Genomic DNA, 60,638 nt, shown 5'->3' with positions numbered 1-60,638 from the left:
TGCGCTTGTTTCTTTTCCCTCTGGGCCTTCAAGCGAGCGGGTGACCAGCAGAGCCCCAAGAGCCTAGGCCATGAGGCAAGAGGTGGCTGAGGCGAAGTGGCGGCCTGCCAGGGAGCTCCCTGGCACCTCTGGCTGCCTGGGCTGAAGGCAAGAGGCAGGCCTGGGCATGGCGAGGGCCTCTTGTACAGGAATGAGGCTGCAGGGCTTCCTGGTCCCCTTTTCCCACCCACACCGGCAGGCGGCTGCTGCGGGAGAACACGATGGAGGCTCTGGGGGCGCTAGGCAGCGCTGTGTGTGTGGCTGTCAGGGGAAAGAGCCGAGGCTCCTGACTCGACCTGCCTTTGACTCGCGTGGCTCTGCGCGCTGTCAGCCGGGGCGGGGCGGGCCAGGCCGCGGACGTGACTCAGGCTTGGGCCGCATGGCCGTGCTTTCCTGACGAGGCATGAGGCAGGCCAAGAGCTTTGCACAGCGTACAGGGAAGTGGGAGGGAGGTGTCTTTGAGCCGGCCTGTCTCCTCCGCTTCTCCCTTGCCGCTTGGGCGGAAGCGGGAAGGGAGCGAAATGTTCCCAGCTGAAAGTTTTTGTGCTCGGCTTGGAGGATTAAGCCTGAGCCTCCGGCACGGCTGCTGGCAGATGGGTTTCCGAATGGCATCCAGCCTGCTCTTTGGACCACCAGCTGAAAGCACTGAGGCCAAGAGGCAGCAAAATGGGACCTTTGAGGCTCCCCCCACAGGCCTCGGGGAAGCAAGGAAGTAGCACGGGCTTAGCGTCGTCCCTGGGTGGGCTCGAACCACCATCCTTTCGGTTAACAGCCGAACGCGCTGACCCATTGCGCCACAGAGACATAGAGGGGCAAGGCTGTATTGAGCACAAAAGCCCGGAATCAGCTCAGGGTACGGTATAGCACATGCATGCAGTGGTTAGCCAAGCAACAGCAAGGAACTGGACTGCTATGGAAGGAAAGTTCTGTGGGAAGGAACCGAAAAGAGCACCGGGGCTGTGGTACAGCGCTCGCATACGCTTTCTTTGGCCTGTTTTGCTGGAAGAGTTAGCAGAGCGAGATTGTTAGTCACAGGTCAGTGGGTGGGTTTATGCAAATCCTGGACTCTTGGACAGGGGCCAGGGGGGCACACGACTTCTGTGGCCCATGCACCACCTCTGCAACTAACATTTGCTACCTCACTCCCTAACAACACACCTTTTACCTCTCAGGGCCAAAATACACCGTGAAAGAGATCTAACGGCATAAGCTTAGGGTACGTCTACACTACGGGACTATTCCGAATTTGCATAAACCGGTTTTGTAAAACAGATTTTATAAAATCGAGTGCGCGCGGCCACACTAAACACATTAAATCGGTGGTGTGCGTCCATGGTCCGAGGCTAGCGTCGATTTCTGGAGCGTTGCACTGTGGGTAGCTATCCCGTAGCTATCCCATAGTTCCCGCAGCCTCCCCCGCCCCTTGGCATTTCCGGGTTGAGATCCCAGTGCCTGATGGGGCAAAAATCATTTTCGCGGGTGGTTCTGGGTACAGCCTCACCCCTCCCTCCCTCCCTGAAAGCATCAGACAACCGTTTCGCGCCTTTTTTTGCTTGGTGAACTGTGCAGACGCCATAGCACAGCAAGCATGGACCCTGCTCAGCTCAATACCGCAATCGTGGATGTTTTAAACAGCTCGCGCACTCTCGTGCAGTATATTCTGAACCAGGACCTTCGAACCGAGGCGAGTAAGAGGCGGATACGGCAGCGCGGCGATGACAGTGATGAGGACATAGACACAGAATTATCTCAAACCGCGGGCCCCTGCGCTTTGGAGATCCGGATGGTAATGGGGCAGATTCTATCCATTGAACGCCGATTTTGGGCCCGGGAAACAAGCACTGACTGGTGGGACCGCATTGTGTTGCAGGTGTGGGACGATTCCCAGTGGCTGCGAAACTTTCGCATGCGTAAGGGCACTTTCATGGAACTTTGTGACTTGCTTGCCCCTGCCCTGAAACGCCATAATACCAAGATGAGAGCAGCCCTCACAGTAGAGAAGCAAGTGGCGATAGCCCTGTGGAAGCTTGCAACGCCAGACAGCTACCGGTCAGTCGGGAATCAATTTGGAGTTGGAAAATCTACTGTGGGGGCTGCTGTGATGCAAGTAGCCAAAGCAATCACTAAGCTGCTGCTACGAAAGGTTGTGACTCTGGGAAACGTGCAGGCCATAGTGGATGGCTTTGCTGCACTGGGATTCCCTAACTGTGGGGGGGCGATAGATGGAACCCATATCCCTATCTTGGCACCGCAGCACCAGGGCACCCAGTACGTAAACCGGAAGGGGTACTTTTCAATGGTGCTGCAAGCACTGCTGGATCACAAGGGACGTTTCACAAACATCCACGTGGGATGGCCAGGGAGGGTTCATGACGCTCGCGTATTCAGAAGCACTACTCTGTTTAAACGGCTGCAGCAAGGGACTTACTTCCCAGACCAGAAAATAACAGTTGGGGATGTTGAAATGCCTGTCGTTATCCTGGGGACCCAGCCTACCCTTGATGCCATGGCTCATGAAGCCATACACAGGCAGCCTGGACAGTGGTCAGGATCTGTTCAATTACAGGCTGAGCAAGTGCAGAATGGTGGTGGAATGTGCATTTGGCCGTTTAAAGGCGCGCTGGCGCACATTAATGACTCGCTCAGACCTCAGCCAAACCAATGTCCCCTGTGTTATTGCTGCTTGCTGTATTCTCCACAATCTCTGTGAGAGTAAGGGGGAGACCTTTATGGCAGGGTGGGAGGCTGAGGCAAATCACCTGGCCGCTGATTACGCGCAGCCAGACACCAGGGAGATTAGAAGAGCATACCAGGAAGCGGTGCGCATCAGAGAAGCTTTGAAAACGAGCTTCATCAATGGCCAGGGTACAGTGTGACTGCTGTGTTTGTTGATGAACACCCAACCCCCTTGACTGACTCAGTCCCTGTAAGCAACTCCCCCTCCCCCTTCGAGTACAGCTTACTTATGCAAATAAAGTCACTCTCGTTTAAAAAGCATGAATTCTTTATTGATTCATTATAAAAAGAGGGAGAGAAGTAAGGGTGTGCTTTGGGAGGAGGATAGGAGGAATGGAGAAGGCCATTAAAAAAAAATTCAGAGTAACGACATCCTTCTGGTTGGGCTGTCCACGGGGGTGGAGTGGGCGGGTGCACGGAGCCTCCCCCCACGCGTTCTTACACGTCTGGGTGAGGAGGCTAAGGAACATGGTGAGGGGGGAGGGTGGTTATACAGGGGCTGCAGCGGCACTCTGTGATCCTGCTGCCGTTCCTGAAGCTCCACAAGACGCCGGAACATGTCAGTTTGATCACGTAGCAGCCCCAGAGTTGCATCCCGCCACCGCTGATCTTCCTGCCGCAACAACTGATTTTCCTGCCGGTCTTCCTGCCGCCACCTCTCATCTCGGTTGTCCCTCCTGTCCTCACGTTCACTGGCCTCTTTCCTGTAATTTGAAACCACGTCCTTCCACTCATTCAGATGAGCTCTTTCATTGCGTGTAACTTCCATAATATCCGAGAACATCTCATCTCGCGTCTTCTTTTTCCTCCCCCTTATCTGTGCTAGCCTTTGGGATGGAGGAGGGATGGTTGAAAAATTTGCAGCTGCATGAGGGAGATAAATATTTAGAAAGATACATTTTACAGAACAATGGTTATACTGTTTCACAGTGAACATCACTATTCACCTAGCACATGTGATTTCCCTACAAGGTCGCATTTTTCATCTTAATAGTGAGTGCTTGCAGCTCTGGAGTTACAGATCTCACAGACACAGGTCCAGGCATCAGAATTCAGCTTGCATGCGGCCATGGTAAGCCACTGTCTCAGTGATTTACCCCTCCCCCCCAACGCATGGCTAATACCACACTAGCTCCCTGCTAATCAACAACCTTCCCCCTCCCTGCCACCCACTGCGTGTCTGGTAGCTTGGGGAAGATCGCCGGTGACCAAACAGAAAAGATCATCGGCATTTCACTCCTCTCCTCCCCCCGCTTCGCTACGTGCAGGAAAGTGTTTTTTTTTAAGCTGCTGCATTCCATGAACCCAGTAGAAAAATGGCCACCCCCCTTACTTAAATTCCTGATTTTTAACCAGGTTATCCTGAACGATATCACTTTGCTGAGGATAACAGAACAAGATAAAGAGCGGATGCTTCTTGAATGCCAGCAGTCACCAGGACCATACGCTGCTATGCTTTGCCACGCAATGATACCTGATTACTTGCTACATGCATGGCATGGTAAAGTGTCCTACCATGGTGGCCGGAACAAGGATGCCTTGCCCAGAAATCTTCTGCAAAGGCTTCTGGAGTACCTACAGGAGCGCTTCATCGAGATGTCCCTGGAGGATTTCCTCTCAATCCCCGGACATGTTAACAAACTTTTCTAAGTAACTATACTGTCTGCGAATGCATCCCAAGTCCTCAGGGCAAATCAATCATTAAAAAAGGCTTGCTTAAAAAACAATGTTTGCTATTTGCAAAGGTACACTCACCAGAGCTCCCTTCCATGGTGTCATTGTCTGGAATAGTTGCTTGGGAGGGCTGGGAGGAGGGTAATTCCATCAGGGTAATAAAAAGCTCCTGGCTGCTGTGGGTCACGGAGTGCTGTGTGCTCTCTGCTAGGTCTTCCTCTTCTTCTTCATCTTCATCTTCCCCGTCTGCATAATCCTCAGACATGGCAGAGATTACAACCCCCACCTCGGAATCCACGGTCAGGGGTGGGGTACTTGTGGCGCAGCCCCCTAAAATTGCATGCAGCTCAGCATAGAAGCGGCATGTTTTTCGACCTGCCCCGGACCTTCCGTTTGCTTCTTTGGTTTTCTGGTAGGCTTGTCTGAGCTCCTTAACTTTCACTCTGCACTGCACTGAGTCCCTGCAGTGGCCTTTATCCGTCATAGCCTTAGAAATTCTTTCAAATACTTTTTCATTTAGTCTTTTGGAACGCAGTTCTGTTAGCACTGAATCCTCTCCCCATATAGCGATCAGATCCAGTACCTCCCGAGCGGTCCATGCTGGGGCTCTTTTTCGATTCTCAGGAGACTGCATTGTTAACTGTGCTGATGAGATGTGCGTGGTCACCTGTGATGATGAGCTCTCCACGCTGGGGAAGCAGGAAATGAATTTCAAAAGTTCGCGGGGCTTTTCCTGTCTACCTGGCCAGTGCATCCGCGAGTTGAGAATGCTGTCCAGAGCAGTCAGTGGTGCACTGTGGGATACCACCCGGAGGCCAATACCGTCGATTTGCGGCCACACTAACCCTTTCGGATATGTTAATCCCGATATTAGCGCTACTCCTCTCGTCGGGGAGGAGTACAGAAACCGATTTAAAGGGCCATTAAAATTGATATAAGGTGCCTCCTAGTGTGGACGGTTGTGGCATTAAAACGGTTTTACGCTCCTAAAACCGATTTAAACGCCTAGTGTAAACCAGGGTACGTCTACACTACGGGATTATTCCGAATTTACATAAACCGGTTTAACAAAACAGATTGTATAAAATCGAGTGTGCGTGGCCACACTAAACACATTAAATCGGTTGTGTCCGTCCATGGTCCGAGGCTAGCGTCGATTTCTGGAGCATTGCACTGTGGGTAGCTATTCCGTAGCTATCCCATAGTTCCCGCAGCCTCCCCCCCCTTTTGAATTTCCGGGTTGAGATCCCAGTGCCTGATGCGGCAAAAATCATTGTCGCGGGTGGTTCTGGGTAAATGTCGTCAGTCACTCCTTCCGCTGGGAAAGCAACGGCAGACAAGCATTTCGTGCCTTTTTTTCCCTGGATTGCCCTGGAAGATGCCATAGCATGGCAATCATGGAGCCTGTTTCGCCTTTTGTGACTGTCACCGTATGTGTACTAGATGCCGCTCACAGAGGCGATTCAGCAGTGCTACACAGCTGTATGCTTTTGCTTTTGCATGATAGCAGAGTTGGTTATCAGCCATATTGTACCATCTACCATACCATAAATTGGTAATAAGATGGGCATGGCTACCAGTCCTTTTGCACTGTTCCGTTTGCTGCTGTCATAAGTGCCCCTGGCTGCTCTTAGTCAGGGGTGCAAAAGCCAAAATTGGGAATGACTCCCTGAGTCAATCCCTTCTTTTTGGTATCTAAAAATAGAATCAGTCCTGCCTAGAATATGGGCAAGTGTACTAGAGAACCACTGTACCATAGAACCAGAGAGCACAGCTGCTCTGTGTCAGATCCTGCATAGATTATGAGCTGTATGCTATTCACAGGGGGTGCTCCTGCAACAACCCCACCTGTTCATTCCATTCTTCCCCAGCCTTCCTGGGCTACCATAGCATTGTCCCCCCACTTGTGTGATGAAGTAATAAAGAATGCAGGAATACGTGTTAGTGACAAATGAGTGGAAGGCAGCCTCCAGTTGCTATGATAGTCCACATAGGACATTAAGGAGTGTGGAGGAGAGGAGCCCAGCATCCTGCTGCTAGTCCAGGGGCAATTGAATCTTTTCTTTACACATGAAGGGTGGGGGCTGATGAAGCTCAGCCCCCTGTTGCTATGATGATGATGGTTATCAGCCATATTGTACCATCTACCAGGAAAAATTAGGACCAGGCACCCTTGATTGACCTAACAGATGCTGGTCATCATGGTTACCAGTCCTTTTGCACTGCCCCATGTGCCAATAGGCTGATGACGAGGACAGATACCAGTCGTATTGTACCATCAGCCAGCCATAGCGTGGGGGGAGCAAGGATGTTGGTGTTGAGTGCTGCACCATCGCGTCTATCTGCAGCATTCAATAAAGATAGGGTGACATGTAAAAGAGTCAAGAGAGGATTGTTTTCCCTTTCACTTCTGGGGGTGGGTGGGGGGGGTGCGTAAATTGCCTAGCTATGCCCTGACCCACCGCAGACACTGTTTTTGACCCTAGAAGCATTTGGAGCTCAGCCAAGAATGTAAATGCTTTTCAGAGACTGCAGGAACTGTGGGATAGCTTGAGTCCTCCAGTCCATGAGCGTCCATTTGATTCTTTGGCTTTCCGTTACGCTTGCCACGCAGCAGCGCGCTGAGTCCCTGCTATGGCATCTGTCTGGAGATATTTAAAAAATGATTTTGAATTTCATCTTCTATAACGGAGCGCTGATAGACCAGATTTGCCTGCCCTTACAGCGATCACGTCCGCATGGTCCATGCGGGAGCTCTTTCTTTATTTTGATTTTTAACTGCATCACCACCCGTGCTGATCGGAGCTCCACGCTGGGCAAACAGGAAATATTCAAAAGTTCGCGGGGCTTTTCCTGTCTACCTGGCCACTGCATTCGAGTTCAGATTGCTGTCCAGAGCAGTCAGTGGTGCACTGTGGGATACCGCCCGGAGGCCAATACCGTCGATCTGCGGCCACACTAACGCCAATCCGATATGTTAATACCGATATTAGCCCTACTCCTCTCGTTAGGGAGGAGTACAGAAACCGGTTTAAAGAGCCCTTTATACCGATATAAAGGGCCTCTTAGTGTGGACGGTTGTGGCGTTAAATCGGTTTTACGCGCCTAAAACCGGTTTAAACGCGTAGTGTAGACCAGGCTTCACAGGTCAGTGCCTGCATTGAAATACCAAGAGGGATCTAAGGGCTGGTGTACGCTGGGCACTGAACTGGTAGAGTGACGTCTCTCACGGTGTGAAAAACCCCCACCCCAAACCCATAGAGTTAAGGTGACCTAAGCCCTGGTTAGATAGTGCTAAAGAAGAGGAAGAATTGTTTTGGCCATGTAGCTATTACAGGGATGGGAAAACCCCTCCAGTCACTGTTTACTCCAAAGTGCTATAGCAGTGCCACAGCAGCGTTTTAAGTGTAGACAGAGTGAAACTAGATCTGGCTACAGTTCGCACTGTTGATGCTCAGGTACTAAGAGTGCAATAATAGCAACAGCTCAGTGTTTGCGTAGTTGGCAGGATTCGAACCTGCGCAGGGAAACCCCAATGGATTTCTAGTCCATCGCCTTAACCACTCGGCCACAACTACTTGTTATACATGCATTTTACTACATGGTGATTCTGGTCTCACTGAATTGTCACTTCAAATTTTTTGCTCAGACCAGCTTCCCCAGCACACTCATGGCTGCATTAGTGTAAGTGTGTCCTTGGCTGAACAGCGAGAATTCCTGCCCATTTCCCTTCCGGCTGGAGCAGGACGAGAGTATGTTTGTGTTAATAGCATTGCTGTAGATTGTTGTTCATTACCCACTCTGACAATTCAGACAGTCCCTTTCCCATTCAAATCTCCAGCACATCGTTCCAATAGCAGGGGGCAGGATTTCTCTGGGGCACTGAGGGCTGGTGCATGAATTCAGTCTTGCATTCCACCCTTGATGTTTCATAGACTAACAACAGCAGCAGAAAGAAAGAGCCGAGCCAATATCTCCCTGGCAGGGATGCAGGTGCCACGTCCCCTCTGTCTGACCATAGCCATTGCAGGAGAGAAGGGTTCACTGGAATCGAATGCCCTGGCTCAGACCAGAGACACAGAGAGGTTTTGCTGTTCATGGATCTGTGCAAAGGAAATTTTGTCTCTGTGTGAAACTGAGGTCGGAAATGAAACGTTCACATGGTGGCCCAATGCTCTAGGGAATGTGGGTGAAGGACTCGGGCTGAGAAATGATTTAACAGGAGTTTGTTTCAATTCATTGCCCTGATTAAAATCCATTGCTAAAAGGCAGCCACTGTTGTTAGTACTTGCACCTGTGTTGGGACACCCCAGTGGGTGTCAAGTCCATTGCCTTCACCAGGGGCAGTCGATTATTTTATCAAGATACAAATTTCTTGGTCAAGGCCTGGACTCCAGAGAAAACAATACACTGCTGATAAGAGGAAGTACATAAAAAGATTTTGCATCCACCATGGTCATAACTATGATGTGTCGTGTTTCACTCTTTATACCTGGTGCCACCTCCTTTCCCTTTAGCCTTGTAGTTGACCAAGGGCAAAGCTGAACATCTCCTCAGATACCAGGGAGTGTTTGTGTCCATTCCTGCGAGCTACACAGGGGTTTGATGTTGCTGCTTTCAATCCTCCGGCTCTGGCGGGATAAGGAACAATTCAGGCTGTCACTGAACTGAAGGAGGAAGATCAGTTTTTGACAGGGAGAGGGACGCCTCCTCTTAAAGGTGTTTGTCTGGCTGGCAGTCCTGGTTCCCAGGTCTCGCCCGTGGGGCTCCAGCAGTATTGGGACCAGGTCACTCCCTTGGCCCCACCTGCTGCCCCCAGGCGCTCCCCCCCAGGGGCCCCGTCAGTGCAGCGGAGCTGAGCAGCGTCTGCCTGCTCGCTCCAGTGGCTGCCGGCCCCTCCCCATGGCAGGGCAGGGTGGGTCGGTGCCTCCATGCGCTGCCCCCACCCCGACCCCCTGCAGCCAATGAGATGCTTCGGGGGAGGTGTCTGGGGGCAGCAGCACATGGAGGCCCCGCAGCCCACCCTGCCTTGGAGCCCCAGGTAAGTGCTGCATCCCTGACCCCCTCCCAGAGCCTGCACTGCCAGCCCCTCCCCACATATCTCTTCCCACTCCCAAACTCCCTCCCAGAGCCTGCACTGCCAGCCCCTCCCCACATACCTCTTCCCACTCCTAAACTCCCTCCCAGAGCCTGCTCCCCCCCACATACCCCTGCCCCCAACTCTCTCCCACAGCCTGCACTCTCTCCCTCCACACCCCCAGCCCCAAACTCCCTCACAGAGCCTGCACCCCCTCCCCCTTCCCACACACCCCCTCCCGCCTGCCCCCAATCTTCCTCCCACAGCCCGCAACCCCACCCCTCCTCCTGTTCCCCCTTCCTCCTGCCCCAGCCCAGAGCCTGCACCAGCACCCAAACTCCATCCGAGCCTGCACCCCAGACCCCCTCCCCAACCCAAACTCCCTCCCAGAAGCCAACCTCTCACCCCTTCTGCACCCAACTCCCCCCCCAGAGCCTGCACCCCTCCTACACCCCAATCCACAGCCCCAGCCCAGGATTTGCACCCTAGACCTCCTCCCCCCACCCAAACTCCCTCCCAGAGCCTTAGGCAGGTGAGGGGCAGAGTTTTGGGGGGCGGGTTCTGGGCAATATGAGTGACATCATTGGCCCACTGGGAGGACTGGAGGACTGGCACTGGCCCTAAGGTAAATTGTGGTTGAGACCCTGCTTTAAGGGATTGGAGCAATGCTGGAGAGACTGATGGGCAGGGAGCTGGGGAGCTGTGTGTGCCGCAAGGAGAGTTGTTGTTGTGCTCTGGTGACACGGAGCGGGGGTGGGGAGTTTGTAAGCTGTGGTTTTTGTATAGAGAGAAAGTTTACTAACCCCCAGGTTAAAAACTGTTCCTGCTCTGAGCTATACATGGCACTCTCTGTTGCGAGTATAGCTTAGTGGGTGACTGTTTCCCTGCATTGTAATGGGTTCCTAGTTCCACTCCAAGTGATTCCCTTTAAAAACTTTTTCGAATGAAAATCGATTTCCAGACCCATCTCCAGTATGTTCAGGAGTTCTCTGAATGGGGGAGGGGTGGCTTGAAATGAATTTAAACACTCAGCATTTTCCTGTGCAAATGAATAAAGACCTAGCAGAGCTGTCCAGCAGCTGAAATCAGTTCCAGTCCTCGGAATCTCTAAGAGGGACACTCGGTAGCTGAGGCATGTGGGACACCTCTGTTGCGAGGACAGGTGAAAAAATGCTGGATTCAATGAAAGCTGAGACCGTAGAAGGGGAAGGTGAACGGCAGCACCACACAGGGTCATAACACTCAGACACGGGACTTCACTGTCACTGCCCCTGCGTTTTCCATCATTTCTATCCTAAGGAACACACCCTCCCCCTCCCCCCCCCACTGTCACACACAACCTTCTCCCCTTGAGCCCCATCCCACCCCTACCCCTCTCCCCCACACACGCCATGGGACACAGCCTCTCGGTCACTCACCCAGATGGGGGCTTGTCTCTGCATCTCCCCAACAGGGGAGCAGAGAGCCGAAAGGGCCACAGGAGACCAATGGAGCTAGGCAGGGATAGAAAATACTTCCCTTCCCCTCCATTCTCTTCTCTTCTCTTCTCTTCTCAACAGTCCCATTAATCTCACCCATGGGATGTTCCAGCACCGGGTGGGCTTAAAGCACCAACCTTCCCCTCAGCAACGGAAGGGGGAACCAGCTCTATCACACAGAAGGAGGCTCCCAACCTCTGCCGCTGCCATCCTGCAGCCTTTAATATGGATTTGGTTTAGCTAATGCAACCCCCCCATGAATCCGCTAATCCATCCATGAAACATGGAGACAAGCTCCTGCAAGCAGCATCCAGTGGTGCAATGGGTTAGTGCCCTGTCCTTACAGAGCAGTGCTGAGTGGAGTCATGCTGAGGTTGTGAGTTCAAACATCACCTGGAACACTAGTTGCCTTTAAGCAAATGGCTTCTGCCAATCATTTTGCCCTGCAGAAAATACAATTGCGGCTCAGAAGACACCGAGGTCGCCTTGCTTTACAGAGAGCAGGGCAGATTCCACAGATCTCCCAGGCTCTGCTCTCCACCAGCCGCCTGTGTCAGGAGGGGTCAGGCAGAGCCCAGAGCACTGCCCCCGACTCCCCCTCAGTCTTTGCTCCCCAAACCACCTGTGTGCTCACCCTCTTCACTGTGAGACTCAAACCCTGCCTGGCTTTCTGTATGTCGGTGTGGTTTTCATCTGTCGTGTTGATGTGCATGTGGGTCCTGTGTGATTTTGGTGGATGCCTTGCATAGTTTTGTGTGCATGGGTGTGTGTATTATTTTTGCATGAATATTGTTTTTTGCTTAGTATTCTTTTGATATGTGGGTTTTGTGCTTTCTTGTTGTGGGCTTTTGCTGTATTTTTTGGTGTGGATTTGTTCTTTCTATGTTTTGTGTGGCTTTCCCTTATGTGTATATGGCTCTATGTGCTGTGTGGGTTTGGTTTTTGTTTATGTCTGTGTGGGCCTGTGCAGTCTGTGATGGTCTCTTTCTCTCTGTTTGTATCTTCATGTGTAAATTCACTGGAACTTTTCAAACTCTCCACAGCTTTGCCAATTTTCACCAGGAATTTTACTCATTAACGAATTTTCACTTGTTCCCTACCAGTTGGTGGCCATTGCCCCAGGGGCCTGTCAGTCTCAGGGTCCTGCTTTCCCATTGGCCCTTCCCCCTTCTATTGGGACTGGGAACTAGCCAACCAAAAAAAACCCACTCAGTTTTAGTAAAGGGCCAACAGTCCCGTACACAAGCTGACCCTGTGAGGGAGGGAGAGCTCAGTGGTTTGAGTATTGGCCGGCTAAATCCAGGTTTGTGAGCTCAGTCCTTAAGAGGGCCATTTAGGGATCTGGGATAAAAATCTGTCTGTGGCTTGGCCCTGCTTTGAGCAGGGGGTTGGACTAGATACCTCCTGAGGTCCCTTCCAACCCTGGTATTCTATGATAGGGTCACCAATGTTCAGATAAACTAGCACAAGCTGGGCTCATGGTGCAATGGTTGGCATGCTGAAATCTGAGTTCAAATCTCAGTGGGACCTTGTGGTTAAATCCCTGGAGATCCAAGTGCTTTCCTATCTCCAGCTGTATAAGAATGAGTTGTTTACCTTGTGCTGAGTGACTCATCCCCACTGGAGCCAGGTCTTTGGTTGGAATGGGGTCTAGAAGTGGCTATGGTTTGACTAGGTGTTTGAGATTTCTGATGCCCACAAGTTTGGCCCTTGTGCTTTCTACCACACTTTTTCTCTTGCCCACATGGCGCTTGAAGAAAGGAGTGTCAGGGTCAGGTTTCATAGTCAGGGAAAGGCAGGAGGGAGGCAGAGTCCCAGGCTGGAGCCCAGCACCTCTCCTCCTCTGGGCACCTAGGACAGAGGTGGCTGGTGCTGACAGCTCCAAGGGAAGGCTTAAAAGCCACAGAGCAACCAAGGGCAGGGCAAGAGGAGGGGAGAACCATGCCTATGCATGGCCAGCAGACAGCCACAGAGACACCCAGCCAGGCTGCTCCCTGCTCCCTGCCATGCCAAACACCCACTGAAAACCACCCACAGCCAGCTGCTGATGCTCTGTGGCCAACATCAGAAGATGGTAGGAAAGCAGGGCCAGCCCCCCTGGTGGGGCCTCTTACTGTTCCCACTCCAGGTGCTCACTTTGGCAGTGGGGCAGGAGATTTTACCCCAAGAGGCTTTTCCCCAGCTGGCGAGAAGCAGAGAAACACCCAGGTTCCCAAGGCGCTATGTAGCAACCCCCCTCAAGCACAGGGACAGTCGCACACTTGGAAAAGAGAAACTGCTCCACACGCTAGCCTGGGCAGCCGCCCATTTTCTTTGGCAAGTCAGGAAGGGCAAAGGAGAGACTGGAAGCACCTGGGGCTCATGCCCCAGCCTTTGTGACACCCAACCCCCAACTCCTTCCTGGGGCTCTAGCTGAAGCCAGAGCATTGGCCTGAGCAGCCAAGAAGAGGTTCCAGCCCTGAAGGGAGCAGGACTTTCAGTACAAAGGTAAAAATTGCACAACCACGAAGGGACTCGAACCCTCAATCTCCTGATCCGAAGTCAGATGCCTTATCCATTAGGCCACGTGGTCACAGGAACAAAACCTTTCCAAGCACTTATTTGGAAAAGGCAGACACTGTGTTTCTCAGGTCCTCTACTGAATGGGGCCGAGACTCTCTGGGCACAAGAAGTCGAGTTCCCAGCGAGATGAGAGACAATTCTCTGGAGCCAGGTACAGGACTTTGGCAGGGAGGCTCAGGCATGAGGGACTGGGGTGCAGCGGACAGACCAGCTATCTAGGTGCTTAGATTTGGTCTCACTGAGGAGGAGGAGGAATCCTGCTGACAGGCAGTGGCTGTGGAGAAAAAGAGGGATGTCCAGGCTGCTCCGGTCTCCTTCTTCCAGCTCCTCATCTGGCTGAGCTGCTCCACTGGCCTGGACAAGTCCTCTGCATGCACAGCAAATAGCCCAAGAGCCATTGCTGCCCAAACCTGTGCTGGGGGTTGAGCTTCTGTCTTCCCTGTCCCATCTGCCCTAGAACAGACCTCTAGATTGAGAGAGACAGTCAACAACTATTAAGGCTAAGATTATATAAAGGGGGGTCACAGAATCTGTGACTTTCAGAGATCTCAGTGACATTTTCCGCCTCAGCCCTGGGGCAGGAAGACTGGGGCTGTCGACCAGTGGGGGCCTCACAGCTATCAGCCACCAGTGTCGGAAGGGGCTCCCACAGGCCCATGCCACCACGGATGGACCCCACAGGTCCCAGCTACTGTGAGCAGCGGGAGGCCCCCAGAGCTCCCAGCTACTGTGAGTGGATCCCAGAGCTCCCAGCCACCACATGGGACAGGGGGACCCTGGAGCTCCCAGTGGGGTGACTGGGTTATAAAGTCCGGTCAGCGGAGCTGCGGGGCTCAGGCAGGCTGGTCCCTACGTGTCCTAGGGCACCGCGCTGCGCCCTGGAAGTGGCCAGTAGGTCCCCCCTGCTGCGCCGCTGACCAGGAGCCGCATGAGGTAAGTCTGCACCCCAACCCCCTGCCCCAGCCCTGAACCCCCCCAAACCCAGAGCCCCCTCTTGCACCCCAGAGCCCTCACCCCCCTGCCCCAGCCCAGAGCTTCCTCCCACACCTGGAACTCCTCATCCCTGCCCCCACCCCAGAGCCATCACCCCGTCCTGGACCCCGACCCCCGGCCTCAACCCACAGCCCCCTCCTGCACTGCGAATCCCTCGGCCCCACCCTGCAGCCTGGAGCCCCCTCCTCCACCCCAAACCCCACAGCTCCCCACAGCTCCCACAGGCAGACCCTGGGGCTCCCAGCAGCCATGGGTGGCCGGGGAGCCCCCCAGCCCCACCCCACTGCCTATGGACCCTGCAGCTCCTACGAGCGGACCCCAGAGCTCCCAGCCGCTGCGGAGGGACCCGGGATTTCCCAACAGGCCTTGATGGCGGGAGGGCCCCGCAGCCCCACGTCATTGCTCACAGACCCTGCAGCGCCGCAGCCCCGGGAGCTCCCGGCCGCCCCGGGCAGGAGAGGAGCCCCCGGCGCTCAGACACCGCGGCCCGAGCCCGGAGCTCCCAGGCACCGGGGTGAGGAGAAGCCGCCGCCCCGGGCGCTCCCGGCCGCCCCGGGCCGGCGCGGCGCCCCCGGCGCTCAGCCCCCGCCGGCCGAGCCCGGCCCTCCCAGTCACCGGGGGGGGGGGGGTGAGGAGGAGCCGCAGCCCCGGGAGCTCCCGGCCGCCCCGGGCAGGAGAGGAGCCCCCGGCGCTCAGACACCGCAGGCAGAGCCCGGAGCTCCCAGTCACCGGGGTGAGGAGGAGCCGCAGCCCCGGAGCTCCCGGCCGCCCGGGCAGGAGAGGAGCCCCGGCGCTCAGACACCGCAGGCGGAGCCCGAGCTCCCAGTCACCGGGGTGAGGAGGAGCCGCAGCCCGGGAGCTCCCGGCCGCCCCAGGCAGGAGAGGAGCCCCGGCGCTCAGACACCGCAGGCAGAGCCCGGAGCTCCCAGTCACCGGGGGTGAGGAGGAGCCGCAGCCCCGGCCAGTGCAGGTGGCCCTGCAGCTCCCAGCCGCCGCGGGCGGGCGGACGCCAGAGCCCCCGCTGCCATCGGGACCCCGCGGCCGCCCCGGCAGGACCCGTCACCCCGCGACCGGCAGGAAACAGCCGCGCGCGGAAGCGCCTCGCGCCCTGTGACCCCGGTGCTGCGGCTTCGCGCCAGGCGGGAGGCGGCGCCGCGGCTGCGGTCTCGGTCCCTCCGCCCGGCAGCGGGACCCGCCCCGCGCGGCCTCGCGCCGCTTCTCGCGGGCGGCGCTGAGCTCTGAGCGCACAAGGCCCTGGCGGCTCCGCCCCGCATCGCTGTCACACAACGTCACCAATGGGAGATGAGCCTGTCAGAAACGTCAGGTGGGGAGGGCCAATGGGAGACCAGCTTTCAGATACAAGCCCCGCGTGAGGGCCAATGGGAGATCAGCTGTCAAAAAACACTAGGCAGGCCAGCACCAGCCAACCAGGAACTGCCCCTCATCTCAAGGACCCAGACAGCCCCGCCCCCACCTGTACTATGCCCCGCAGCAGCAGCCAGCACCAGGGGGCTTGTGTCACGCCCCACAGCAACCCCCAAAGCAGAGTCTCAATTCCCCTCCCCCACCACTGCTGCTGCTCTTCAGTAGGTAACGAGAACCCCGCCCAGGCACCAAAAGCGGGGGGGCCCCCCACAGGGGGCACTTTCTGCTTTCCAAAGCCAACCTTCTCCCTCACCTTCCTCCCCCCCCGCAGCCCCTTCCCCATGTCTGGCCACACGCTCCCAGCTCAGGGTGACCACACTCCCCGTCGGGGCAGGCTCTGCTCAGCCCGGCTCCCCACAGCCTGCACTAAACATGTGGGGACCAACCCCAAAACTTACTCATATTTTACCCCAATGGCCCCAAACAGCTGCTTTTAATATGCAAATAAGGTGCTGCCACACTCAGGCCACGCCCCAGCTCTCCAGTGGAGCCACCCAGGAGAGAACCAGGTGATATTTAAATTAGCCAGGACGTCGCTCAGTCATTTCCCTCTGCTCCCAGCAGGTGGCGCCGGAGAGCTCCGAGCTCGCTCCCTTCCCTTTCTCGCGTCGGCTTCAGCCCCCGGGTTACAAACGCACCAACCGGGGAGCAGGAGTGCGGGGCTGCTCCAGGGTGACCAGATGTCCCATGTTTAAAGGGACAGGACGGTCTGGGAGGACTTTTTCTTATATAGGAGCCTATTACCCCCCCCCACACCCCCGTCCCGTTTTCCACAGTTTCTTCAATGTCACCCTATGGGGCAGCTCTGCGGGGACGGACTTGCACATTTGGGAGCCATCAGCCGGATCCGCGTGCCTGGGAAGCTGCGTCCCTCCAGAGGCACTTGAGAAGCCAGAGGGGCCGTGGGTGAGTTTGTGATGAGGTGAGTCTGAAGTGTGGAAGGGGGAGGGTGGCAAGAGGAGATTTTGAGAGGAAAAACGGTGCTGCTGAGCTGGTAGGGGAGGGCAAGGTCCCAGGCGGGTGTTGTGTGAGGAGCTGTGTAGGCCCGGAAAGGCGTCCTGCTGGGCAAGGGCAGGTGAGGAGGGCCAGGGCTTTTCCCAGGGCTGTTGCTGCGGCCAAAGCCTTTGGGAAGCACAAGAGGGCCAGGAGTGTTGTTGCCTGCTGGGGCCCATGCGACGGTGTAGGTGTACGCTGACCATAGCTGGTCTGTGGGAGCTGGGGGCACTCACCATGCCCCTTTCCTCGTTAGTATAGTGGTGAGTATCCCCGCCTGTCACGCGGGAGACCGGGGTTCGATTCCCCGATGGGAAGGGTGACCCCTTTTGAAGGGGGGACAAAGAAATCCCTGGCCTGCCCGCCACATGCCTTGTATTCTCCTTCGACGGCCACTTCCCTTCGCACCCCGCACTCATGACTTTCACCTCCAGAGAGACAGTTACCTCGCAAGGACACGCTCGCCCTAGCCAAAGCCTCCCCCGGGGCCTGCACGTGGGGGCACGTTTCAGAGCGGCAAAGGGAAATAGGCTGGCCAGGGCCATGAGGACAATGGCCCAGACAAACGGGGAGGGACTTGGTCCAGGGGTGGAGGAAGACAGAAAAAGGGACAGGCATGGGATTGGCTTCCTCTCTTTTTTCCTTTGCTCAGCATTTGACCTGTGACTGTAATGGGGAGACTTGAGAAAGACCTGTGGCCGCCGGCGAGGTAGGTGGCTGCCCTGAGAGCGCAGAGCTGAGCATTTTCTGCTGGGCTGCTGGCCTCCACCTCCAGCGCCTGGCCGTGATCGTATAGTGGTTAGTACTCTGCGCCGTGGCCACAGCAACCTCGGTTTGAATCCCAGTCACGGCATTGCTTTTTGGTGGGGAGGGGCTATCCTGCAGCACGCCTCGTGGCTCAGTCTGATGGCGTCCGTTTGCAAAGAGAGCCATCAGCCGGTCCTCAGTTTCTGCTTGGTAAAGGCAAGTCAGTGGGGTCCATCGGTCAGAAAAAGAGTCCCAGGACTTCTTGCTGGGCGCCAGGGTCCAAAAGCAGCGCATTCCCTCCTGGAAAGGGCTGTGTTTCGAATGTCCGTCCAGTGCGCGTTGAAGGGAACGATCTGCGTGCCAGGGAAGCTGCGTCCCTCCAGAGGCGCTTGAGAAGCCAAAGGGGCCGTGGGTGAGTTTGTGATGAGGTGAGTGTGAAGTGTGGAAGGGGGAGGGTGGCAAGAGGAGGTTTTGAGAGGAAAAAAGGTGCTGCTGAGTTGGTAGGGGAGGGCAAGGTCCCAGGCGGGTGTTGTGTGAGGAGCTGTGTAGGCCCGAAAAGGCGTCCTGCTGGGCAAGGACAGGTGAGGAGGGCCAGAGCTCTTGCTGCGGCCAAAGCCTTTGGGAAGCAGAAGAGGGCCAGGGGTGCTGTTGCCTGCTGGGGCCCATGCGACGGTGTAGGTGTACGCTGACCATAGCTGGTCTGTGGGAGCTGGGCCCACTCACCGTGCCCCTTTCCTCGTTAGTATAGTGGTGAGTATCCCCGCCTGTCACGTGGGAGACCGGGGTTCGATTCCCTGACGGGGAGGGTGACCCCTTTTGAAGGGGGGACAAAGAAATCCCTCGCCTGCCCGCCACATGCCTTGCATTCTCCTTCGATGGCCACTTCCCTTCGCACCCCGCACTGATGACTTTCACCTCCAGAGAGACAGTTACCTCGCAAGGACACGCTCGCCCTAGCCAAAGCCTCCCCCGGGGCCTGCACGTGGGGGCACGTTTCAGAGCGGCAAAGGGAAATAGGCTGGCCAGGGCCATGAGGACAATGGCCCAGACAAACGGGGAGGGACTTGGTCCAGGGGTGGAGGAAGACAGAAAAAGGGACAGGCATGGGATTGGCTTCCTGTCTTTTTTCCTTTGCTCAGCATTTGACCTGTGACTGTAATGGGGAGACTTGAGAAAGACCTGTGGCCGCCGGCGAGGTAGGTGGCCGCCCCGAGAGCGCAGAGCTGAGCATTTTCCGGTGGGTTGCTGGCCTGCGCCCCCAGCGCCTGGCCGTGATCGTATAGTGGTTAGTATTCTGCGCCGTGGCCACAGCAACCTCGGTTCGAATCCGGGTCACGGCATTGCTTTTTGGTGGGGAGGGGCTATCCTGCAGCACGCCTCGTGGCTCAGTCTGATGGCGTCCGTTTGCAAAGGGAGCCATCAGCCGGTCCTCAGTTTCTGCTTGGTAAAGGCAAGTCAGTGGGGTCCATCGGTCAGAAAAAGAGTCCCAGGACTTCTTGCTGGGCGCCAGGGTCCAAAAGCAGTGCATTCCCTCCTGGAAAGGGCTGTGTTTCGAATGTCCGTCCAGTGCGCGTTGAAGGGAAGGATCTGCGTGCCAGGGAAGCTGCGTCCCTCCAGAGGCGCTTGAGAAGCCAAAGGGGCCGTGGGGGAGTTTGTGATGAGGTGAGTGTGAAGTGTGGAAGGGGGAGGGTGGCAAGAGGAGGTTTTGAGAGGAAAAAAGGTGCTGCTGAGCTGGTAGGGGAGGGCAAGGTCCCAGGCGGGTGTTGTGTGAGGAGCTGTGTAGGCCCAGAAATGTGTCCTGCTGGGCAAGGGCAGGTGAGGAGGGCCAGGGCTTTTCCCAGGGCTGTTGCTGCGGCCAAAGCCTTTGGGAAGCAGAAGAGGGCCAGGGGTGCTGTTGCCTGCTGGGGCCCATGCGACGGTGTAGGTGTACGCTGACCATAGCTAGTCTGTGGGAGTTAGGGCCACTTAATGTGCTCCTTTCCTTGTTAGTATAGTGATGAGTATTCCTGCCTGTCATGCAGGAGACTGGGGTTCAATTCCCCAATGGGGAGTGTGATCCCTTTTGAAAGGGGGACAAAGAAATTCCTGGCCTGCCCACCACATGCCTTGCATTCTTCTTCTACTGCCACTTCCCTTCGCACCCCTCTCTGATGACTTTCACCTCCAGAGAGACAATTACCTCGCAAGGACACGCTCGTCCTGTCCTTCCGCCCCCGGGCCCAGCTTCGGGGTCTGCATGTGGGGGCATGTTTCAGAGCGGTAAAGGGAAATAGGCTGCCCAGGGGCATGAGCAGTGATTTCCCAACACGCCCCCCCCCTAGTTTTGTGAACTAGTTACATGCCAAACCTGGTGGCTGAACTTCGCGACTTTGTCCTCACCCACAACTATTTCACATTGAGGACAATATATATCTTCAAGTCAGCGGCACTGCTATGGGTACCCACATGGCCCCACAGTATGCCAACATTTTTATGGCTGACTTAAAATAACGCTTCCTTAGCTCTCGTCTCCTAATGCCCCTACTGTACTTGCACTACACTGAAGACATCTTCATCATCTGGACTCATGGAAAAGAAGCCCTTGAGGAATTCCACTGTGATTTTAACAATTTCCATCCCACCATCAACGTCAGCCTAGATCAATTCACTCAAGTGGTCCATTTCCTTGACAGTACTGTGCTGATAAGCGATGGTCACATAAACACAACCCTATACCAGAAACCCACTGACTGCTATACTTACCTACATGCCTCCAGCTTCCATCCAGGACACACCACATGATCCATTGTCTATGGCCAAGCTCTAAGATACAACCGTATTTGCTCCAATCCCTCAGACAGAGATAAACACCTACAAGATCTCTATCAAGCATTCTTAAAACTACAATACTCACCTGCTGATGTGAAAAAACAGGTTGACAGAGCCAGAAGAGTACCCAGAAGTCACCTACTACAAGACAGGCCCAACATAGAAAATAACAGAACACCACTGGCCTTTACATTCATCCCCCAATTAAAACCTCTCTAGCGAATCATCAAAGATCTACAACCTATCCTGAAAGATGATCCCTCACTCTCCCAGATCATGGGAGACAGGCCAGTCCTTGCTTACAGACAACCCCCAAACCTGAAGCAAATCCTCACCAGCAACCACAGAACAACAACACTAACCCAGGAATCTATCCTTGCAACAAAGCCCGATGCCAACTCTGTCCACATATCTATTCAAGTGACACCATAATACGACCTAATCACATCAGCCATGCCATCAGGGGCTCGTTCACCTCCACATCTACCAATGTGATATATGCCATTATGTGCCAGCAATGCCCCTCTTCCATGTACATTGGCCAAACCAGACAGTCTCTGTGCAAAAGAATAAATGGGATGCAAATCAGACGTCAGGAAATATAACATTCAAACACCAGTAGGAGAACACTTCAACCTCTGGCCGTTCAGTAACAGATTTAAAGGTGGCAATTTTGCAACAGAAAGCTTCAAAAACAGACTCCAACGAGAAACTGCTGAACTTGATATGCAAACTAGATACAATCAATTTAGGCTTAAATAGAGACTGGAAATGGCTGAGCCATTACACACATTGAATCTATTTCCCCATGTTAAGTATCCTCACACCTTCTTGTCAAACTATCTTAAATGGGTCATCTTGATTATCACTACAAAAGTTTTTTTTCTCCTGCTGAGAATAGCTCATCTTAATTAATTAGCCTCTTAGAGTTGGTTGGGCAACTCCCACCTTTTCATGTTCTCTGTGTGTATGTGTGTGTGCTTATACATATATCCTAACGATATGTTCCATTCTATGCATCCGATGAAGCCATTTATCAACATTGAATTTCATCTGCCATTTTGTTGCCCAATCACCCAGTTTTGTGTGATCCCTTTGTAACTCTTCGCAGTCTGCCTGGGACTTAACTCTCTTGAACAGTTTTGTATCATCTGCAAATTTTGTCACCTCACTGTTTACCCATTTTTCCAGATCATTTATGAGTATGTTGAACAGTAATGGTCCCAGTACTGACCCCTCTGGGATACCACTATTTATCTCTCCATTCTGAAAACTGATAATTTATTCCTACCCTTTGTTTCCAAAATTTTAACCAGTTACTGATCCATGAGAGGACTTCCCTCTTATCCCATGATGGCTTACTTTTCAAAAGTCAATTTAAATTAAAAAAATTTTTTTTAATTATATATATTTTTAGAAATCTAGACCTGTTATATGTAACTTGCATTATCCTTATATTAAATTTGCATTATCCTAACAAAACATTTACTTTATTCACATCTCTTTTATATATCTCATTGGCCCTGACACCCCCCCCCCCCGTAAATTCAAACACCCCCCCTAATTTCAATTCCTGGGGAAACTACTGGGCGCCGCCTCCTGCCTGGCGAGAAGCCGCAGCACCGGGGGGGGGGGGAGGTGGGGGGGTCACAGGGCACGATGGGTTTCTGCGCACCTCTGTTTTCTGCCGGTCGAAGGGTGACGGTTCCTGCCCGTGGGGGCCGGGGGGTCCCGATGGCAGCTGGGAGCTCTGGCATCCACCTGTGGCAGCTGGGAGCTACAGGGCCATCTGCAATGGCCGGGGGCTGCGGCTTCTCCTCACCCCCCCCGGTGACTGGGAGCTCCCGGCTCTGCCTGCAGTGTCTGAGCGCTGGGGGCTCCCTCTCTTGCCTGTGGCGGCTGGGAGCTCCAGGGGCTTCGGAGCTGCAGGGTCTATTAGCAATGACGTGGGGCTGCAGGGTCCTCACGCTATCAATGCCTGTTGGGAAATCCTGGGTCCATCCGCAGTGGCTGGGAGCTCTGGGGTCCACTCGTAGGAGCTGCAGGGTCCATACGCAGTGGTGTGGGGCTGTGGGGGCTCCCCGGCCACCCATGGCTGCTGGGAGCTCCAGGGTCTGCCTGCGGGAGCTGTGGGGAGATGAGGGGTTTGGGGTGGAGGAGGGGGCTCCAGCCTGCAGGATGGGGCCGAGGGATTCAGAGTGCAGGAGGGGGCTGTGGGTTGAGGCAGGGGGTTGGGGTCCAGGACGGGGTGATGGCTCTGGGGTGGGGGCAGGGATGATGGGTTCCAGGTGTGGGAGGAAGCTCTGGGCTGGGGCAGGAGGTTGAAGTGCAGGGGGGTGAGGGCTCTGGGGTGCAAGAGGGGGCTCTGGGTTTGGGGGGGTTCAGGGCTGGGGCAGGGGGTTGGGGTGCAGACTTACCTCGGGCGGCTCCTGGTCAGCGGTGCAGCAGGGGGGACCTACTGGCCACTTCCAGGGCGCAGCGTGGTGCCCTAGGACACGTAGGGACCAGCCTGCCTGAGCCCCGCAGCACCGCTGACCGGACTTATAACGCAGTCACCCGACTGGGAGCTCCAGTGTCCCCCTGTCACATGTGGTACCTGGGAGCTCTGGGATCCACCCACAACAGCTGGGAGCTGTGGGGTCCAGCCGTGGTGGCATGGGCCTGTGGGAGCCCCTTCCGACACTGGTGGCTAATAGCTGTGAGGCCCCCACCGGCCGACAGCTCCAGTCTTGCTGCCCCAGGGCTGAGGAGGAAAATGTCACTGAGATCTCTGAAAGTCACAGATTCTGGGACCCCCTTTATATAATCTTAGCCTTAATAGTTGTTGACTGTCTCTCTCAATCTAGTGGTCTGCTCTAGCGCAGATGGGACAGGGAAGACAGAAGCTCACCCCCCAGCACAGGTTTGGGCAGAAATGGCTCTTGGGCTATTTGCTGTGCATGCAGAGGACTTGTCTAGGCCAGTGGAGCAGCTCAGCCAGATGAGGAGCTGGAAGAAGGAGACCTGAGCAGCCTGGAGATCACACTTTTTCTCCACAGCCACTGCCTATCAGCAGGATTCCTCCTTCTCCTCAGTGAGACCAAATCTAAGCACCTAGACAGCCAGTCCGTCCGCTTCCTGAGCCTCCCTGCCAAAGTCCTGCACCTGGCTGCAGAGAATTGTCTCACATCTCGCTGGGAACTCGACTTCTTGTGCCCAGAGAGTCTCGGCCCCATTCAGTAGAGGACCTGAGAAACACAGTGTCTGCCTTTTCCAAATAAGTGCTTGGAAAGGTTTTGTTTGTGTGGCCTAATGGATAAGGCATCTGACTTTGAATCAGGCAATTGGGAGTTCAAGTCCCGTTGTGATTGTGCAATTTTACCTTTGTGCTGAAAGTCCTGCTCCCTTTAGGGCTGGAACCTCTTCTTTGCCACTCAGGCCAATGCTCTGGCTTCAGCTAGAGCCCCGGGAAGGAGTTGGGGGGTGGGCGTCACAAAGGCTGGGGCATGAGCCCCAGGTGCTTCCAGTCTTGCCTTTGCCATTCCTGACTTGCCAAAGAAAATGGGCGGCTGCCCAGGCTAGCGTGTGGAGCAGTTTCCCTCTTCCAAGTGTGCGCCTGTCCCTGTGCTGGAGGGTACTTGCTACATAGCGCCTTGGGAGCCTGGGTGTTTCTCTGCTTCTCGGCAGCTGGGGAAAAGCCTCTTGGGGTAAAATCTCCTGCCCCACTGCCAAAGTGAGCACCTTGAGTGGGAATGGTCAGAGGCCCCACCAGAGGGGCTGGCCCTGCTTTCCTACCATCTTCTGATGTTGGCCACAGAGCGTCAGCAGGTGGCTGTGGGTGGTTTTCAGTGGGTGTCCGGCATGCCAGGGAGCAGGGAGCAGCTCCAGGGGTTTGCAGCAAAATCACATATCTCCAGGAGGTCCCACTGAGATTTGAACTCAGATTGCAGGATTCAAAGTCCTGAGTGCTGCCCATTACACCATGGGACCAGCTCTACGTGGGTGGCAGACATTGGGAACAAGGGGCCTGTCCCTAGAGCATGTGACCACTGCCAGAGCAAGTGTCCAGCCCGTGGTGTCCCTGCAGCACAGCCAGGGCCTGCGAAGGAGGCCTGGGACATGTGAGGGAGAGACTGTGACCTGCCCTGACCCTCCAGAGACGCTGGTTGTGATCTCCCTGCACCACAGAACAGGGTGACGTGTTTTCCTTTCCCATCTTTCCTTGTGTTTTACATTGATTGCTGGGTAATAAATGGTGTTTGCTTGAAGCACATGCAATGAGGAGTGGGTCAGGGAAGTGCCCAGAGTGGAGACACTGTAGCCCTGTTCAAGTGATCATGACAAGATTGGGGGGGTCAAGCCCCCCAGGATTCCTGGGCCCAGCCTTGTTGGGGTTATGAGGACTCTACCACACACCAGAGTAGAAAGAGCGTCCTTGGGGTCAGGCAGCCTCTGGGTAAGGGGGTGGGGACTCAGATCCTTCCGCCAGCCAATTCCACTGGGGTCTTGTAAAATCCAGGGAAGTTCCCAACAATAGCCAGAACAGACTCTCCTTACACTTACTGTCTGTCCTCATTGCTTCTCTCTTTCCCTTTCCCCACATCTCTGCTGCTCCACCTCTGGGCTTTCTCAGCACCTGGCCCCACAGCACTTCCTGGCAGCCAGAGACTGCGCTATCTGCACCTGCAGATGTGGCCTCTCTCCTGATTGCTAAGGAAAGGAACCTTTCCAGGAAATGGCCACAGCTTCTGGGAATCCAGCTGTGGCTGTGAACAGAATTTGGGTCCTGGCACACAAGGCTACTTAAAAGCTGAGTGCCCAGACAGGGGGTTGAACCCTGGACCCTCAGATTAAGAGCCTGATGCTCTACCAACTGAGCTACCTGAGAAACATTTTCACTGTTCAGCACAAGAGTGAGCAGGCAGGCAAAAGAGAGGCAAAAAAAGTCCCAGGAACCCCTCCTCTTTCTGTTCAGCCACTGCCTGTCAGCAGGATTCCTCCTCCTCCTCAGGGAGACTAAATCTAAGCACCTAGACAGCAAGTCCGTCTGCTGCACCCCAATTCCCCATGCCTGAGCCTCCCTACCAAAGTCCTTCACCTGGCTCCATAGAATTACATCTCACGTCTTGCTGGGAACTCGACTTCTTGTGCCCAGAGAGTCTCCCCCCCCCTCAGTAGATGACCCAAGAAACACAGTGTCCACCTTTTCCAAAGAAGTGTGTGAAGTAGATTTTTAACCTTCCTTTGCTCCTGTGTCTACGTGGTCTAATGACTAAGATATCTGACTTTGGCTCAAGTGATTGAAAATTCAAGTCACTTTACGGTTGCATTGCTGCAGTTTTACCTTTGTGCTGAAAGTCCTGCTCCCTTCAGGGCTGGAACCTCTTCTTGGCCGCTCAGGCCAATGCTCTGCCTTCAGCTAGAGCCCTGGGAAGGAGTTGGGGGTTGGGTGTCACAAAGGCTGGGGCATGAGCCCCAGGTGCTTCCAGTCTCGCCTTTGCCATTCCTGACTTGCCAAAGAAAATGGGCGGCTGCCCGGGCTAGAGTGTGGAGCAGTTTCCCTCTTCCAAGTGTGCGCCTGTCCCTGTGCTGGAGGGGGGTTGCTACATAGCGCCTTGGGAGCCTGGGTGTTTCTCTGCTTCTCACCAGCTGGGGAAAAGCCTCTTGGGGTAAAATCTCCTGCCCCACTGCAAAAGTGAGGACCATGAGTGGGAACAGTCAGAGGCTCCACCATGGGGGCTGGCCTTGCTTTCCTACTGTCTTCTGTTGTTGGCCACAGAGCATCAGCAGCCGCCCCGCATGGTGGTCTGCGGGTGGCCTTCAGTGGGGGTTTGGCATGGCAGGGAGCAGGCTGGCCGGGAGTCTTGTTGCCTGTCTGCTGGCCACACATAGGCATGGGCCTGCCCTCATCTAGCCCCGCCCTCAGTTGCTCTGTGGCTTTTAAGCCTTCCCTTGGAGCTGTCAGCACCAGCCGCCTCTGCTCCAGGTGCCCAGAGGAGGAGAGGTGCTGGGCTCCAGCCTGGGACTCTGCCTCCCTATCAAGCCTGGCCCTGGCACTGCTTTCTTCAAGTGCCATGTGGGCAAGAGGAAAGGTGTGGCCACAAGCACCAAACTTGGGGGCATCAGGTGAAGCAGTGAGAATCCCACCCACCAGACAGCCACAGCCACTTCTGGACCCCAACTAAAGACCTGGCTCCAGTGGGGAAGGAGTCACCCAGCAGGAGGGAAATGATTCACTCTTATATAGGTGGAGCTAGGAAAGCACTTTGAGCACCAGATCTTTACCACCCACTAACACAAGGTCCTACTGACATTTGAACTCAGATTACAGGATTCAGAGTCCTGTGTATTACACTATGGGAGCAGCTTGTGCTGCCATCTCTGGACATTGGTGACGCTCACAAGACTGGCTTGTGTAAGGGACTGTTGGCCCTTTACTAAAACTGAGTGGGTTTTTTTTGGTTGGCTAGTTCCCAGTCCCAATAGAAGGGGGAAGGGTCAATGGGAAATCAGGACCCAGAGACTGACAGGCCCCTGGGGCAATGGTCACCAACTGGTAGGGAACAAGTGAGAATTTGTTAATGGAGAAAAATCCCTGGTGAAAATTGGCAAAGTTGTGCAGATTTTGAAAAGTTCCAGTGAATTTACACATGAAGATACAAACAGAGAGACAAACACACACAGAGAGAATGAGAAAATCACAGACTGCACAGGCCCACACAGACATAAACAAAAACCAAACCCACACAGCACACAGAGGCATATACCCATAAGGGAAAGCCACACAAAACATAGAAAGAACAAATCCACACCAAAAATACAGCAAAAGCCCACAACAGGAAACACAAAACCCACATACCAAAAGAATACTAAGCAAAAAACAATCTGCATGCAAAAATCATACACACACCCACGCACACAAAACTATGCCAGGCATCCACCAAAATCGCACAGGACCCACATGCACATCAACACGACAGATGAACCCCCCCCCCAACATAGAGAAAGCCAGGCAGGGTTTGAGTCTCACAGCGAAGAGGGTGAGCACACAGGTGGTTTGGGGAGCAAAGACTGAGGGGGAATCGGGGGCAGTGCTCTGGGTTCTGCTCGACCCCTCCTGACACAGGCGGCTGGTGGAGAGCAGAGGCTGGTAGATCTGTGGAATCTGCCCTGCTCTCTGTAAAGCAAGGGGACCTCGGTGTCTTCTGAGCTGCAATTGTATTTTCTGCAGGGCAAAATGATTGGCAGAAGCCATTTGCTTAAAGGAAACTAGTGCTGTAGGTGAGGTTTGAACTCACAATCTCAGCATGAATCCACTCAGCACTGCTCTGTAAGTACTGGACACTAACCCATTACACCACTGGGCCCTGCTTTTAGGAGCTTGCCTCTATGTTTCATGGATGGATTAGCGGAGTGGGGGGGGGTTGCATTAGCTAAAACAAATCCATATTAAAGGCTGCAGGACGGCAGCAGCAGAGGTAGGGAGTCTCCTTCCATGTGATAGAGCTGGTTCCCCCTTCCGTTGCTCAGGGGAAGGTTGGTGCTTTGAGCCCACCCCGTGCTGGAATGTCCCATGGGTGAGATTAACGGGACTCTTGGGAAGGGAGGGAAAGTCTTTTCTATTCCTGCCTAGCTCCATTGGTCTCCTGTGGCCCTTTCGGCTCTCTGCTCCCCTGCTGGGGAGATGCAGAGACAAGCCCCCATCTGGGTGAGTCACCGAGAGGCTGTGTCCCATGGCGTGTGGGGGGGAGAGGGGTAGGGGTGGGATGGGGCTCAAGGGGAGAAGGTTCTGTGTGACAGTGTGTGGGGGAGGGGGAGGGTGTGTTCCTTAGGATAGAAATGATGGAAAACACAGGGGAAGTGAGAGTGAAGCCCCGTCTCTGAGTGTTATGACCCTGTGTGGTGCCACCATTCACCTTCCCCTCCTATGGGCTCAGCTTTCATTGAATCCAGCATTTTTTCACCTGTCCTCACCACAGAGGTGTCCCACATGCCTCAGCTACCGAGTGTCCCTCTTAGAGACGCCGAGGACTGGAACTGATTTCAGCTGCTGGACAGCTCTGCTAGGTCTTTATTCATTTGCACAGGAAAATGCTGAGTGTTTAAATTCATTCATTTCAAGCCCCCTGCCCCCATTCAGCGAACTCCTGAACATACTGGAAATGGGTCTGGAAATCGATTTTCATTTGAAAAAGTTTTTAAAGGGAATCACTTGGATTGGAACTAGGAACCCATTACCCTGCAGAGAAACATTCACCCACTGATCTATACTCTCAGCAAAGAGTGTCATGTACAGCCCAGAGCAGGACCAGTTTTTAACCTGGGGGTTAGTAAACTTTATCTCTGTATAAACACCACAGCTTACAAACTCCCCACCCCCGCTCTGTGTCACCAGAGCACAACAACAACTCTCCTTGGAGCACACACAGCTCCCCAGCTCCCTGCCCGTCAGTCTCTCCAGCATTGCTCCAATCCCTTAAAGCAGGGTCTCAACCTCAATTTACCTTAGGGCCAGGGCCAGTCCTCCCGTGGGCCAATAATGTCACTCATACTGCCCAGAACCTGCCCCCAAAACTCCACCCTCCACCTGCCTAAGGCTCTGGGAGGGAGTTTGGGTGGGGGGAGGAGGTCTAGGGTGCAGGCCCTGGGCTGGGGCTGGGGACTGGGGTGCAGGAGGGGTGCAGGCTCTGGGGGGAGTTTGGGTGCAGAAGGGGTGAGAGGCTGGTCTCTGGGAGGGAGTTTGGGTGGGGGAGGGGTTCTGGGGTGCAGGCTCTGGGATGGAGTTTGGGTGCAGGGTGCAGGCTCTGGGCTGGGGCCGGGGGTGGGGGAACAGGAGGAGGAGTGGGGTTGCAGGCTCTGGGTGGGAGATTGGGGGCGGGTGGGAGGGGGTGTGTGGGAAGGGGGAGGGGTGGAGGTTCAGGCTCTGGGAGGGAGTCAGGAGTGTGGCGCTTACCTGGGGCTCCAAGGCGAGGTGGGCTGGGGGGGCCTCCATTTGCTGCTGCCCCCAGACACTGCTCCCGCAGCATCTCATTGGCTGCAGGGGTGCTCAGGGTAGAGGCAGCATGTGAAGGCACAGCCCCACCCTGCCCTGCCATGCGAAGGGGCCGGCAGCCACTGGAGCGAGCAGACAGACGCTGCTCAGCTCCGCTGCACTGCTGGGGCCCCTGGGGGGGGAGCGCCTGGGGGCAGCAGGTGGGGCCAAGGGAGTGACCCGGTCCCAAAACTGCTGGAGCCCCACGGGCGAGACCTGGGAGCCAGGACTGCCAGCCAGACAAACACCTTTAAGAGGAGGCGTCCCTCTCCCTGTCAAAAACTGATCTTCCTCCTTCAGTTCACTGACAGCCTGAATTGTTCCTTATCCCGCCAGAGCCAGAGGACTGAAACAGCAACATCAAACCCCTGTGTAGCTCGCAGGAATGGACATAAACACTCCCTGGTATCTGAGGAGATGTTCAGCTTTGCCCTTGGTCAACTACAAGGCTAAAGGGAAAGGAGGTGGCGCCAGGTAGAAAGAGTGAAACACGACACATCATAGTTATGCCCATGGTGGCTGCAAAATCTTTTGATGTACTTCTTCTTATCAGCAGTGTATTGTTTTCTCTGGAGCCTAGGCCTTGACCAAGAAATTTGTACTTTGCTAAAATAATCGACTGCCCCTGGTGAAGACAATGGACTTGACACCCACTGGGGTGTCCCTACACAGGTACAAGTACTAACAACAGTGGCTGCCTTTTAGCCACAGATTTTAATCAGGCCAATACATTGAAACAAACCCCTGTTAAATCATTTCTCAGCCCGAGTCCTTCACCCACATTCCCTAGAGCATTGGGCCACCATGTGGACATTTCATTTCTGACCTCAGTTTCACACAGAGAAACAATTTCCTTTGCACAGATCCATAAACAGCAAAACCTCCCTGTGTCTCTGGTCTGAGCCAGGGCATTCGATGCCAGTGAACCTTTTTCTCCTGCAATGGCGACGGTCAGACAGAGGGGTCATGGCACCTGCATCCCTGCCAGGGAGATATTGGCTCCGCTCTTTCTTTCTGCTGCTGTTGTTAGTCCATGAAACATCAAGGGTGGAATGCAAGGCTGAGTTCATGCACCAGCCCCCTGAAAAATTTCAGTGCCCCAGAGAAATCCTGCCCCCTGCTATTGTAACGATGTGCTGGAGATTTGACTAGGAAAGGGACTGTCTGAATTGTCAGAGTGAGGAATGAACAACAATCTACAGCAATGTCATTAACACAAACTCACTCCCATCTTAGCCACCCTGAGACACTTAGCTTCTGCCCTGCCTTCCTCAGCTCGACTTTCCTCTTTTTTCCCATTCCTGCCTCACTCCCTCCTTTGGCAAGTCACACAAAGGAAGCCAGCAGGAAGAGCCGGCCGCCATAGGCCAACCTCGAAGGGCAGAGGAGACCAAGCCACAAGGCTTCAAAAGGTGACTGGCCAAGGTCCTCTAGCTTTCCCCTGCTGATGCCAAGGCTTTTTCTCAGCTCATTTCACCACCCTCTATCCTGCAGGGGTTGAGTTTATAGCAGGTGTTACTAGCTGGCCCAATTTTGGGTAAGCGTAGGGAGGACTAAAGACCCACCAGAGTTTGCCAGAAAGCAGCACATTTATTATACTGACAGCTAAGCTCAAAAGAAAAAGCGGGGGTGTGTGTGTGTCACAATCACACTTGCAGAACATTCATCCCAGGAGCATTCCAGGAGGGCTGGGGAGGGGGAAAGCCACTTCACAGGCATTCAGAGAGGGAGAGGAGACAGAAGTGGGAGCAGGGGAAGTATAACAGACCTTTTGAGCATAGAAATCACTGCTGCTCCTAAAACAACAGGAACAAGCCAGGAAGAGCTGGGAAAATTAAGCCATCATGTTTCTGTCTGGTTTTGAACCAGGGACCTTTTGCGTATTAGGCAAATGTGATAACCACTACACTACAGAAACTCTGTTTCAAGCCTCCTCCCCTCCCTTCATAAGAACAGAAGAACGGCCATACTGGGTCAGACCAAAGGTCCATCCAACCCCACATCCTATCTGCCAACAGTGGCCAATGCCAGGTGCCCCAGAGGGACTGAACCTAACAGATAATGATCAAGTGATCTCTCTCCTGCCATCCGTCTCCACCCTCTGACAAACAGAGGCTAGGGACACCATTCCTTACCCATCCTGGCTAATAGCCATTCATGGACTTAATCTCCATTCATTTATCTGCAAAAAGAACAAGGAGTACTTGTGGCACCTTAGAAACGAACAAATTTATTTGAGCATAAGCTTTCCTGGGCTAAAACCAATTTCATTGGATGCATGTAGTGGAAAATACAGCAGGAAGATATATATATATATATATTATATATATATACACACACAGACAGAGAACATGAAAAATTGGGTGTTGCCATACACACTATAATGAGAGTGATCAGTTGAGGTGAGCTATTATCAGTAGGAGAAAAAGTCCTTTTGTAGTGGCTTTCATGGCCTTTGAGAAAGCAAGACAGAGCCTTGGAAGACCCAGCAGGGTTTGTGGCACAGGAATTGTTCTCAGATTCCACTGAAACTTCAACTCAGATTGCAGGATTTAAAGTCCTGAGTGCTGAGTCCTTACACCATTGGACCAGCAGAGCACCTGTTGATTACTGTAGACTTCCAGCAGGGAGGACTCTGTGGGCAGGGGCGGCTCTAGGCATTTTGCCGCCCCAAGCACGGCAGGCAGGTTGCCTTCGGCGGCTTGCCTGCGGGAGGTCCGCCAAAGTCGCAGGACCAGCGGACCCTTCGCAGGCATGCCGCTGAAGGCAGCCTGCCTGCTGCCCTCGCGGCGACCGGCAGAGCACCCTCCGCAGCTTGCTGTCCCAAGCATGCACTTGGTGTGTTCTGCTTAAGGCCACAGAGCCCTTGCCTTTTTTTGCCCGGTGCCTGAGAGTCAGGCCAGCTGCGGGGAATTAGCTCAAGCGGCAGAGCGCTCGCTTTGCATGTGAAAGGTAGTGGGGGACTCTGCCCGCATTCTCCGAGCCTGTCGACTAAGGGCTCCTGATGAGCGTGGTGGACGGGAGAGCCGGCCATCTGACTTTTGGCCTTGCTGCCCGTAGCGGTCAGGCCGAAAAATCAAAAGCCACCCTCCCCAGGCCCACAGCCAACCAGGGGCTCCTCTGCACCATCTTGCCTCCACGAGTGCCACACTCTGACCAGCTGAACCAGGCAAGCCACGGGAAGCTTCTCAAGGTCTTCCCCTGCTGTGGGCTTGGATGCGAAAAGCACCTGGCCGTTCATCAGCTGTTGCAAGAAGTGTGCAGAGTAGGAGTAGCGATGGGGCTGTAGCTTTCACAGCATCTCAATTTGGGCAGCTTTCCATTCCCCTTTTCTGTGTAATGTCCCTCCCACGGGTTTCACTTGCGGAGCTGTACGACTCTGGCAGGGTGGCCATTTAGAAATCTTTTCCTTGCTTTTCTTTTTCGCCTGGCCCCAGCGTTAGGACCGTTTGGGTGTTTCAGTGTGTGTGTTTTCCCATTTGGAGGCATTTGGAAGTTTGGAAGGGGAGCCGAAAGAGGAGTCTTTTTCACAAGCAAGTTGGCTTTCTGCACAGGTAGGGCCCTTGGCCGTAAAGCTTAGCTCCATCAGTGTGTCTGCATGGGGTTCCTCCAGTACCTCAAGAGCCCGTGCTAAACTCTCGGTGTGGGCATTTGGCTTGTGCCAGTCAGAGTGCCGTGCCTGCGTCTTCCCAGGGCCGGCTCCCGTGAGGCGCGCATAACTTGGGAGGAAAGGGGTAGAAGAGAAAGCAAGTGAAGATGAATTCGAGTGGTGGTGCCCCTGGGTGGAGTGGTCCTCCTGCTCCTTCCTGTCGGAGGGGTGGGCTCGAGTGTGGGCTCGGGGGGTCTGGCTGTGGGCGGTGGGAGGATGGTGTCCAGGGAAGTCCCAAAGGTCACCCTGCGCTGGTGGAGTGTGAAGCCTCTCCCCTAGGTTGGGGTGCCGAGTATTACGCCTTCCTCTGTGGCTTGGGCTGGGGAGCGTGATCCAGCGTCGGGTACATTTGGGTGGAGCTGGCGGCCGGCAAGAATTCGGGCCATCAGGTCAACCCTCTGTGGACAATGGGGGTGAGCCGGCAGGCCTGCGATTTTGGCTTCGCGGGCGGGCAGCTCAAGCCTGGCCTCCTATGAGCCTGGAAGGCAGCCGTCCGGGCTCACCCGTCTCCTCCCGGGGCCCAAGTTTCTTTCAGGCAGCAGGTGGAGCGAGGAGCCCAGGGAGGTGTCCGGAGCCTCCTCCTGCCCGGCGCCCAGCAGGGCTCTTGCCCGCTCCCGGCCCACCTGGTTTTGGCCTCTGCCACCCCTAGCAGTCAGCCAAAAGACCAGAAGTCACCCTCTCCCTCCTGCAGTGGCCAGCATGGGGCTTGAACCCATGACCTTGGCGTTATTAGCACCACGCTCTAACCAGCTGAGCTAGCTGGCCTACGGGAAGCCCTCCCTTGCCTGACCCTTTTGGAAGGAGTCACCGGCTGGCGCGGGGAACGATGTGGCCTCCGTTATCGAATGGATGGATCAAGATGCCATCTACCAAGGTAGGGGAATTAGCTCAAGTGGTAGAGCGCTCGCTTTGCATGCGAGAGGCAGTGGGATCAATACCCGCATTCTCCAGCAACAAGGCAGCCGCGGGCCTTTCTTTTAGAAGCCATGGACAGTCAGCCGGCTGAGCTCCTCCAGTGGCCTCCATCCCTCTCCCCGCTTGGCCTCCCAAAAAGCCAGCCCTTGCGGAGCACAAAGCTCTTCCTCCCCAGCCCTTCTCCCCCTTGCGCTGACTGGGAGGCTGGTGACAGCTGGGGGAAGTTAGCTCAAATGGAAGAGCATGGGAGAAGTAGTCAGACCCAGACACACATTCTCCAGCCTGCTCTGCTCTGCTCTGCTCTGCTGGGCTGGGCTCTAGTGGGGGACCTGCACCTTTCTTTCTGAGCTCTCACTGGAGCACAATCCCTTTCCTCCTCCCTCCCTGCTAGTCTACGCCAAGCTCATTGGCCGGGAGGGAGAGCCACTCAAATACAGAATTACTCACATCCCAGGGGTCCATGAAGGGAATGAGGAGATGGGCGGGGTGGCACGCGATACCAGCTCAGCTGAGACCGTGAGACCTCGCAGCCTCCTGAACTCAGGCAGCATGGCAGCCGTGGAGCAGAGCAGAGCACGCAGACAGCTTGGAGACAGCCAAAGCGGGGAAGGGCTGCGTTGGTCTGGAAGAGGGAGTCGGTGGCTGTCTATCCTGGCGGAGGCAGGGTCGTTTTGCTGTATGCTGGGCCAGGGGCCAGGGAGTCTGCTAGAGTTGCTGAGCTGGGCCTGCTCCTGGCTTTGCTTGGGTTAGAGGAAAGTGGTGAAGATAAGAACGGCCCTCCTGGGTGAGACCGATGGGTCCATCTAGGCCACTATCACGTCTTCTGACAGTAACCGATGCCAGGCGCTTCAGAGGCAATGGCCAGAGCAGGCAATCATCAAGTGATCTATCCCTGCGTTGTCTTCTGAAGTTTGGTGCTTGTTTCAGGGGCTAACTCTCAGCCCAGACACACTCCAGGGAGGGAGAGTTGGTGTTTGTGCCGAGGAGCGTGGCTGGGACTCGGACCCCCTTCCCCAGCTCTGGGTAGCGCCCCCCCTCCCCATTTCAGGCTGTGTTCTGCTTAAGGCCACAGAGCCCTTGCCTTTTTTTGCCCGGTGCCTGAGAGTCAGGCCAGCTGCGGGGAATTAGCTCAAGCAGCAGAGCGCTCGCTTTGCATGTGAGAGGTAGTGGGGGACGCTGCCCGCATTCTCCGAGCCTGTCGACTAAGGGCTCCTGATGAGCGTGGTGGACGGGAGAGCCGGCCATCTGACTTTTGGCCTTGCTGCCCGTAGCGGTCAGGCCGAAAAATCAAAAGCCATCCTCCCCAGGCCCACAGCCACCCAGGGGCTCCTCTGCACCAGGGCCGGCTTTAGGAAGCGCGGGGCTTGTACTCACCGGGTGGTGCTCCGAGTCTTCGGCGGCAGGTCCTTCACTCACTCCAGGTCTTTGGCGGCACTGAAGGACCCGCCGCCGAAGTGCCGCCGAAGACCCAGAGCGCCGCCAGGTGAGTAAAATTTAAAAAGGCGCCTCTAGCCAGGGAAGGGATTCTCCCTGGACGTGGGGCCCTCTTAGGCGCGGGGCCCGATTCGGAGGAATTGGTGGAATAGGCCTAAAGCCGGCCCTGCTCTGCACCATCTTGCCTGAGCGAGTGGAAGTGGAGCCTGGAACTGAGGGTTATTTGCTCTGCGCGCTTCACACGGAGGTAAAAACACGGGGCACAGATCTTTGAGCACAACCCTTGTCCTGAGGAATGGAGGGGGCTGCACAAAGAGAGACCGGCTCTCCCTGGCGGGGCTGCAGCGGCTCTTCACAGGGGCAGTCCCACTGCCATTTCGTACCAGAGTTTTGAAAGCCTCCTTTTCTGGCCTGGTTCCCCTCTCTTTAGGGAGACTGGCGGCCCCAAACTTCCCAGAAACCATCATAGCGAGGCCAATCTGAGCACAGACACCTGCTCAGCACCCCGGGCTGCAGCCCTGAACTCCGGCAATCAGCTACGCTCAGCTGCCCACCAAACAAGCGTTACACACAGGAGACTTCGTGCCCCATGTGTTCAGGTCGCTCCCAGCGCCAGCTTTAAACTCCGCTGCTCAGGTCTAAGATTTGGCCACACGGGGGCAGCCTGGAGCTCAGCCAACGCCTCCCGTTGCTGGTTGCGTTTCCCACTCCTCGTGGCAGGTCCACACCCTGCAGGCAGATCTCTGAATCAGAGCCGAACCGTTCCCCAAATCCAGCGCTTTAGCAGCAGCTTTGCTAGGAATGCGCTGACGTCCCCAAGTAACGTAAGAGCCAGAGCGCTGTGTCCAGGATCTTCTCTTCGGCCCCTCACCGTGGTGTCTGTCAGGCGCAAGGAGAAACCAGGGAAATGTTTTCATGGCGTTTAAGGGCAGAAGGGGCCATTAGCTCAGCTAGTCTGACCCCGAATAACACAGAATTACACCATGACACCTATTGATCCCACAGACCTTAGACAGATCAAAGCGTCTCAGCCCTCAGGAAGGAGGCTAAACTGGGTGCCAGAGGCAGCGAACAAGGGGCCCCCAAGGCAATGGCAGGGAACTGATGAGGTGAAATGTGCCCAGATGATCCCAGCAGGCGACCCACCCCCATGCTGCAGAGGTGGGAGTCCCTGTTCCTCCTGCCCTTAAGAATCTCTGGTGGTAAGTGGGTCCCCCCAGTTCCCCAGGTAAGAATCCTCCATGTGGTTTCCCTGGCTTCACCTCCAGATAAGAACATTGTGTGGAGGGGGTGGGAGGCAGGTTGTCTGGCAGATATGTAAAGGGGGACTGTGTCTCCCTGTCTAGCCCAGGCTCCTGGGAGGAAGTGATCTCAGTGTGTCTGGATGTCTCCATTCCTCCCACCCATAAGAATCCCTGGTGTGTGGGTGCACCCTAGACCATTAAGGATCTCTGGTGGGTGGGTGTCTCTCTCCCCTAGTCAGGATCTCTGGGGCGTGGTTGTATAAAAAGAGACTTTGACTCACCCAGGCTGGGCTGCCATCATGGAACAGACCAGGTCCTTCTGTGGAGGGTTTGCGTTCCTCCAATGATGTGATCTCAGTGTGTGTGGGTGTCCCTGTCCCTTCAACCCTTAACAATCCCTGGTGCGTGGGTGCGCTGGGCCCCATTACAATCCCCTCTGTCTTACCCCCCCATGAGGGATCCGGTGGATGTGGGTGTTCTCCACGCTACTGGGGGTGTCTGGTGCCCCTGTCCCTCCTGGTTAATAGTGGAGTGTGTGGGTGTCCCCCCGCCCATTAAGGATCCGTGTTGTGCGGATGCCCCCGTTCTTCTCATTAAGAATGGTGCAACGGAGCATATGGGTGTGTCCCCCACCCCATGAACTAGCTCCCATGTGTGGTTCCCCTGCTCCCATCCAGGCTCTGTGGGTGTCTCTGTTCCCCTTTTCAAGATCCGTGTGCAGGGGGGCGTCCCTCCCCCCAAGTCAGAATCCCCAGCATGTGGGTGCTCCCATCCCCCCTCCAGGCTCTGCGGGGGGGGGGGGTCTTAAAAGAGACTGTGTCTCACTGTCTTGCCCAGGCTACGCTGCAGGGGCTACTCACAGGCACAACCCCACTACTGATCAGCACAGGAGATTTGAACTGCTCTGTTTCTGACCTGGGCCGGTTCACCCCTCCTTAGGCAACCTGGAGACCCTGAGCTTCCCAGGGATCACCATATTGATGCTGAACGTAATACAGACACCCGATCGGCACAGCCCCCTGCAGCCCAGAACTCCTGAGCTCAAGCGATCCACCGGCCTCAGCCTCCCCAGGCGCTGGGATCAAAGGCACCAGCCAGGGAGCCCGGCTTATTTTGCTGCCTGGCAGCTGGAGCTTTAAACTCTGCTTGTGAGCTCTGTGCCTTGGCCAGACGGGGACAGCCTGGAACTGGGAAATGCTCCTGCTCCCCCCATCCCCGTCTCATGTCGAGCTGCAGGCGCCGCTGTCCTGCCAGGTAAGATCCCGGATGTTTCGGTGCCCCCTTCCCCCGCCCAGGAGCCCAGGTGTCCGGGTACCTCTGCCCCCTATACAGAATCCTGGGTGTGTGGGTGTCCGTCCCTCTGCAGAGGATCCCGGAGTGTGGATGCCCTTGTCCCTCTCTAGAAGATCCTGGGTGTGTGGGTGCCACTCTCCCTCCCAGTAGATCTCTGGTGGGTGGGTCCCCAGGGTGTGAGTGCTCCCATCCCCCGATACAGGCTGGGGGGGGTATAACTGGCTCTCCCTGTCCTGCCCAGGCGGTGCTACAGCAGCTGTTCACAGGGGCAGCAACCCCACTGTCACCCTGCAGCTTTAACCTGCTCCAGGGGTGACCTGCTTCACCCTCCTGTGGGAGCCTGGGGACCCCGAACTTCCCAGAGTCACCTGATTGATGCCGAGCTTAGCACAGACACCGGCTCAGCATGGCAGGGTGCAGCCCTGACCATAGGCGGCAGGTTTGTATAATTTTTGGTGGGGCCCAAAATGGTGGTGCCCCCCCACTCCCGCCCTGTAAGCCGATATAAAATGAAGCTACAACACGTCAGTACCACAAGATTACAAGGTTGGAGAAGGGGTAGGGGGTTCCAGGGGCCAGTCAAGGGACAAGGAGCAGGGGGGGTTGGATGGGGCAGAGGTTCGGAGGGGCAGTCAGGGGACAGGCAGCAATTGGATAGGCATGGGAGTCCAGGGGGTTTATCAGGGGACAGGTAGGGGTGGGGTCCTGGGGAAAGTTGGGTGGGGTCTCAGGAAGGGGCAGTTGGGGACAAGGAGAAGGGAGGCTTAGATAGGGGCTGGGGTCCCAAGGGGCAGTTAGGGGCAGTTGTCTCAGGAGTGGGTAACGGGGGACAAGGACCAGTGGTGCTTAGATAGGGGGTGGGGGTCCTGGGGGGCAGTTGGGGCAGGGGTCTGGGGAGGGGGCAATCAGCGGCCAGGGGCTGGGATTCAAAGGGCTCTGAGCTGCTGGCAGCCGCGGGGAGCCCTGAGCCCTTTAAATCCCAGCCACCGCGGCTGGAATTCAAAGGGCTCTGGGCTCTCTGCCCCTGCGGGCAGCCCAGAGCCCTCCGATTCCCAGCCCCGGCTGAGATTTAAAGGGCTCTGGGCTCCCCGTGGTTGCAGGCAGCCCAGAGCCCTCTGATTCCCGGCTGCGGCTGGGATTTAAAAGGCTCTGGGTTCCCCACCGCAGCGGGCAGCCCAGAGCCCTCTGATTCCCAGCCGCGGCTGGGATTTAAAAGGCTCTGGGCTCCCTGCAGCAGCGGGCAGCCCAGAGCCCTCTGATTCCCGGCCGCGGCTGAGATTTAAAGGGCTCTGGGCTCCCTGCGGTTGCAGGCAGCCCAGAGCCCTCTGATTCCCGGCCACGGCTGGGATTTAAAGGGCTCTGGGCTTCCCGCGGTTGCAGGCAGCCCAGAGCCTCTGATTCCCGGCCGTGGCTGGGATTTAAAGGGCTCTGGGCTTCCCGCGGTTGCAGGCAGCCCAGAGCCCTCTGATTCCCAGCCACGGCTGGGATTTAAAGGGCTCTGGGCTTCCCGCGGTTGCAGGCAGCCCAGAGCCCTCTGATTCCCAGCCGCGGCTGGGATTTAAAGGGGCAAAACCTAGCTCCAAATATTGGTGGAGCAGAGCCCCTGATTTTGAATATTCCTGGGGCTTTAGCTCCACGAGCCCATATAAGTTGGCGCCCATGGCCCTGACCCCTGACAACCAGCTTCCCTCCGCCTCCTGCTGCACAGCGAGGATCCCACGTGAGAGCCTTTGTGCCCCACGTGTCCAGCCAGGTCCATTCCAGCTCCAGCTTTCAACTCTGCTTGTGAGCTCCCATCTCCGGCCACACGGGGCAGCACTAACGGCCTCATCTAAATTTGACCCTTCAGACTGCAGATTATAACCCAGCGGGCAGATTATAGCCCAGGAAGCCAAATCCTTCCCCAAACTGACAGCTGAAGCAGAAGATCCCCTTGGAAAGATCAGGAATTTTGCCTTTAAAAACAAAGAAAATGTGCATTGGTCACTTCTTTCCACAGCGAGAGACTGAAGAAACTCAATTGATTTCATTGACTGGAGGTTAAGAGGGGATTTAGTCACTGATTTTAAATACACAGTTTTAAAAATTCCCAGAGGGGGGAATATCTGATTTGAAAGGGTTCTTTAATTCACCAGACAAAGGTTGAACATGACCCCCTTGGTTTACAGTCAATGTCACAAAACGCCAACTGGAAATTACCATTTTTTAACCGTGAGGCTAATTATCTTAGTGGAACAAGTTCTGCGCAGGAATTGGTTAATTCCCCATCACTGCCCTGTGTAAATGAAGACCGCAGCTCTTGCTGCAAGACACCTGGTGTGTGAGTGTCCCTGTTCCCCCTTCAGAACCTCTGGTACATGGTGCTTCCCTCCTCCCAGTTCAAGATCCCCATCATGTGGGTGCTCCCATCCAGGATCTCTGGTGGGTGTCTGTCCCCCACCCCATGAACTAGCTCCCATGTGTGGTTTCCCTGCCTGCCCCCATCCAGGATCTGTGGGTGTCTCTGTTCCCCTTTTCAAGATATGTGTTGCTTGGGTGCGTCCCTCACCCCAATACAGAATCCCCAGCGTGTGGGTGCTCCCATCCCCCCTCCAGGCTCTGCGGGGGGTGTCTGTATACAAAGAGACCGTGTCTCACTGTCTTGCCCAGGCTACGCTGCAGGGGCTATTCACAGGTGCGATCCCACTACTGATCAGCACGGGAGTTTTGACCTGCTCTGTTTCCGACCTGGGCCGGTTCACCCCTCCTTAGGCAACCTGGGGACCCTAAGCTTCCCCAGGATCACCATATTGATGCTGAACTTAGTGCGGACACCCAATCGGCACAGCCCCCTGCAGCCCAGAACTCCTGAGCTCAAGTGATCCGCTGGCCTCAGCCTCCCCAGGCGCTGGGATCACAGGCACCAGCCACAGGGCCCGGCTTGTTTTGCTGTCTGGCAGCTCGAGCTTTAAACTCTGCTTGTGAGCTCTGTGCCTTGGCCAGACAGGGACAGCCTGGAACTGGGAAATGCTCCTGCTTCCCCCGCCCCCGTCTCATGTCGAGCTGCAGGCGCCGCTGTCCTCTGATGTAAGATCCCGGATGTTTCGGTGCCCCCTTTCCCCGCCCAGGTGTCCGGGTACCTCTGCCCCCCATACAGAATCTTGGATGTGTGGGTGTTGCATCGCAGGTGTATATGAAAAAAGCTCTTCAGTCAGTTTGATTGGCAGCAAAAGTTCTTTATTTCTCTCCAGCATACATCTTTATACTCTTGAAGCAGGCAAGCAAGCAGTTGCTAATTGGTTAACAAAATTTACACAGCCGCAGCTGTAACCCCATAGGGTAATTATCATCCTAACACCTGTTTGACTTATCATCCTATTTACTGCCTACCAGCAGATAAAAACTAGCCTCGACCTTGAAGTCTAAACACTTCAGCTCTCACATACTTATCTGCCAAGTTCCCACATCTCCCGCCTTTTCTCAAAATAAAAAAAAGAAAAAAGGCATAAGCAAAACATTCCCAACTCATAACATCATAACACTACAATCTATCACAAACCAAAATTAAAACTTTATAAAGCCAACCTATATAACCATGCAATTCTTAACATAACCCCAACAACACCAAACAAAAACAAAGCACAACAAATAAATGGTGTAAATTCTACAGGATTCCCCCCTTCTCTATAGCACACCAACTTGTGGCAAACTTCTATTACCAAATCATCCCTCAGATGTCAGGCGATCAAACTGACACTGAGGGAGGGGGGGTCCTAGAAAAAACACAACATAAACCACATAAAACGCAAAAGACAATTCTGGCCAGAAAAACAAACAAACAAACAAACAAACATAAGACACAGAACATAAATTTAACTCTATAAATAAATGCATGGTACATAAAATGCTATGCAGCTAACACCAATTTTCTTAAGATCTAAAAAACAAAACAAAACTACCCCTACTGGGCAAGCAATCATTACATACAATATACAAATACCCTTAGTACCATCAGGCAAAGAAAAAAAAATTACATCATCAATTAAATCATTTACAGTAATACAATTGCATCCTGACTTACTTCTGAATTCAAAGCCATTCACAGCTTAAGGGTTCTTACTATTAACTTCTACTTTTAAACACAAAAAAAAATCACCACTTATATGCCCGTAGCCTAATACAATTACAATTACATAGCACTATATACATTCTTCAGCTAATACAACAAAATTATTTATAGCCAAACAATTACAAACTAATATCTTTACCTAAATTTATTTACAAACATTTCAAAAACACCAAAACTTTACTCTTTAGCAACTTTGCAAAATTCAACTGCTGTTCCCTCTAGCAATCACAGAGTTAACTTTTACTCTGCCTAACATTACTCGCTAGTAGTTAATTACCTTCTCTATCAACTACACCCTCAAGGTTATCAACCAGTTTTCCAAGCTTGTTGTCTGTTGCCCGCCGCCTGGGCCCGATCCTTTTTTCCTCTTCAAGTTCTCTATCTATCGCGTGCCTGCCTGGGCCCAATCCAAAGCACTTTACATAAAGGTATTTTGGGTCACATAAATTCAAAGCCATTCTCCCAAATTACCTAAATTTATGCCTAAATAACACCATAAACTCCCCCCCCCTTTGAGAATACTCAACAAACCTTTTGGCTGAGTTTTCTCAAACTTTAAAAACAAAAAACAATTAGGCTCTAAAAAACAGGGGTAGTAATGGGGGGGGTAATACCATTTACAATCCAATTAGGGAGGGCAATACATGCTAAAAAAAAATTCCACAACACAGGGCGCAGCCTGTAAAATAAACCCCAAAATCCAATCAATACCACATTTTTTAGCAGGAGTCCCAAATTTTTTCCTGCCAGTGTGCAATTCTTTGCTTCTTTACCAGGGTCAGTTCTCAATGCCCTTTTAGTCAGGAATTTCTAGACATTGGCAATATCAATGATGTGAGTGTTTTTTCTTCTGTTCCACCACCATCGTGGTTCAAGTTCTACGGGGGAAATTATCAGGATATCATCCTATACATTCAGGCAAAGCAAAAATTATTTCAATCAATTAAATCAATCAGGGAGGATCAAACAAACGGGATCCTGGCACAGCTAACAAGCAGTTGTTCTCCAGGGGCTCAGGGTGTGTACATCTTGTGGCTTTCTCAGTCATTCCATCCACCATTGCAGCAGTCATCTCTAATACTGACACTGTTGCAGTTTCTTCAGTCCTACTGTTTGCAGCCTCAAATCCTGAATGAGCAGTGGTAATATCTTGGACTAGTTCAGGAAATAGTTTTCCAGGAACTGCTTCTAAAGGCTTTAAAGTTTCAGCTGAGGTTTCCATAGATGTTACAGTTTCTGCAATGATTTGTTCTTCAATTGCTGCAGCTGTAACAGGCACAAATGTTTTTTGAGCCCCAGAGCTTTCAATACTAAAAATGGGTGAGCCAGTATCTGCCAGCTGCACAGCTAAATTCTCTTGCTCCTCTTCGTCTCCCTTTCCACACACAGGCAGTTCTTGAGGACACATGTCGCTCTGTAGAGGGGCCCCATTTACAACTGCCCCTGGGCATTCTGATACTAGGTTAGATGGCGCATCTCCTACATCATTCTGCATGGGGGCCTCAGCTGCAACCGCTTCAGTGGGCTCTGATTCCAAGGTAAACACAGGATCTTCTACCTCTGTCGGCCCAGGTGCCTCAGGTACCCCACTCTGCATTGCATCCCCAATAAAAGCTCCCTGAGTGATCTGCCGCTCATCGGATCCCTGAAGCCGAGCGGTTCGGGTGGGCTTGCGCAAAGTGATGTCCATAGCAAAGGCAGTGTGGGGAGGGCCAGTGGATCCAAACCCTCGAGACCCGCGGTCAATCGGGGTCGATCGGGGCACACATCCCTCGAAAGGTATTAACTGAGCAAGACGTGTACCAGCAGTTATAGTCACAGGGGGACAGAGGGCACGTACCATTATCCCAATATTCCCCGTATGGTCGGCATCAATAAGGCCAGGCAAAACAAAAATACCTTGTTTCGATGTTGACGAGCGGCCGATCAAAAGGGCACTCAATCCAAATCCTAATGGGCCATCGGTGTTGGAAGGAAGAACTTGAACCTCGTCAGTCTCTAAAACTACATCTGTCACTGTGGCCAAATCCACTCCGGCACTGCCACGGGTTGCTCCGGTGAGGTGTTCCAGGCAGCCGGGTTGCTGGTTGGAGGTACTTGTGTCGTAGCGCTCCTCCAAGGGGCGCTCCATGATCCGTTTCCCGGCAGCGGTGTTCCATCCTTCTTGTAACGCGCCCAACAGTCGGTGGCGCGATGTCCAAACTTATCACATCGTGTGCAAGCGCCAGTTGCAGCTTCAGGTAACACATCAGAGGCCCGCTGCTCATTTTGCATAGGGCAGTCCCGCCGGAAATGTCCGGGTTTTCCACAACCGAAACAGGGGCCGGCTGGCCGGGTCGGTTTTCTAGCCCCCCGCTGTCGCCCGAGCAGGGGTTGTAACGCCACGGCCAGTGCAGAGGCCTGTGCCTTAGCATGAATTGCTGCCTTATCCGTCTCCTCAAGCATAGCGGCCCTACCACATGCCTCAATCATTTCCATCAGGGTCGCAGTCTTGGGCAAGGTGGCTAATATACGGCGGCAAGTGGGATTTGCATTCTGGGTTGCAAGATCAAGTCCAACTGCAGTTCTGGCCTCTGGCGTCAGATTAGGAGATCTATCAATAGCCTCTCGAAGGCGATCCAAAAAGGTGGAATACGGTTCCGATGGGCCTTGCATAATTTTAGCGTAGGGAGGGCTCGGCTTTCCCATCTGGGGCACCGCTTTAAAGGCAGCCAAAGCCAGTTCCTGTGACTGCTGCAGGATCCGGGGATCGAGGTGGGCTTGCAAATGCGGGTCAACAAAGCGACCGGCTCCCAAAAACATATCAGCAGTGGCCACGCGCCGAGGATCATCATCCGGTAAATCCAAATTGCGGACAAGAGCCAAGTCAACTCTCTTAGCCCAATCATCTTTCCACAACAGTTTCTGTGTAGGTGTAAGAAGCATGTCAGCTAGCTTAATCGCATCGTACGGACACATTGCTTGGCCAGCAAATACCTGTTCAATGATAGACTGTACATACGGATTATCTAGTCCATAAGCCATGATCGATTTCTGTGCCTCACGGATCAACTTCCAGTCCAAAGGGGCCCACCGTCTATGATTAGGGTGTTGAGGGTCTGGCGTAATCACCGGAAAGGCCTCAGGTGTTAGACCTTCAAGGATGGCTTCTCTTAAAACTCCATGCCAGCGCTGTACCGGATCCGGAGGGTCCCCAGTTGGAGGGTCCCCGGGGCCAGGCGGGGCGGGGGGGCGAGTCGAATGAAAGCACTTGTGAAGATGTGATCGCGAGGATCCAGGTGGAGAACCTTCCAATTGGTCCAACTTGTCACATATATGCTGCAGCTGTCGACCCTGGCGCTCCATCTCCTTATAGAAGGCATCAGACTGAGTAAACTGAGTAAACGTAGTCAAATCGGGATATGGGTTCGATGGCACATGTTCCACCCGAGCCCCCTTCGTTCCCCCGCAATCATGGCACCCCCAGGTCCCGTGGACACGGCATGGCTTTGGAGGGGGCGCATACGGCAAAGCTGTCTCCATAGGCTCGGGCGTATCGGGGGGTAACGGGACCGTAGCAGGATCAATCATGTCGGGGCCAATAGCCACATTGGAGGGTAGTGGAGCTGTAGCAGGGGCAACATCATCCATAGGGTAGGGGTTGGAAACCAAAGGTATCACCGTGTCCTCACCACCGAAAAACTCTCTGGCTCCAACCGGCAACACAGAAGGCATTCCGGGCGTTGGGCGGCAAAGCTCAGAAAGGGCCGCCTGCACTCCTGCCTCGGCCGTGAGAGTTTCTACTATCTCCTTCGCCTTATTCCATACTGGACTCAGGGAGAAGGCCTCCTTATCGCCCTGAGCCACCGACTTCCAAAGCTCGGAGCCTAGCCGCTCCCAAACAGTTTTATCAAAAATTGTACTTGGTTGAACAGAAAGTCCCCTTCTCCGTCCCCACCGCAGCAGACGGGATAACGTACAGAGGAGCTTCTCTCCCTGCCGCTCCGCGATGCGCATCAAACATTCATGCACCGTCCTTTCTTCCGCTGATGCAGTGGTTCCCATATTAGCTGCTCACCTCTGGGCTGGGGTGTGCCTCCCTTTTCAGACGCCCTGCGGCTTGCCACTCGACACTGAGCTCAGGTGCGCCCCTCTTTTCGGACGCCCTACGGCTCCTAGCCGCTCAACACTGAACTCAGGTGCGCCCTTCTTTTCGGACGCCCTGCGGCCGCCGCTCGACACTGAGCTCAGGTGCGCCCCTCTTTTCGGACGCCCTGCGGCTCCTAGCCGCTCGACACTGAGACTCAGGTGCGCCTCCTTTTCTTCTTTTCAGTTCAGGCCACCAACACTGTCCTCATTCAATCACGTCGGGGTCACCATTTGTTGCATCGCAGGCGTATATGAACAAAGCTCTTCAGTCAGTTTGATTGGCAGCAAAAGTTCTTTATTTCTCTCCAGCATACATCTTTATACTCTTGAAGCAGGCAAGCAAGCAGTTGCTAATTGGTTAACAAAATTTACACAGCCGCAGCTGTAACCCCATAGGGTAATTATCATCCTAACACCTGTTTGACTTATCATCCTATTTACTGCCTACCAGCAGATAAAAACTAGCCACGACCTTGAAGTCTAAACACTTCAGCTCTCACATACTTATCTGCCAAATTCCCACACCAGGGTGGCCCGGCTTCCTCAGGGGGCAATTTAAAGGGCCTGGGGCTCCCAGCAGGGGCTGGGGTAGGGCTGTGGGGGGCTGGGGGCTATTTAAAAAGTCCAGGGTTCCCATTGCTTCTACCGCCCCGGCCCTTTAAATAGCCCCCAGAGCCCCGCAGCTTCCCCAGGGCTCCCTCCGCTATTTACAGGGCCGGGGCAGTGGAAGCAGGGGAGCCCCGGGCCATTTAAATAGCCCCCAAGCCCCGGGCTGCTGCTGCTACCCCGGTGCTGACGGAGGGAGGAGAGGGCACTTACCGTACAGGGTGGGCTGTACCCTCTGTACCCCCACCCCCTGCCCTGCCTCCAGCCCCTCACCCCCTGCCCTGCCTGCACCTGCCCCTGCCTCCAGCCAGCCCCACACCCCCTGCCCTGCCTGCACCAGCCCCTGCCTCCAGCCAGCCCCACACCTCCTGCTCACAGCCAGCCCCTGCTGCACACCCTGCCTGTACCAGCCCCGCACCCCCTGCAGCCAGCCCTGCACCCCGTGCCCTGTCTCCAGCCAACCCCTGCTGCACCCCCCTGCCTGAAGCCAGCCAGTCCCGCACAACCCGTCTCCAGCCAGCCCCGCACCCCTTGCCCTGCCTGCAGCCAGACCCTACCTCCAGTCAGCCCCTGCCCTGCCTGCAGCCAGCCCCATGTCCACTGGTGCCCTGCAGTTCCCAGGGCAGTAACCCTGCACACCTGCTTCAATGAGGGGGGCAGGGAGCAGCTGGGACCCACACATGTGCACACCGTAGGGTGACCAGACAGCAAGTGTGAAAAATCGGGACGGGGGTGGGGGTTATTAGGATCCTATATAAGAAAAAGTCCCAAAAATCGGGACTGTCCCTATAAAATCAGGACATCTGGTCACCCTAGCACAGCCCCAGGGAGTGGCAGGGACCCACACATGTAAAACGGAGCTCGTTTCTAGTTCAGGCCCATCTTTTTAAAAAAGAACTTTAGGTAGGGTTAACATACACCCGTATTTTCCCGGACATGTCAGGCTTTTTGGTTCTTAAATCACTGTCTGGGAGGAATTTTTTAAATTTAAAAATTTAAAAATTCCTCCTGGGAAAATACAGACGCATGGTAACGCTATTGGTACAAAAAATACATACTGTGGCACATCCCTTAAATCAGAACTTTTTATAGGGAACCGGTTCCTAAGGAATGAAAGTCTTTTTTATATATACATATATATATATATATAAATTTTTAGTTATCCCTGCCGGGGCCCGGCTGAAAATGACTGCCCAGAGTTCGAGAACTGTCCCTGTTCTCATTGGACGGATGGGGAGAAGCTTGAAGTACAAAGAAGGGAAGTGACCTTCCCAAGGGCCTACACAGCAAGGTGGTGGCAGAGCCAGAAAGAGAAGCCAACAGTCCTGACTCCTGTTCTAATGGACAAACAAAAAAAACAAAAAAAACAGAGAAAGGGATAGAGGCCAGGAATCGAGATGGTGGGGAAATTTCATTGAAACCATTTCTGTCAGAAAATCCCCTTCAGACTAAACCAGTTTGTTTCTCGAAATCAAAACAAGTGAGATGAAAGTTCTTTGCAAAAATATTTTGTTGCAAAACAAAAGCATCTCCTGTTTGTCACAGTGTGTTAAATTGTCTCGTCGCACACAAAGAGGAGACACTTAGATCTCAAACATTAGATAAGATGCTTCAGTCTGAGCTAAGTAATTGCTGCTCTTAACAATTTCAAAATAAAAAAATGCAAATCAAATAGACTATTTCAGCTATTATATTATGTCATAATCTGCTCTGAGTAAACGTGATAGGACACCGCATATTATGCACTACTCCTAGTGACACTCTCCAATGGATCCCCACCCACCGTGAGGTAGGTAGGAGAGGATCATTATTATCCCTACTTGAAAGAGGAAGAAGCTAAGGCTGAGAAAGGAGAATTGACTTGTCTTAGGTCACACGGCCAGTCAGTGGCAGAGTTGGGAATAGGACCCAAGAGCCCTGATTTTCAAACTAACCATCGGATCTTGAATTTCAGACACTGAATGACCTGAATAAAGTGCTCTCGGATGAGCTCCAGACCAACAACAGTGCACAGTAATTATTCAGCAAGTATTTGAGGAGAACTGCAATGTTAGAGAGAATCATGAACTGCTCAGAGACAATTAATGCAGAGGAGCAGCAAAATTCATCAAACATATAACTGGTTAAGATTTATTTCCTTGGGCTTAAAAGAGAATAACAAGGACCTGAGTCTCCTCCCTGTCAATAACCCCCTGCTCAGCCAATCAGGTTAGAGACTGAGGACGGGAGGCTGAGGGTTCTCACCCAAAGGATGGCCCAGGTCACCGGTGGGGATCACTGCCCAAGCACTATTTCAGCCCCACATTTTCGGGTGGACCTGCCACAGTGGGAGCTGCAGAGCATTCCCCTGGGACACATACGCACACCCCTCCTGGTGCTGGAAGGGGAACAGGAGAAAGGACAAAAGAAGCAAGAGACAAAGAAAAAGGAGGAAGGGATGGATGGAGGAAAAGGTGAAACCAAAAGGACAAACTCTAATGACCCCAGTGATTCTAAGGGACAAAATCCCAGCTGCGCAACAAAATTCTGCCTCCTTAAGCTCGTGTTTTCCATGCCTAGAATTCAACTGTCACCAGATGGATCAGACTGAACAGGTTTCAAACCTCGAGGAGGCTCTTACCTTCTAAACAGGGACGGCTGGTCTCTAGTAAAATCAGGAAAAGGGAAGGAGAAAACTCGAAAGAGGTTCCTCCTGGCGCTCACGTACGTGAACCCGAATACTCTCTCAGTCCTCAAAGAGAGACCTGGAGAAGGAGACTTGCTGAAGCAAAGCCACAGGGGTCTCGGAGGTTTCCCTGGCCCCTCGCCCTGTCCTGCCTGGCTGATATCATCATCTCTCTGTGAGGTCACCACCTCCCCACCACCTTTGACCAATAGTCTGAGGGCTTGCAAAAGGCATTTGTGATGTCACTGCCACATGTCACGGAGTGTGGGGGCGCCAGGCCCTGCACCCCCGGGCTTCCTGCCGATTTACCAGGACTCTCAGCCAGCCAGTAAAGCAGAAGGTTTATTTAGACGACAGGAATACAGTCCAACACAGGTCTTGCAGGCACAGATAACCAGATCCCCCCGGTTAGGTCCATTTTGGGGGCCTCCCAGCCCCCTCGGGGATCAGAGCCCGGTCTCCCTGCCTCCCCTCTCTTCTCCAGCCCACTCCAATCTGCCCAGCCCCCCTCCGGCCCCTCCTCTCTCCTCTGCCTCTTTCCCCGGGCCAGGAGGTCACCTGACCCCTTTGTCTCCCACAGCTTTAGATGCACCTTTGCAGGGAGGGGCCGGGCCATCAGTTGCTAGGAGACAGAGTGTCAGGCATTTTGGCTGCATGGCCTTTTGCTGCTAGATACTTAGGATCTGTACCCAGCCCCCAGTGCGAACAGTCCCACTTCGTCACACCACACCCCTCCCTTGCTGGGCTAATGTCCTGCCCCTGCCCAGGCACTTTGGAGTTTTGAGCTACTCCCTGTGGATCACCCCACTCAAGGAGCGTTTGTTCTAGGAAGCAAGCCGGCTAGACAGGAAAACATCAGATGCTGCTCCCAATGCGCCACTCAGTTTTTCAGAAATTACTCGACTTTATGGCCAGAAGAGACCATTAGAGCATCTAATCTGACCCCCTGCATATCACAGGCCTCCTGTATGACACCAGAGCTACTTTTGGGGCAAACACATTCCAGAAAGGCATCTAGTCTTCATTAAATGACATCAGGAGATGGCAAATCCACCACTTTCCTTGGTAGCTTGTTCCTGTGGTGAATCATCCTTGCTGTTGAATATTTGTGTCTGATTTCTAATATGAATTTGTCTCTTTTCACCTTCCAGCCACTGGATCTTGTTATGCCTTTCTCTCCTCAATTAAAAAGCCCTTTAATACCCAATCTTTTGTCTCCATTAAGGCCCTTCAACACTTCAATGAAGTCACCTTTCAATCTTCTTTTGATAAGCGAAACAGGTTGAGCTCCTTCAATAGCTCACTAGAAGGCATTTTTCTCCAGCCCTCAGAACACTTCGTGGCTCTTTGGTCATCAGACTCCTGAACTGCAGCTGGATGTGGTTCTTGTTCTTCTGCACAACATAGCTCCTAGAGAAGAGGGATCTGCAAATGTACATTCATATGACAGCTTTGTTTAACTGATGGAAACATAAACTAGACACTTAGAGGATTGAAACTGATTTCAGCGGATGGACAGCTTTGCTAGGTTTTTGTGCATTTGGACAGCAAAATGTTGAGTGTTTACATTGATATCAAGCACTCCTGTATAGAGGAGCCCCTGAACATAATGGAGAATGGAAATGAAAATGTTTTCCTTTTTTTAAAAAAAAGAAAGAGGGTTCTAAGAGAACACGGGGGTTTGAACTGAAGACTACTTGAACTGCAATCAAGCACTCTAACACTGAGCAATATCCCCATGACACTAAGAAAATTGAATCATGATGTCCAGGACTTTGAAGGACAAACCCTGATTCATCGAGCTCCTTTGCCATTCCCAGACCACAGGTGGTTTTAAAAATGGGATTTGATTAAACTTCTTAAATATGGCAAACACCACAGCTTGCGCACCCACCGATATAGCTTCTCCCACTGACATAGCTGCCACCTCTTGGGAAGTGGATTAACTGCACCCACAGGAAAACTCTCTCCCCTCAGCATAGAGCAGTGGTTCTCAAACAGAGAGTCAGGACCCCAAAGTGGGTCATAACCCTGTTTTAATGGGGTCGCCAGGGCTGCCATTAGACTTGTTGGTGCCTGGGGCTGAATCCCTCAAGCTCTGGTTTTGCCCTCCCCTAACTGGGGCAGGGCTCAGGCTTTGTCTCCTCTGCCTGTGCTCAGTGTAGAGGGGCTTGGTGCGTCTTTCTAGGGTCATGTAGTAAGTTTTTTTGTTTTGTTTTTTTTTTGCAAAAAGGGGTTGTAGTGAAAGGAAGTTTGAGAAACCCTGGCATAGAGCCTCTGAATATGTCTAGACTTGGCTCCCCGTGGCAGATCAGACACTGAAAGTACAGCCATGGAGACACCACACACCAGCCTTGCCTAGCAGGCAAAAATCAAACCTCCATAGAAAGACACCTGTTGTTGTCTAACCCATCTCCCTAAGCCCTCAGCCACAACCACTTAACAAAGGGCCTTTTCTACACTATGGTTCTGGTCTCACTGAAGGGTCATTTCCAATTGTTTGCTCAGACCAGCATTAGGGGAAATGGTGCCCTGGGCAAAGCTTGTACTTTGGCACTTCCCCATTGCCCCTGGACGATCCCCACTCCCCCTTTACCGCTAGCTCCTGCACTCCCAACCCTTGCACCTCCTTCACCCCTACCTCCTGCCCCCTCCTGTGCCCCCTTTGCCCTTAACTCCCTGTGCCACCAGCCATTGCCCCAATCCTGCAGCCCCTTCACATGGCTCCAAAGCTGGGGGCCCCGCACTTGTTCTCCCTTTCCCTGGGCTTTGGCATCACTAGCCCCTGATTAGCGAGTAGAGTTCAGTGGTTCCCAAAAAGTGGGGTATGACTCCTAGGGGGACACAGAGGAACATTCATGGAGTCAATGAAATCAATTGAGCTTCTTCAGTCTCTCGCTGGAGACATTTCCCTTGTTTTTAAAGGCAAAAATCCTGATCTTTCCAATGGGAGCTGCTGCTTCAATGTTCAGTTTGGGGAGGGATTTGGCTGCACTCAGAGATCTGCCCGCGGGTTACAATCTGCGATCCGAAGGGTCGAACACAAACAGCGTTTAGATGGGACCGTTAGTGCCGCCCCCGTGTGGCCAAAGATTAGAACTGACCAGCAGAGTTTACAGCTGGAGCCTGGGATGCTCCTGAACAAACTGGGCACAAAGCCTCTCGCGTGGGATCCTCGCTGTGCAGCAGGAGGCTGAGGGAAGCTGATTGTCAGGGCTCAGGGCAGCACCCTGCCATGCTGAGCCGGTGTCTGTGCTAAGCTCGGCATCAATCAGGTGATTCTGGGAAGTTCGGGGTCCCCGGGCTCCCACAGGAGGGTGAAGCAGGTCACCCCTGGAGCAGGTTAAAGCTGCAGGGTGACAGTGGGGTTGCTGCCCCTGTGAACAGCTGATGTAGCACCGCCTGGGCAGGACAGGGAGAGCCAGTTATACCCTCCCCCCCAGCCTGTATCGTTGGATGGGAGCGCTCACACCCTGGGGACCTACCCACCAGAGATCTGCTGGGGGGGAGAGTGGCACCCACACACCAGGATCGTGTAGGGGGGGGACAAGGGCATCCACACTCCAGGATCCTCTGCAGAGGGACGGACACCCACACATCCAGGATTCTGTATGGGGGTCAGAGGTTTCCGGACACCTGGGCGGGGAAAGGGGGCACCGAAACATCTGGGATCTTACATGAGAGGACAGCGGCGCCTGCAGCTCAACATGAGACGGAGGCGGGGGAAGCAGGAGCATTTCCCAGTTCCAGGCTGTCCCCGTCTGGCCAAGGCACAGAGCTCACAAGCAGAGTTTAAAGCTCCAGCTGCCAGGCTGCAAAACAAGCCGGGCTCCATGGCTGGTGCCTGTGATCCCAGCGCCTGGGGAGGCTGAGGCCAGTGGATCGCTTGAGCTCAGGAGTTCGGGGCTGTGCCGATCAGGTGTCTGCACTAAGTTCAGCATCAATATGGTGATCCCAGGGAAGCTTGGGGTCCCCAGGTTGCCTAAGGAGGGGTGAACCAGCCCAGGTCGGAAACGGAGCAGGTCAAAACTCCTGTGCTGATCAGTAGTGGGATCACACCTGTGAATAGCCCCTGCAGCGTAGCCTGGGCAAGACAGTGAGACATGGTCTCTTTTTAGACACCCCTACCCCACAGAGCCTGGATGGGGGGATGGGAGCACCCACACGCTGGGGATTCTGACTTGGGGGGAGGGACGCCCCCCTGCAACACGGATCTTGAAAAGAGGAACAGCAACACCCACACACCACAGAGCCTGGAAAGGGGCAGGGGAACCACACACGGGAGCTAGTTCACGGGGTGGGGGACACACCCATATGCTCCGTTGCACCATTCTTAATGAGAAGAACGGGGGCATCCGCACAACACGGATCCTTAACGGGCGGGGGGACACCCACACACTCCACTATTAACCAGCAGGGACAGGGGCACCAGACACCCCCAGTAGCGTGGAGAACACCCACAGCCACCGGATCCCTCATGGGGGGTAAGACAGAGGGGATTGTAATGGGGCCCAGTGCACCCACGCACCAGGGATTGTTAAGGGTTGAAGGGACAGGGACACCCACACACACTGAGATCATGGCCTTGGAGGAACGCAAACCCTCCACAGAAGGACCTGGTCTGTTCCATGATGACAGCCCAGCCTGGGTGAGTCAAAGTCTCTTTTTATACAGGCACGTCCCAGAGATCCTGACTAGGGGGAGAGAGACACCCACCCACCAGAGATCCTTACTGGTCTAGGGTGCACCCACACACCAGGGATTCTTATGGGTGGGAGGAATGGAGACAGCCAGACACACTGAGATCACTTCCTCCCAGGAGCCTGGGCCAGACAGGGAGACACAGTCCCCCTTTACATATCTGCCAGACAACCTTCCTCCCACCCCCTCCACACAATGTTCTTATCTGGAGGTGAAGCCAGGGAAACCACATGGAGGATTCTTACCTGGGGAACTGGGGGAACCCACTTACCACCAGAGATTGTTAAGGGCAGGAGGAACAGGGACTCCCACCTCTGCAGCATGGGGGGTGGGTCGCCTGCTGGGATCATCTGGGCATATTTCACCTCGTCAGCTCCCTGCCATTGCCTTGGGGGGGCCCCTTGTTCGCTGCCTCTGGTACCCAGTTTAGCCTCCTTCCTGAGGGCTGAAACGCTTTGATCTATCTAAGGTCTGTGGGATCAATGTGTGTCATGGTGTAATTCTGTGTTATTCGGGGGTCAGACTAGCTGAGCTAATGGCCCCTTCTGCCCTTAAACACCATGAAAACATTTCCCTGGTTTCTCCTTGCGCCTGACAGACACCACGGTGAGGGGCCCAATAGAAGATCCGGGACACAGCGCTCTGGCTCTTACGTTACTTGGGGACGTCAGCGCTTTCCTAGCAAAGCTGCTGCTAAAGCGCTGGGTTTGGGGAACGGTTCGGCTCCGATTCAGAGATCTGCCTGCGGGGTGTGAACCTGCCACGAGGAGCGGGAAACGCAACCAGCAACGGGAGGCGTTGGCTGAGCTCCAGGCTGCCCCCGTGTGGCCAAAGCTTAGAACTGAGCAGCGGAGTTTAAAGCTGGCGCTGGGAGGGAGCTGAACACGCGGGGCACGAAGGCTCCTGCGTGTAACGCTTGTTAGGTGGGCAGCTGAGCGTAGCTGATAGCCGGAGTTCAGGGCTGCACCCCGGGGTGCTGAGCAGGTGTCTGTGCTCAGGCTGGCCTCGCTATGATGGTTTCTGGGAAGTTTGGGGCCGCCAGTCTCCCTAAAGAGAGGGGAACCAGGCCAGAAAAGGAGGCTTTCAAAACTCTGGTACCAATTGCCAGTGGGACTGACCCTGTGAAGAGCTGCTGCAGCCCCGCCAGGGAGAGCCGGTCTCTCTTTGTGCAGCCCCCCCCCCCTCATTCCTCAGGACAAGGGTTGTGCTCAAAGATCTGTGCCCCATGTTTTTACCTCCGTGTGAAGCGCGCAGAGCAAATAACCCTCAGCGCCTCAGCTCAGTTCCAGGCTCCACTTCCACTCGCTCAGGCAAGATGGTGCAGAGCAGGGCCGGCTTTAGGCCTATTCCACCAATTCCTCCGAATCGGGCCCCGCGCCTAAGAGGGCCCCACATCCAGTGAGAATCCCTTCCCTGTCTAGAGGCGCCTTTTTAATTTTTACTCACCTGGCGGCACTCTGGGTCTTCGGTGGCACTTTGGCGGCGGGTCCTTCAGTGCCGCCAAAGACCTGGAGTGAGTGAAGGACCTGCCGCCGAAGACTCGGAGCACCGCCCGGTGAGTACAAGCCCCACACTTCCTAAAGCCGGCCCTGGTGCAGAGGAGCCCCTGGGTGGCTGTGGGCCTGGGGAGGATGGCTTTTGATTTTTCTGCCTGACCGCTACGGGCAGCAAGGCCAAAAGTCAGATGGCCGGCTCTCCCGTCCACCACACTCATCAGGAGCCCTTAGTCGACAGGCTCGCAGAATGAGGGCATCGCCCCCCACTACCTCTCGCATGCAAAGCGAGCGCTCTGCCGCTTGAGCTAATTCCCCGCAGCTGGCCTGACTCTCAGGCACCGGGCAAAAAAAGGCAAGGGCTCTGTGGCCTTAAGCAGAACACAGCCTGAAATGGGGAGGGGGGGGCGCTACCCAGAGCTGGGGAAGGGGGTCCGAGTCCCAGCCACGCTCCTCGGCACAAACACCAACGCTCCCTCCCTGGAGTGTGTCTGGGCTGAGAGTTAGCCCCTGAAACAAGCACCAAACTTCAGAAGACAACGCAGGGATAGATCACTTGACGATTGCCTGCTCTGGCCATTGCCTCTGAAGCGCCTGGCATCGGTTACTGTCAGAAGACGTGATAGTGGCCTAGATGTACCATCGGTCTCACCCAGGAGGGCCATTCTTATCTTCACCACTTTCCTCTAACCCAAGCAAAGCCAGGAGCAGGCCCAGCTCAGCAACTCTAGCAGACTCCCTGGCCTCTGGCCCAGCATACAGCAAAACGACCCTGCCTCCGCCAGGATAGACAGCCACCGACTCCCTCTTCCATACCAACGCAGCCCTTCCCCGCTTTGGCTGTCTCCAAACTGTCTGCGTGCTCTGCTCTGCTCCACGGCTGCCATGCTGCCTGAGATCAGGAGGCTGCGAGGTCTCACGGTCTCAGCTGAGCTGGTATCACATGCCACCCCGCCCATCTCCTCATTCCCTTCATGGACCCCTGGGATGTGAGTAATTCTGTATTTGAGTGGCTCTCCCTCCCGGCCAATGAGCTTGGCGTAGACTAGCAGGGAGGGAGGAGGAAAGGGATTGTGCTCCAGTGAGAGCTCAGAAAGAAAGGTGCAGGTCCCCCACTACAGCCCAGCCCAGCAGAGCACAGCAGGCTGGAGAATGTGTGTATGGGTCTGACTACTTCTCCCATGCTCTTCCATTTGAGCTAACTTCCCCCAGCTGTCTCCAGCCTCCCAGTCAGCGCAAGGGGGAGAAGGGCCGGGGTGGAAGAGCTTTGTGCTCCGCAAGGGCTGGCCTTTTGGGAGGCCAAGCGGGGAGAGGGATGGAGGCCACTGGAGGAGCTGAGCCGGCTGACTGACCATGGCTTCTAAAAGAAGGGCAAGAGAAGATCCCGCGGCTGCCTTGCCACTGGAGAATGCGGGCATTGATCCCGCTGCCTCTCGCATGCGAAGCGAGTGCTCTACCACTTGAGCTAATTCCCCTACCTTGGCAGATGGCGTCTTGATCCATCCATTCGATAACGGAGGCCACATCGTTTCCCCGTGCCACCGGTGACTCCTTCCAAAAGGGTCAGGCAAGGGAGGGCTTCCCGTAGGCCGGCTAGCTCAGCTGGTTAGAGCGTGGTGCTAATAACGCCAAGGTCATGGGTTCAAGCCCCATGCTGGCCACTGCAGGAGGGAGAGGGTGACTTTTGCTCTTTTGGCTGACTGCTAGGGGTGGCAGAGGCCAAAACCAGGTGGGCCGGGAGCAGGCAAGGGCCCCGGGCAGGACGAGGCTCTGGACACCTCCTTCGTCTCCCCTCCCTGGGCTCCTCACTCCACCTGCTGCCTGAAAGGAACTTGGGCCCGGGGAGGAGACGGGTGAGCCCGGCCGGCTGCCTTCCAGGCTCATAGGAGGCCAGGCTTGAGCTGCCCGCCCGCGAAGCCAAAATCGCAGGCCTGCCGGCTCGCCCCCATTGTCCACAGAGGGTTGACCTGATGGCCCGAATTCTTGCCGGCCGCCAGCTCCACCCAAATGGACCCGACGCCGGATCACGCTCCCCAGCCCAAGCCACAGAGGAAGGCTTAATACTCGGCACCCCAACCTAGGGGAGAGGCTTCACACTCCGCCGGCGCAGGGTGACCTTTGGGACTTCCCTGGACACCATCCTCCCACCGCCCACAGCCAGACCCCCCAAGCCCACACTCGAGCCCACCCCTCCGACAGGAAGGAGCAGGAGGACCACTCCGCCCAGGGGCACCACCACCCGAAGTCAGCTTCACTTGCTTTCTCTTCTACCCCTTTCCTCCCAAGTTATGCGCGCCTCACGGGAGCCGGCCCTGGGAAGACGCAGGCACGGCACTCTGACTGGCGCAAGCCAAACGCCCCACACCGAGAGTTTAGCACGGGCTCTTGAGGCACTGGAGGAACCCCATGCAGACGCACTGACGGAGCTAAGCTTTACGGCCAAGGGCCCTACCTGTGCAGAAAGCCAACTTGCTTGTGAAAAAGACTCCTCTTTCGGCTCCCCTTCCAGACTTCCAAATGCCTCCAAATGGGAAAACACACACACTGAAACAGCCAAACGGTCCTAACGCTGGGGCCAGGCGAAAAAGAAAAGCAAGGAAAAGATTTCTAAATGGCCACCCTGCCAGAGTCGTACAGCTCCGCAAGTGAAACCCGTGGGAGGGACATTACACAGTAAAGGGGAATGGAAAGCTGCCGAAATTGAGATGCTGTGGAACGCTACAGCCCCATCGCTACTCCTACTCTGCACACTTCTTGCAACAGCTGATGAACGGCCAGGTGCTTTTTGCATCCAAGCCCACACCAGGGGAAGACCTTGAGAAGCTTCCCGTGGCTTGCCTGGTTCAGCTGGTCAGAGTGTGGCACTCGTGGAGGCAAGATGGTGCAGAGGAGCCCCTGGGTGGCTGTGGGCCTGGGGAGGGTGGCTTTGGATTTTTCGGCCTGACCGCTACGGGCAGCAAGGCCAAAAGTCAGATGGCCGGCTCTCCCGTCCACCAGGCTCATCAGGAGCCCTTAGTCGACAGGCTCGGAGAATGCGGGCGGCGTCCCCCACTACCTCTCGCATGCAAAGCGAGCGCTCTGCCGCTTGAGCTAATTCCCCGCAGCTGGCCTGACTCTCAGGCACCGGGCAAAAAAAGGCAAGGGCTCTGTGGCCTTAAGCAGAACACAGCCTGAAATGGGGAGGGGGGGCGCTACCCAGAGCTGGGGAAGGGGGTCCGAGTCCCAGCCACGCTCCTCGGCACAAACACCAACGCTCCCTCCCTGGAGTGTGTCTGGGCTGAGAGTTAGCCCCTGAAACAAGCACCAAACTTCAGAAGACAACGCAGGGATAGATCACTTGACGATTGCCTGCTCTGGCCATTGCCTCTGAAGCGCCTGGCATCGGTTACTGTCAGAAGACGTGATAGTGGCCTAGATGGACCATCGGTCTCACCCAGGAGGGCCGTTCTTATCTTCACCACTTTCCTCTAACCCAAGCAAAGCCAGGAGAGGTCTCGCGGCTTCCTTACCGCTGGAGGACGCGGGCATTGATCCCTGCTGCCTCTTGGAGTGCGGGGGAGTCCGACTCTGCACCCCTCTTCCTGGGACTCACAGTGATTTTCATCCAGCCAGTAAAACAGAAGGTTTATTGGACACAGGAACACAGGCTACAGCAGAGCTTGTGGGCAGAGCCAGGACCTCTCAATCTGGCCCTTCTGTGGTTCAGGGTGCTTGGATCCCAGCCTAGGATTCTCTGAACTCCCCTCACCCAGCCCCAAATCGAAACTGACTCCCCCTCTCCACTCGGCTCTCTCCTTTGTCTAGCTCCCCTGGCAGAGATGTTGACCTCCCCTCCCCCCTGCCTAGCTCAGGTTACAGGCTGAATACCTGTCCCTCACCTAACGTCCTCCCCGTCTCCCCCAACCCCCACACAGACAGCCCCTACTCCATTGCATCTCTCCCCCTTTCGAGACTGAACTGAGCGGGGTCACTCTGTCCAGTGACCCGGGGAAGTTCAGGGCCCCCTCTCCGGGACAGCGCATCTGCTATCAGGTTGGCACTTCCCTTCACGTGGACCACGTCCATGTCGTAGTCCTGCAGGAGCAGGCTCCACCTCAGGAGCTTGGTGTTGGCTCCTTTCAGCTGGTGCAGCCAGGTCAGGAGAGAGTGGTCTGTGTACACGGTGAAGTGGTGCCCAAAGAGATATGGCTCCAGTTTCTTAAGGGCCCACACCATGGCCAGGCATTCCTTCTCGATGGCCACGTAGTTCTGCTCCCGGGGTAGCAACATCTTGCTCAGTTACACGATGGGGTGTCTCTCCCCCTTTTCATCCTCCTGCATCAACACCACCCCCAGCCCTGTGTCTGAGGAGTCAGTGAACACCATAAAGGTCTTGTCAAAGTCTGAATTTGCCAGAACTGGGCCACTGAGCAGAGCCTCCTTCAGCTCCTGGAGAGCCTGCTGGCACTCCTCGGTCCAGACCACCTTGTCTGGCTTCCCCTTCCTGCACAGCTCAGTGATGGGGGTGGCTATGGCGCTAAAGTGGGGCACGAACCTTCGATAGTACCACGCCATCCCAATAAAGGCCTGGACCTGCTTCTTGGTTTGGGGAGCGGGCCAGTCTCTGATCACCTCCACCTTGGCTGGTTCCGGCTTTAGGCAGCCGCTCCCCACCCGATGGCCCAGGTAAGATACTTCAGCCATCCCCACTTTGTACTTCTCAGCCTTTACGGTTAGCCCAGCCTCTCGGAGTTGGTCCAGCACTTGTTTAACCTGGGACACGTCGTCCTCCCAGGTCTGGCTGAAGACGCAGATGTCGTCAATATACGCCACGGCAAAACTCTCCATCCCCCTCAGTTGCTGATCCACCAGACGCTGGAA

The 60,638-nt window shown here is 54.7% G+C and overlaps 12 non-coding genes across 12 annotated transcripts; 4 read left to right on the top strand and 8 right to left on the bottom strand.

The window, feature by feature from the left end:
* Positions 1-769: 769 nt before the first annotated feature.
* TRNAN-GUU lies at positions 770-843 on the bottom strand. The gene has a single exon. It is a non-coding gene; the product is annotated as a tRNA-Asn (tRNA).
* A 7,102-nt stretch (positions 844-7,945) lies between these two features.
* Positions 7,946-8,027, bottom strand: TRNAS-AGA. The gene has a single exon. It is a non-coding gene; the product is annotated as a tRNA-Ser (tRNA).
* A 5,476-nt stretch (positions 8,028-13,503) lies between these two features.
* Positions 13,504-13,576, bottom strand: TRNAR-UCG. Its single transcript has one exon. It is a non-coding gene; the product is annotated as a tRNA-Arg (tRNA).
* Positions 13,577-17,223: 3,647 nt separating this feature from the next.
* TRNAD-GUC lies at positions 17,224-17,295 on the top strand. The gene has a single exon. It is a non-coding gene; the product is annotated as a tRNA-Asp (tRNA).
* A 1,162-nt stretch (positions 17,296-18,457) lies between these two features.
* TRNAD-GUC lies at positions 18,458-18,529 on the top strand. The gene has a single exon. It is a non-coding gene; the product is annotated as a tRNA-Asp (tRNA).
* A 5,900-nt stretch (positions 18,530-24,429) lies between these two features.
* Positions 24,430-24,501, bottom strand: TRNAQ-UUG. The gene has a single exon. It is a non-coding gene; the product is annotated as a tRNA-Gln (tRNA).
* Positions 24,502-25,326: 825 nt separating this feature from the next.
* Positions 25,327-25,399, bottom strand: TRNAK-CUU. Its single transcript has one exon. It is a non-coding gene; the product is annotated as a tRNA-Lys (tRNA).
* Positions 25,400-31,387: 5,988 nt separating this feature from the next.
* Positions 31,388-31,460, bottom strand: TRNAI-AAU. Its single transcript has one exon. It is a non-coding gene; the product is annotated as a tRNA-Ile (tRNA).
* Positions 31,461-33,882: 2,422 nt separating this feature from the next.
* On the bottom strand, positions 33,883-33,956 carry TRNAI-AAU. The gene has a single exon. It is a non-coding gene; the product is annotated as a tRNA-Ile (tRNA).
* Positions 33,957-34,068: 112 nt separating this feature from the next.
* On the top strand, positions 34,069-34,141 carry TRNAA-UGC. The gene has a single exon. It is a non-coding gene; the product is annotated as a tRNA-Ala (tRNA).
* A 23,039-nt stretch (positions 34,142-57,180) lies between these two features.
* On the bottom strand, positions 57,181-57,253 carry TRNAA-CGC. The gene has a single exon. It is a non-coding gene; the product is annotated as a tRNA-Ala (tRNA).
* Positions 57,254-57,365: 112 nt separating this feature from the next.
* TRNAI-AAU lies at positions 57,366-57,439 on the top strand. Its single transcript has one exon. It is a non-coding gene; the product is annotated as a tRNA-Ile (tRNA).
* Positions 57,440-60,638: the final 3,199 nt, after the last annotated feature.

The sequence above is a fragment of the Mauremys reevesii genome, linkage group 12, assembly GCF_016161935.1.
Source record: "Mauremys reevesii isolate NIE-2019 linkage group 12, ASM1616193v1, whole genome shotgun sequence".
Taxonomy (NCBI): domain Eukaryota; kingdom Metazoa; phylum Chordata; order Testudines; family Geoemydidae; genus Mauremys; species Mauremys reevesii.
The sequence above is the reverse complement of the archived record's forward strand: the minus strand, read 5'-3'. Positions and strand labels throughout refer to the sequence as shown.